The 72089-nt window shown below is 37.1% G+C and overlaps 1 protein-coding gene across 3 annotated transcripts; it reads left to right on the plus strand.

Moving 5' to 3' along the window:
- The first annotated feature begins 7521 nt into the window (after window positions 1–7521).
- Window positions 7522–60661, plus strand: HACE1 (HECT domain and ankyrin repeat containing E3 ubiquitin protein ligase 1). Of its 3 annotated transcripts, XM_059827754.1 has the most exons (24): window positions 7522–7613; window positions 12126–12180; window positions 13367–13456; window positions 15233–15337; window positions 16699–16774; window positions 17059–17190; window positions 18370–18452; window positions 20883–20979; window positions 23252–23353; window positions 25799–25905; window positions 29721–29871; window positions 35601–35938; window positions 38901–38969; window positions 39621–39708; window positions 41461–41572; window positions 41664–41761; window positions 41952–42039; window positions 43172–43321; window positions 48267–48463; window positions 53224–53355; window positions 53895–53993; window positions 54288–54358; window positions 59394–59507; window positions 59963–60661. In XM_059827754.1, the coding sequence occupies exons 1-24, from the start codon at window positions 7538–7540 to the stop codon at window positions 60063–60065; spliced, it is 2733 nt and encodes a 910-aa protein (XP_059683737.1). In that variant the 5' UTR covers window positions 7522–7537; the 3' UTR covers window positions 60066–60661. The 3 variants fall into 3 exon arrangements, with proteins under 3 accessions (XP_059683737.1, XP_059683744.1, XP_059683752.1); XM_059827761.1 differs by lacking the exon at window positions 17059–17190; XM_059827769.1 differs by lacking the exons at window positions 16699–16774; window positions 17059–17190; window positions 18370–18452.
- The last annotated feature ends 11428 nt before the right edge of the window (window positions 60662–72089 follow it).

Below are 72089 nucleotides of genomic sequence, written 5' to 3' on the forward strand. Positions count from 1 at the left end.
ATATACTCTTTTACCTATTTGTAAATATTTAATGATATTTTTCCTTTCTGAAGAGATTTGATCTTTTTTTCAAGTAGTCCTGTCTCATAGTCTGCCAGTAACTGAATAGGGCCTGCTAAAGTGAATCTGAACTTTAGCAGAATCTCTTTTTTTTTGGTAAAAGGAGGCACCAGAATATAACTGAAATACACTTTCCCACACATTGAATTCATTCCTGTATTTTGGCAACCAGTGATGCCCAAAAGGTCCAATTTAGGACTGGATGCTTGGGCTCAGCACTGTCCAGAGAAGACTCTTTGTGAAGACCTAGCAAGCTAATGATAAACAAGATGCAACAAAAAACGAGATCCAAAGTTCAGTGAAGTCTTTATGCCACAAATTTCTCTGGGAATTTAAAACCAGAAATTATCATTATCAATTTCTCTCTTTCTTCTATGCTGTAGGCTAACTAGCTTAAAGTTCTTATAATTTTATATGTCTGTGTGAAGAATGTACAGAGGAAAAACAGAGTGAAAGAGCTGAAGGTTTTTATTTTTACTTAGTACTACATTCCCTTTCTGACAACAATTTGCATTCCTCCAAATCCTGAAAATAAAATAATTTTTACCTCTGGAGAAGACTTTGCTCATAGCAAAATAAATGCCACAAGCTCCACAGTTTTAATTGTTTTGATGGCATTATCTCTTTGAAAAGAAACACAGTCTCTCTCTGGTCTCCCCTGAGAATGCTCATGGCAATGAACTTCCCGCAAAATCCAGGGACACTGTTTCTCTCGCAGGACTGGTAATTGATTTGATTTCATTCACTGCAAAAGACAAATTTGACCAACTGCTCTTAGGCAGTTGAACATGACATCTTTAAATATGCGAGTGCAATGGATAGATATAATGGAAGAGAACTCTGCTGACTGTATTCAATAAGCAAATGACTTAAAAGCTGCAAGTGGTAAGTTGGGAATCTTGGTCTTTCTTTGGGATGACATTTTTTTCCTTGACACCAAGGAAGTTAAAAAAATTTGGGAGTATTATTGATGATACCTGTCATGGTGTAATTAATTTTGGATAATTAGACTACTTTCAGCTAATTTTAGCCACTTAAAAGTTTTCAGTTTGAGACCTAGTCTTACAACAGGTGTCTTGCAGACAGCTCAGAAGGTGTTTCATTCCTGTGTAATACCAATTTCTAAACTTGATGGAATTAATTACCACCTGGAGGTGCCTAATTCTCCATGGCAGTCAGTATAGGTATGGACAGTAGCAATACCACTGGAAAAGCACACTGTTCAAGTAGGCATTTCCCAGGACATACTAACATCTCACAGGGTTGAGCTGAGGTTTTTTTGGATCATGAAGTCTACTATAAAGTAGTCTACTAAAAAGGAAGACCCTTAGCCATTTATGCAGCCCTCAAACCATCTGGGTGGATCTGGAGTTTAAGTCAGCCTCTGAAAGTGATACTGAAATTTGTGACCACTGACACTGACCACTGAAATCATGTTACCACTACCTCGTTTGCTTTTGGTCCTCCACTGGATTCTCCTTCCTTGAATTTTTCATCAACTGAAGGAGCTGTTAGACTTCAGACAATGTTTTTCCTTGTAGACTTCTTCCTGCTACAGTGGAAAGAATAAGGCTTCGAAGCTGCAGATGACCATCAATCTGTCCTGTCTGTTTGGGAACATCTTGGCAAGCAGAATGAGTTTGTGCAAGAAAACCTGAAATAGGGTCAAAAAATGCAGGAGCAAAATTAGTCAAGGGGCTTGGCTGATGATCTTCCCTGATAAGTCAGGGAAAAGGGTCTTGTTTTTCTTACTCTGATGAAGCCCAAGCTGTTTGGCTGGACAGCGGACCTCATGAAATAGGTAGTGGAAGACCCTGTATTTAGGTCAAGGAAGATCTTATATTTAGGGTTGGGAGACTGTGTAGCTTATTGCTAGGGAGTCAGGTAGTGGGTACCCTCCTTCCCTTCTTTCCTGAGTAGTTTGTGACAACGTGGAAGGTAATAACCATTGATTCTATTCATTCTGTGTCCCAAGAACTAAGAAAAATCTTAAAAACACAATAAACTCAAGCAACTGTGGCTGAAGTAAGAGCTTATGTTGTTCTCTCTTCACTGTTTACCTGCTCTCTAGTAGCATTTCTGCCCTGCTGACTGCAGATCACAGTGCATCCAGTGTTTGTAAAACATTCTCTATTTTAAAGCAAAAATTACTAAGGATTTTATATCACTGCTGTAACAATCCTTTAACTTTTCAACATGCATCCCTGAATATATTTTGCATTTAGCACTGAACTGGAAGCTAAATACATAAGAATTTATAACATTTTGCAATTGATTGCATACCCTCAATGCTTTTGTTTTGTTTCAGCCCTTTATTTTGATGCTCTTAAAAGATGCCACTAAAAGCCACGTCCTGTGGCAGTGGTGTACCCTTGAAATATCATTGTACTCACACAGGGTCTCAAAAGACATGTATTTAGAAAGTACATACATTCTCAAGTTTCCTTGCTTTTCTCCTCTTTGATTGCTATGATGAGCAAAGACAAACAACAGTTGTTGACACATGTTGTGGTCTACTATTAGATGTATCCAGAATCATACACACACAAAAGGAAAGGGACCTCAAGAGGTCATTTAATCCATCCTCTACCCTAGTAAGGCCATTTAGACATTGGAGTAAGCTCTAATCTTAGCCCCTAAACAATCTTAGTTCTTCGAAACTTGGAATAAAAGGAAAAAGCTCTGGATATGCTCACAGACTGTCACTGTTTAATAGCATACTAATACTGTTTGTTTCTATTAGCAGTATCAGCAGCCTTTGGCGAAGCTGAATGTGAACTGTTGCTGACTCGTCTACAGAAGTTGACCGAGGAGGGGAGAATTGCATTATACTGTTTATTTTAAACAGAACTCACATACTGATTTTTCTAAAGAACACTTAAGCATGGAGACATTCTGTAGTTGGTCCTTTTTCTTTCTTAATACCGACTACAGAATGTTTTGGTAGAGGTAGACTGTGACATAGGATGGATTTCAAAACCATGAATAATGTGATGACACCTCATTTATAACTTATTGCTTGTTCCATTATCTGTCTCTCTCCTTGGTCAGAAGAAACATGATAAATTCAGGCTGGGCCATCATTCTTGTTGAAAGAGCTCCTCTATTCCATCATGTACCTGCAGCAAAATAAACCATGTATTTTTCACATAATATTTAAAAAACTGTTTAATTTTTGTGCTCTAGAACGTGCATATAGGATCCATTTTTCATCTTACACCCAAGTCTCCACACTTAGAGTAGAAGTGTCCTGCACAATTGCTGCAGGTGCATATTGTCCTGACAACAATATCATGCAGGTCTGGAAAGGAAGGAGGAAAGTGTGGCAAGATCCAGGTAACCGAACAAGGGAAGAAGAAAGTATTGTTCTGGCAACACAGCTACAGATAGGCCCATTTGGTCTTCTGCAGAGATCAGCAAAGGCATCCACATGGATTTAAAAATGCCAGACCAGAGTACATGCTGTTCCAGGTAAGAACTGTCATACCACATAAGGCCAGTCTGGCTTCTTGTGTCTAACCATGACGGGTGATGAATACATCCTCTTACATATCCTGCATACTTACAGAGTTTATGGAACAAGGTGTGCACAGTGTGATCCTGTAACTGGCTTCCACATCCGGTTGTGGAAGTCTGTAGTTCAGCGACTGAGTCAGATTGCACCTACACTCATCATACTTAAAATCTGCTGATGACCCAGTACTCTATGAACTATTTAATTTTCGTTGGAATGCATTTTGCACCCTGGCCTCTGCAACACATTTGTTTTAAGGTGGTTGCCTGTTAACTTCATTTTCTAATCACCTTCTCAACACACTAATAAGATTTTAAGAATCTTTATCATATCTGCTCAAGTCCACCCTTTTCACATGAAAGATTTCTAGTTTTGTTTGCTTTGTCTCATAGGCAAGCCATTCCACATCATTGACCACTCTCGCTTCTCTTCGTAACTTTGCAGAAGTAGTGAAACCTTTTTTTCTGAGCCAGGCTGACCAGACATGTGCCCATAATATTCAAAATTTCGAATTTTTTTCTGCTCTTAATTCCTTTTACATATTAAAGAGCTATAAACCCAACAGCTTTTAATACTGTCATTCATAATTAAAACTAAAAAATACTCTTCAATCACCAATATAACAAAGACTTGAGAAAACAGATGGGTTTTGCAACATTCTTGAAAGTTGATATTCAGACTATGAGATCAATGGAGACAACGAATTCCAGTGCTGAAGGTCTTTCACTGTGTATGCCCTCTTAACATTCTCCAAATATTTTAATCGACTGAATTTTAGATGGAATACCTCAGTTGCTATCATCTACCAGGGGAGTTCAGGCTGCCATGCTGGTACCTAGGAGCTTTCTGAGGATCAGGCAGTGTTATAATATGTTGGCATTTTTTAAGATCTGTAGGCAGGTTAGCAACCTGTTTTCCTAAATCCGACCCTCCATTTGATTTCTGTTCTTTTTTTTCTCTTGCTAAAGACTGTCTTAGAATTTAAACAACTATCCTGTTTTTATCTGCTATCTGTAAACTAAGACTGATCCCTAGGAAGCACAAACTCCTTTCATTCATCATCGGTGTGTGTTAAATTCACAAGTCTTGCCTGCATAATCAACATCTCAATTACCTTTTAAAAAACACTGTGAAAAATAAATCTGATAAAAGGACTGGAAGCCATCTGATAATTTCTAGAGTAGACTGCAGTCTAGCTACCATATGTCTAGTAGGTATTAGTTTGAGACAGGATCTTATTGACGCAAGACACTGATTTTTTTTTTCCCTCTTCTTTGATGGATCAAAAAAGTAAACCTTAAGCAGTTAGGTATTTAAATTTGGCACGTGGAACTAGATATTGTGGTTCACATGATCTTTTCTAGTCTACTACAACATTCGATGTAATGCTAACTAGTGGAAACACACATCTAACAAACTGATAGTTATTAAAATTGCCTTCCAGTAAGTATATGCCTTGTTACCTGTTATCTCATTTATACATTAATGATAAAGCTCCATTTGTTGTTAAGCTTATTATAATTTTCAAAATAGAAAATCTGCACATCACATTAACTTACAGAGTTCTTTTTTTACAATGCTGTGGGTATTTAGAACATTTATTTTTGAAAAATGGAATAGTTTTTTTGGCATTTTCACAGCATTCCATCACCCCTTGCTACAACATTAAAACTCACGGTATAATTTTATTCCTCCTCAACAGTTCTGTATTTTCACTTAAAACTAATTGTTCTCCTCACATTTTGGATTTTCTGTATTATGTAAATTGCTTATTTTTGGGATTGGGGATTCTTGTTCAAAATACATCAGTGGTACTGTGATATAAGTAATAAATATCTAGCATTTTCCACATAATTTTAGGAAGGGACTCCAAGGTGGTCATCTCTTCATCCCAAAGCAAGATTAATGGATCTACATCACTCCTCTCATATGGTCCTCTCGCAAATTATCTAATCATATGTCTCCTCAGACAACCTATTCTACTACCGCTATGGCTATCAGGAAATATTTTTCTAGTATCAAAATTAAATCTAAGTTCCAAACAATCTCAGGACAGTTAGGGGCTTCCTGAGGCAGATACGACTTTTATGTATTTAGTTGTCTGCTGTGCATCTTCATTCCATTAACTTCTCCAATGTTACTATGTCAGTTTTCAGCAATCATCACATCATCTGGCAAGAACTGCAGTTGTACTATGTCTTTTTGTTTGTTTCTGAAACTAATTGTTACCAACTTCATTCAGTGTCCCCTTGCCTGACTACAGAGAAACAGCGAACAATAGATCCCCGTCTCCTCCCTCCATGCCACTCATCATTTTTCCACTTCTACTATGTCCTCTCCAGTGTTTCTTTTCCATATAGCAGAGTTCCAACTCAGTTCTCATTTGCATGGAAGCCAATTCACATCTCTTGATTGTCCTTGTCCTTTCTGAACCTTTTCCAATTCTTAGAACTCTTTTCTCCAATTTATCCTTCCAGATCAGAGGCATTGGAACATGTTACGGCATTATCTCACTGAAACATTGTACAGAACAAAACAATGACACCATTACACCAAATCAGATCATGACAGACCCCTGCGGATTCCCACACACCTCCTTGCATTTGGGAGTAGATCATTAATAACAAGTTATTGGGGTATAATTACCCCACCATTTTTATGTTCTCACCTTACAGCATTTTCATGCAACCCATACTTCCCTGGTGTGCCAAGATTATATTAAGTAACGCCTGAAGCATCATTAAGGCCAAAATACCTGACATGGAATGCTTCTTCACACTCGACAACATGTATTATCCCACCAGAAGAAGAACTGAATTGACAGGCTCACTCTGACAGTTGTTTCCTTGTCGACTTTGAGGTAGCTACAGTTTTTGTTCTGGCACTTTTGCTGAAATTTAAGTTACACGGACTTGCTGATAAATCCCCACGTTTTCCTCCCCTATACCGGCAGGTACTATGCCTGCTCTTTTCGAACCCCACCCATCCTCCAGGAGGCCATTTCAGCGAGGTCTTGGCAAGTCCTAGAAGGGAGTTCATGAGGTGCAGCTGATTTGAGAGCACCTAACTGATCTTTACTTAGCCTAGGCTCAGAGTGTAATAAATTCTCCTTGGATTCAAGTGCTTCATCTGCTTTGTTGCAGTTGGGACTGACAACTGAAACAAAAAAAGATGACAAATAATTTGTGAACATTTGTTCTTTGCGTCACATGTCTTACTCTATGTATTATTGTTATTATTAAATGCTGCTTGTATTTTTTAGGTTACAGCTCCTAAATCTTTCTTTTCCTGCATTTTTTCACTCACACTTTTCATCCTTGCTACATGCTTCCTTCTTTGTTTTCAGTAACCCCTCAGGTTTAAAGCTGAGAGTTTGGCTGGCAAGAACCCATTTTCTCCCAGCCTAGGGCTTCTCTGATCAACGCTGCAGCCTGGCTGCAATTTCAGGGCAAGGATTGCAGCAGAGGTGCCCCATCCTGCTCGGGCACGTTTGCCAGGCTCCATTACCTCCTGCAGCTCTGGGGAAACGCAGGGCCCTAGGCCACACTGGCACGGTCAGTCAGAAGAGGTGATTTCAAAAAGCAGCAATTTTTTTTCCAAAACTGTAACAAGCAGATGCTTAAATATCCGTATTCCACAGGTATTGAAAAGTTATCCCCCCCACCCCTCTTCTTTTGTCCCCTAGGAAAAAAAGTAAACCGGGCGAGCGCCGCCTCCCCGCTACCAGCGCGGCCTCCGGGCAGCTTGCGACTCCCCTCCCCCGGGTTCCGCCCCCCGCGCATGCGCGCAGCCCTCCGGCCTCTGAGCATGTGTAGAGGGTCACGGGCCGGCGGCGGCCTGGGGTGGCTTGGTACCGCAACGGCCGCGATGGGCTGAGGGGAGAGGCGGCAGCGGCGGCAGCAGGAGCAGCAGCGGGAGGTGTCAGCGGCGGGGGTCGGCGGCTCCAGGCTGGGCGCCCCGAGGATGGAGAGAGCCATGGAGCAGCTCAACCGGCTGACGAGGTCCCTGCGCCGCGCCCGCACCGTGGAGCTGCCGGACGGTGAGAGAGGGGCGGCAGGGCGGCGGTCTGCTCCAGGGCCGCGGCGGCCTCCCCGGCCCGGTGGGGTTGAGCTGAGCCGGGGGCCTTTGCGTAAGCCCCGCCCGGCGAGGCGACTCGGGAGAGTGGAAACCAGTTCCCTCCCTCCGCTTCCGAGCGGCTTTTTTAGTTGTAGTCGTGATCACAACAACAGCAGCGACTGCCCCGTCCTCTTTCTTTCCCCGGTGTCTCGCCGCCGGAGGACGGCGGTGTCTGTCACAGGGCGCGGGTTGCCCCTGTTCGCTGTTGCCGCCCCTGGGCCCGGGCGAGCGGGTGGTGTGGGGTGCTGGACCCTCTTCTTATTCCGTTTTAAATCCTTCGTTAGGTGTTTCGTCGGTGGCACACAAGTGATGGCAAATCTTTGTTGATTTATTTTTTTTTGTTATAGTGCTGAATTTTGTTCGAAAAGGCATTGTAAGTCACTGTCACCGGTCACAGCCTAATTTTTTTGCTCTACACTACTTCTCATGGGTCTTAGCCACCCGATATGGGGATGGACTTGAACTTACAGTTTCAGGCTCTTATGGCAAGTAGTTTAGTGTTCCAGGCAGGTCCAGCTTTTGAGAAGAATACCCCTGCAAAAGCTTTTGGATATGCAAAAGTTTCTGTTCTTGTGACTCATGTGCTGTTGCTGTACTTTCTTCAGGGTTTATTTTTAGGGATGAGTTTTTGGCTGTATGTCTGCCAGCTTTCATCTCTGGTGGTGGAGGAATGGGAGTAATACTCTGCTTTCTCTGTGTTCCCTGTTCGGACTTCCTGGCTGCTGCACATGGACTTTCCCCTACGCTGAGCTGCTACAGCCTTTCCTTATTGTCACCTGTCAACAGTGTCAGTGTCTGCCAGTGCAGTTGCTCATAAATGTCACAAAAAGACAGACAAGATTCAGATGCTGCTTCTTGTAAGCTCTTGAATGGCAGCGGTGAAAACTGATGTAATGCTGGTAATGTAAGCTCAAACTTACAGAAATAATGTAGTAGCACTGGTTTAACTAATTGATGATGGTAATATGAATAATGTTTAGCACAACCTATGCTGGTTGGAGCTGCTTTAAATTTACTCCAGTATTAGTGTTGGCAATGTCATTCTGAATTTGAGTTCAGCTGTTTTCTCTATCTTGAGCATTATTATCCTACACTTCAGAGGTAATTATGTCTGTGGTAGTGCAAGTGTAAGCCCTGTGACCTCTGGAACAAGTACTTCTCTTGCCCTGTAGTGCAGGAGGAATGTCAATCCTATGTATTCTCTAAGAATTACATGAAACAAATCACAGCTGGACTGAAATAAGGAGATAAATGGACTTCAGGCACTGAAGTCTCAAATTACATTCCAAGAAAACCTCCATTCAATGGCCATCTAACTTTGGGTACATCTTAGCTCATTACAGATATTCTTTCTTGACCTTGGTGTTCCCTAGGTTGATGTAGGCCTGCCCAAACTCTTCTTGAGAAGCAGGTTTGGGTTGTAGTGTTTTGCTCTAAACATGTACTGACAGGATCAGCTTAGAAAATGCCACCACCGGTATAGTATGGCATGCAGTTTGGTGGCTTCTTGTGTGCTGTGTCTGGCCTCTTGAATTATGATTTTTTTTTTTTTCCCCACGTACATTTGAATAGCTTTAATTTGAAAGATATATAATTTACCTCTCTGTCCTTAAACTAAGACTCATAATACTCTCTTAGGAACTAGAGATTTGTGTTTGAACTTCCTTATGCTGAAGAAGGCACTAAATCCAGGTATTTAACTTCCTTTCCATGTGCTGTAGCCATTAGGGTATTATATGGATGGTGCTGACACTTCTTTAAGATTGTGATCTCTGCCAAATTCAAGCCAATATCTCTTATGAAATAAACTAATAAGTATCTTGTCAGGGCAGGATTCTAGATGATGAATTTTAAGTGATTTTTTTTTAAAGCAAGCATTAACACCTGAGTCCAGTGCCAGTGAATACCGTGAGCTGACCTTGCCAATAGGAAATAGTATTGGGTTTTTTATTGCTCTTCTGAAGTATCCTTCAGCCTGCATTTTCTAGGCACTTAAGAGTTTGACATAAATTTCTGGATTCTACTGTTAAGGCTCAGTGCCTGAAAACTAGGTCTTGCAGCCCAAAGCCGTAGGTTTTAGGCCCTTTCTTGGCTCTGAGTCTACATTCTGGGTGCTTTTTTTGTCTTTAGATATTCATGACTTGAAATGCAAGCAAGTTAGATAACAAATAAGTTCTGTAAGTGTGTGAGGCATATAATGCTTTTTCTCTCCCTGCTGTCATGTACTTTCACTTTAAGTCAATAGGAGTTTGTTTATGAATAGGGATAATATTTACCAAAAATAGGCACAAAAGCTCCTTAGTCCCACACCCTTTTAATTATTTCCCAGAAAAACTCTGGGAAAATCTGCATATGCTCCACAGTGTAGATTCTGTTAACAGAATAGCAGAGGCCTTCATGTTTTGTAACTATACCATAAACACCTTTTATGGCCCAGCTACACTCATATTTAACTATTGTCTTTCTAGATGGCTATACTTGCAATATAGTTAAATTTAATTAGGATCAGTATTAAGCATTTCAGTTAAGTGTGCCAGTATGTTTAAAGCTTTTTTTTTTTGTCTCTTCTCTTTAATAGGGCATGTGAGAATACGTAAGGATGTCATGCTCAGATTTAGTTGGCATTCTCAAGTTCTGTTTTTTGTTTCAGTTGGAGAGCTTTATCTTCCTGCCAAGAGATCTGTGGAACAGAGCTCAAGCGAGAAATTTTTTTTCATTTGTATATACTGGGAGCTAATCATGGATACATTTTTAAAAAGTGATCAAATCTTTTCCACAATTGATATCTTTATTTAACATCTATTTAATTTTATTTCAAGGACTCTGCCTCTGTGTGTGTTCCCTCCCACCTGCCGCCCACTCCCCCCGCAGTCAAATTCTAGGGCTGGGTGTTGGGGATGGAGTTATCTGATGCCCATAGAGCTCTGCTGTAAGGAACAATCTGTAGACAGTTCAAACTCTTGAAGTTGGTGATAGTTAGAAGTACTCTCTGCAGCTTTGAAATGTCATTTGGTGTTTTGAGAGGCTTGTGTCTCTTCCACCATACATTCACTGTAAGCAACATTGATTTTTTATTTTTTATAAATAACAGAATTAATGTGATTTGAATATGACTTACCTCTTTTCAGTATTCAAAAGTAATAATAGATTAGCATTGCTTCTTTCTTTTGTTAGCTACAGACAGACTGCTTCAAGTAGTGGGTAGCAGCACTAATCTTGGAGCAGTGTAGAATAATAATGAATAGTATAGGTGCAGCATGATAAGGGCTTCTCTGACTTCACTTGATAACTCTGAAGAATTTGTTGTTTAATATTTTGTAAATGTCAGCTCACTTACCTAGTGGAAGTAGTGAACGTATAGAAGCATGGTATGTAAAAGGTATGAGAAGCTATACTTGTTTGGGTCTGGTTTAATTCTTCCTGTTCTGATTGCTTTTTAACTTTGGTATTTGGATCAATTAAGATGATGACGAAAAAGTTCAAAATAAGTGTTACGAGAACAATCCCATATTTCCATATCCTGGAACTATATACCTGGGTTCTCAGAAAGTGTAGTCCCTCCTGTCGTAAGCCGGCATCTACATGAAAAGTCTGTGGAGATTGTACTCCCAACAATGGATAGTTTGCGTCAAGCTAGAAAATATAATAATTATACATCATTAATTATAATGTACAATGAGTATTCTTAATAATTATTATATATTAAAGCCTTTTAAGTTTTGTCAAATTCATCCTTTAAAAATAATATATTACTCCAGAAAGTCTGTAAGTGACCGAAGAGGCACATCATACCCATACAGTGTGCTGGTGTGTGCAGCAGTGGTACTGGCAGAGACTGTATAGCTGAATGTCAGTCTGTTCCCACCATTGACTTGGATTTTTGTGTTCTGGCCTTTTTTCTTTGCCTTCAAACATGGAATATGAACTGATTAGAAATTGAAATTTATTGCATTCAGGTATTCAAGTTTAGAGGCAAAAATGAATAGTTATGGAGTAGTTTAGTTTAAAGAAATCACTTTTACAAAATCATAGGCATCAGGACTATGGAAGTCACCTTGGAACACAGGAAATTTCCTTCTTTTTAAAATATTTTTTTTTTTGGTCAATGCACATTTCTTAAATACTTTGACTTAATGAACAGAATTGTCAGGTTAAAGAAATTGATGCTCCATTGAAAATTCTGTGATTACTACTTTATAAAAGAAAAAAGCCGCATTGAAATTTCATGTATTGCAATCCTGTTAATTACATCTTTTGTCTAAGTACGGTGGCTTTTTCTTTATAATGAAACTTTAGATAACTTGTATATAACCTGTGTAAAAAGAATGATCTGTTGAACAACGGACACTGCAAAAGGTAAATAAGTGTTGCTAGATGAATTTATTTTACAGAAAATATTTTTTTGCGATAATGGAGTAATTTAATTTCTTCACAGATAATGAAACTGCTGTTTATACGCTAATGCCGATGGTTATGGCTGACCAGCACAGGTGAGAGCTTCTTTAAATTTCCTTTTTTTTTTAAGGTCCGAAAAACCAGCATGTTTGCTAGAGTTGTAGCTGCTAGAGCACTCTCAGGAGTTCTGCTGCTGAGTTGCTGAGATAGTCACTGACTGTGTGCATCCCAGCATATTGTTACCTGAGACCTGTTTTATTTTGTGCTGTAGACTGGAGCTGGGATTTGTTCTGTTGATACGCATAAAGAAATTTGTCCTAGGGTAAGAACAAAAGCATTGTTTTGTAACTGGGTTGTAGCTCTGAGTGTGTATTTATTGATGATATAAAAGCTTTTAGTCTCATTAGATGTCTCAAAGACATGGAATAAGAGTTGGACAATGAGATTGATACTTCTGGGATTCCTTAGATGAGCAGCTGTTTCTCTTACCCAGTTGTCCTCAAAGTGTTTGGGGGCTGTATAGTGCCAGCTAACTGGTGCTACCTTCCGCTGAGTTTTGTAGGCAAGCAGGTAGTAATTCGTACTGAGACTGTAAACTGTTAATCTAATCAGGATAAACATTTGTTCTCCTACATAATATCTTGTTGATACTGTATGCAAGGGTTTTAAATTATGTGATCAGCTCATTACTGGAGGTTGAAATCACCAGTTCACTTGCAGTTTTGCCTATTTTGAAATATTTAATCTTAATTAATATTTTATCTCCACTAATTCATTAGGGCTTGAAGGGTCCTATTTAAATTTCTTATCCTATTGGCATAGCATGTGTCCTTCTACTTCATCATGATGATTTCACGTACCAATCTTCCTTCTGAACTTTGCCTGTGTTTGGGAAAGCTGCTGGATATCTGGCTAGGGTGTCTGTGTTGAGATAAGGAAGAAAATGGGAATTTATTGTTTTACAAACCACAGCTATTAATATGCTTGTTTTCCATATTTGTAAAGAAGTGACTTGGCCATCTGGTGTAATTCTCACTAGTTTACATTTGAAACAGTTGCCCAGTGTCACACTTCATTTATTAGGTACAAGTAAGAAGTGAAAGAGTAGAGGTACTGTTAATATGTAGATGCTTGAAAGCTGTTGGATCTCTTGTTCAGGAATTTGTTGGGGGGAAAAGAAATAGTGATCCAGTAACAGAGTACTTGTGTACAAGTTGCAGTATATACTTTGCTTGGATATTGTGAGCTATTTTTAAAGTAAAATTATATTTCTGTTTGAAGGTCTGTCTCAGAGCTGCTATCAAATTCAAAATTTGATGTGAATTATGCATTTGGACGTGTGAAGAGAAGTTTGCTTCATATTGCAGCAAAGTAAGACTTACTTGAGTCCAGTCCAGAAGTTAACAATGAAAGTATTGCCACAAATCTAAGGCACCAATGTAAGCTGGAAAACTCTGTAGTATCAGTTAACATTTTGTTTTTACACTTCTTTTTTGTATTTTGTTTGTTCCTTTAGCAATGTGCCTGCCTCATTGAGAGGACAGGTTTTACACATGTTATCAAATGGCTTTCCAGATTCTAGTGAAGGAAGTCTTGGTGGATACATTTTCCCTTTCTGTGAAGTCTCAGTCTGTGAAGAAATGTAGCCATTATGTGTATCCTGTATAGCTGGATTGCTCTTGCCTTTGTAGATTTAGAAAAACCTTGTCTGCAGGTGCTGCTTGTTTTTAAAGTATTCTAAAACAGTGGGAGGCACTTGGATGTTCATTGGGAACCAGCTGTTCCAAAGTACTTTTATGACCGTAACTGAAGGGGATATAACTTGCCCACTCATTTCTGATAATTTTTTGTATCCTGGATAAAGGACTTAAGTGCAAATTTCAACTCCGTGACCTAGATTATTTATTATTTTTGTAGCTCTTCAGCGGGGATAAATCTATATTGCCAAGAAACAGCCAGATTAACATAACCTTAATAGAAATAGTTTTTGAAATGGCCTTTCAGGAAACTAAACTTTAAACTTATGAATGAATGTTCTATATTTGGGTCCCATTTTAAATATTGTGAAAGTTCTTAGATTTAAACTGTTAAAAAAAAGTAAAAATAAAAGAACTAGTAGTAGTATTGCATATAAATAGCAGGTATTTGGGCACAATTAAGGTAGAATTTCCAGCTTTCTAAGCAGACTGTTTTAGAAATATGTTTCCCAAACATTCCACCTCAGAATTACATGATGCTTATATAAAATTTACTTAAGAAAGTACTTAAAAAAAATGCAAGCAAATTTTTAGCATACATCTTAGAAGTATCTTTGAAAAGCTGTATTTATTGATCATAAACCCCAAGAAATTGTGTTACACTTAGTTTCTAGATTCTCTTTTATCTAGGCTAGTTGTTACGTCATTAAGAGTTGTGGAGATGCTATTTTTGCAATTTATTGTACAGCTGGCTTTCAGTTTCTTTGGGTTGTTACGTAGCAGTTCTGACATTGGGAAGACTAATAACAATAGATAGATTGTGATGGATACAAAAATACTGTATGTTTATCCTCCTGAAGAGTTCAGGAGTAAGATAAACATAATGTGAAGTTTGTGTTCTTGGTGACATTGATTGTCCTGAAGAGCTTCTATATTATGAAAAGTAATGGGAGTTACAGATGCAAAACAAATAGCAAAGAAATATTTGTATGAGTTTTAGATTTTTTCTGACATTTAAACTTTTAAACATAACTTCCAGACACTGAAGCGTAACAAAAAAAAGATATTGGAATTGTTGTTTAATGGAAAATTCAGTCCTGTGAATAGATTAAAGATGAGGTAGGTGAGAGCAAATAAGCAAAACATTTTCAACACTTTATATTTTAAACAATTGGCAGTCATAAAGATTCACTGTTGGGTTTTAAAGTCACTAAAATCACATAGAAGGCTAGAACCTCTTTATTAGTACAAGTTATCATCAGTCAGTTCTTACTGCATTTAAGTGTGTTTCCTTTAGCTTTGTGTAACTTGAAGTGTAAAACCAGTTTTGTGTTAAGATTTTTCTACTGAATGTAATCTGTACATAGTATTGCTGTTGTCTTTATGTCAGTATAGATTTGGTTTGTAAATATCTTTGTTACAGTTTTTCCCTTCCTTATTTTGTTCTTAGCTGTGGATCAGTTGAATGCCTTGTTCTATTACTAAAAAAAGGGGCAAATCCAAACTATCAGGACATTTCAGGATGCACACCTCTCCATCTAGCAGCAAGGAATGGGTAAGAAAAAAGTTTTTTAAACTTCTAAAAAGGTTTTGTGCATAATGCACTTGAGCTGACATGTTCTGTAATATTTTTGCATAGTTCAAACAAAGTACTTTGGTTTTCACTTTTGAAAACAGGGATGGCACACTTACAGGGAACGTGGAGATTAAAGTTGATACTTTGAATATTCGGAAAATAATTTTATATGAACTAGGAAGTAATGTCTGAAGTGCCAATTTCTGTGCCAGTCATTTTAGTGTTTTCTGTTAAGCAGGAGCTTCATGATTCTTACAACAGTGATCGAACAAGGGATGAATTCACCTTCCAGTTAGCTAAAGTAAGAAAAGATTTCGAATAGGACACTGGAGGGTTTGGAAGGGTTCGGAGGTTTCAGATTTTTCTCAGATAGTGTCTCCAAGGGATTTTTTACTACAAGGGAAGTAATACAAAGTTTGCCTGCACAATATTAGGAGAGGGAGGAAGAAAACACCAAAACAGTGAGCAAGCATTTTTTTTTAAGATCTTATCTCTTGAATTGTAGTATGTGCAAACACACAGCTGATAATGGTAATGTCTTTTTCTTTTTCGAGCATGTATGTGTTACAGTAACTGAATTGTATCAAGGCTGGTACTTCAAATGAGGAGGAGGTAGTATTTAGTGGCTTTTAGGTATGTGGGAGGAGTATTTGTAGGAGAAGGGAAAAAGAAGCAGCCAAGTGGTACATGATGAAATGCAGAAATACACGCAGGAGACAGTTATGTGGAAAGGAGGTGTGAGGAAGGTGTGAGAGATTCCAAATAAAAAGGAAAAGTAAAAATAAACTCTTAAGGGTAAAGCACTTAGATCATTAGCATTAAAAGACCAAACAAAACATGAAGTAGGAAAAACACCACTACTTCCATTAAGGCAGTTACTGTACTTAGCAAAGATTTACATAGTGTTACAATGAGCGTCTGATTAAATAATGACTTAGTGGTGTCCTGTAAATGTGTTCACTGAAGTGTACAGGTGATGATGAACTTCATGGATTTCCATTAGCTGAACTCTGGTTTCTTGTCTTGAGAGCATAGTTCATGCTGAGCTGAAGCTGTTAGAGTGGTAGTTAAGTACTTCTACATTTTCCACACAAACATTCAGCTACACAACTATGTTTTTAGCCCTGTGCTTCATATACTACACTTGCACTGTATGAGTCTCTGGTGCTACTGATGATCACTCTCTTTTTCATGTGCTCAGTACCATACTCCTTATAAAGTAAAACTATGTGCTATGGTTTGAACAATGATGAATTAGAGTGAGTGGAGCTCGAAGAAGACACTTGGTCTCCGTAAATTATTTTCCCTGGCTGGGTTTTAATGTGTTCTTTTGTTTATAGCCAGAAGAAATGTATGAGCAAGCTGCTGGAATACAGTGCGGATGTCAACATTTGTAATAATGAAGGCTTGACTGCAGTAAGTGCTATTTATTCTCATGGTGCTTTTAAAATGAATGAAGAATTTGAAGATTCTCATTTCTTAAGCTTCTGCTGTCTTACATGTAAATAAACAAAACTGCTGTGTGTCCAGTGCCCTTAAGAATGAAAAGATGTGATCAAAGTACCTAAGCATATGATATTGTTGTTCAAAGCTTCTCTGTGTGAAAATGTTGACAACAGTACAGCCAGGTTTAAAATCATATTTATGAAGTACTTATGTAATTGCTAAAGGAAACATATATCTCATCATTTTGTACTTAGATTCATTGGTTGGCTGTCAACGGACGAACAGAATTGCTTCATGATCTTGTTCAGCATGTCAGTAATGTAGATGTTGAAGATGCAATGGGACAGACAGCACTTCATGTAGCTTGTCAAAACGGACACAAGACAGTAAGTTTCTAAATTTTATTACCAGGTTGGATTTGTGAAGAATTGGGTAAAGCCTCAGTGGTGTTGTGTGTGTTTTTTTTATAAACTTCAAGCTAGTCATGCACATGATGATGTTTAGAAGTGTGAAGAACTCTACTGTTTGTCTTAGTATTGACTGCATACACTTCCATGGGGATAACTAATTTATTGTTGTGGAAATGATTGATCTCAGTGTTTATGGGAGTTTAAGTGACTTACTGTATACTGTTCAGCTGTTCTGTAGTACTATTAGTGCCTTGCTGATTGCGCGTTTTGATAATGTTAAACATTTGAAAATGTTCTTCCTTACTTTTTAGTATGTGTTTGATTCATAATTGTACCAGCTATTATGTGCTTTTGAAATCTGAAATGATACTCATTTGCTGTGAATAAAAAATGAACACAGGGTTGGGTCAGTTAGATATTTAACATTAGAAGTAAACAAGTTCACATAGACTCTTTTATTGATCTGTGTGAATATTTCTTAGACCTGGCCTTGCATTAGGGCTGACTGTTTACTCTTAGAGTGCTGGTCTGGAGGCTTTATTTGAACTGCATTACAGCCATGTAGAGTAATGATCTTGAATTATACAGGTTGTCTCCAGGACTATTTACTGTTCAAAAAAAATTATCTTTCTACCCACATCCTTTCTGTTGTCATTGTTAGAGCTCAACTTTGGAAGACCAGGTTCTGAGAAACTGTTATCTGTAGACTTATCTACTTTATGTGACTGGAATATAGCAAAAGTTGTTTGAGAATCTGCTTAATGTTTTTATATTTTAGAATTTGCTTACATATTTCTTCTAGTGTGTGTTTAAAACTTCGGCTTGTGATAAGGCTGTTTATGGCTGTCACTAACTTGAGGTTTAGTTCTCTAAAAAGTGTCATTTTCCTTTTTAAATGGCTTGTAGTTCCAGGGGTCTTTGGGATTATCTGGAGTTCAATAAAAGGCATTCTTGTTAAAATGGGAAGTGCAAGGAAGCTTTATGAGCTCTGACAACCATGATTTTCCATATAGTGTTTAGGAATTTTGGTTTTGAGATTGATTATTGAAAATTAAATCCTTCAGTGTAATTAGACATGCATGACACTAAAGAGTTGCAAGCCAACAGACTTTTCTATTGCTCTTCTTCTAATGCTGGTATTTTCTTCTGTTCTAGACGGTGCAGTGTTTGCTAGACAGCGGTGCAGATATAAACAGGCCAAATGTGTCAGGGGCAACTCCGCTCTATTTTGCTTGCAGGTATATATTCTTAACTTTTGAATACTGTGCTAAAAGTGAAATTGATTTTTTTTTTTTTCTCCCCTTCTGCAATAACAATGATTAGAAAGCACAAAACTTATGAAACAAAAAGCTGACTGGTATTTAATCTTGCCTCCTGTTTGAATGTAGTTTGGTGACTCCATCTAAATACTTACCTTAGTACTGCAGGCTTATATACTTCTTTCTAACAGACATGTTAAACACACAGCTGTGCATGTTCTAGCATGAGTCATAAATCAATGACTGCTGAACTTTTTTTCTGAAAAAATGAGATCTATCAATTTAGATTATTTTGAGTAAACGAAAAATGCAGCCTTTTATAAGGTAAGTTTAACTATTCTTTAATGTACCTTATGGTATTACAGTGTATGTGAAATGTGCATATATGCCTTAAAGTTATAGTGTTGAATTGAAATTATATTGTTGCTTTGATCAGTTCTGTTTTCTTCATGGTTTAGTTTTATTTCAAAACTAATCACATATGATAAATGACCTTTTGTTTTAATTGGAGCATTTCTGCTATTTGGTAGAACATTTACAATTTTATAATCCCTGTGTTTTGGTTACAGGTTAAATAGTTCACCTATGATTAAATGTTAATATAAACAAAAAGAGAAATGGACTGACCTGTTGGCCTTCCAAGAGTTATGTTGTGGGAGCCCTGGTCTCTGGAGCTCTGGAGCTAGTGTATGTTAACTTCTTGGCAGATGAGAAGAAGGGAAGTGGAGAATAAATAGCTGCTAGCTAATTGAATGCCTTGGTGCTTGATTAAGGGACTTGTATTGGCATCCACTTTAAAAGAAGTAAGCAACTTGCTTCAGCTTGGAGGTTTTCCATGAGAAGGGAATTCGTTGCAAGTACAGAGGTGATGTTCCTTTAGAAGTTAACAATTGGAGCAGCTGGCAGGGTAGAATGAGCAGGGTGCATAGCGGAAGTCAACATCTCCTTGTCAGAAATGCCAGTTGGTGGTGCTGCCACCCAGGAAGAAAGGTTGTAGGTCCCTGATGACAGGGAGAGCGGGATGTGGTAGCAGTGGCTGGTGATGGCTGGAGAAAGGGTATTGATGCTCAAAGTCTGACTCTGAAACCCGTGGTTTTTTCAAGGTGTTGGGTTGTGTACTTAGTATAGAGAATTACAGTGAAGAGGTCCTTCAGGTATGCCTTTCTGAGGTAGGCCCTTCTGATCTCCTTTCTGAGATCTGGTAGCTGACTCTGTTTGTTTGCACTGGGGCAAAGTCTGGTACGTTAGATTAATCTGTTGGTTTCCTGGGCTGGAAGGGAATGGAAGAGGAGAACTCATCTGGGAACTATTGAGAGACCAGTGAAGCTACCTCTTGCCCCTCAGCTGTTGTCGCTTTTCCTGTGCCCTTCCTGAACTGTTAATGCAGGCAGCCTTGGTGTGTTCCAGGACAGCGAATAGTCATATACATTTGTGTAAAGGGCACACTGCAAACTAACTTGTGATCTAAAACTTCATTGGAAAACTTGTATCCGTAACCTTAATTGCTGTGTCTTTTGTATCAGTCTTTCATTTCACCCTTTAAATACTTCTGTATTACATTTGTCAATATACACACTAAATATTGGTGAAGGCAATAGTCAACTAGTCTTTCAATGTGTTTTTAATGAAGTCAACATCTAATCACTGGTACCCAATTTCTCATTTTCCTTAGGAGAAAGGGTTTTGGAAAGTATATGCTTTAGGTGTTGAGGGATATAAATAATCTTTGGTCTTATTTTTTTCTAGGCAGTGGTGGCCTGTTGGAATAGTTGTTTGTGACGTTCTTGAGTCCTGTACAACCTATAAAGAGTTGAGTGAGACTGTGAAATAAACTCTGAATGGAAAAGTAAAACTCATCACTCTTCACATTTAAAGGCTAGGCAAAACATTCACATGTATTGGTTAAAATAAATTAGAGCCAAGAGTGATGTATTGAACTCTTGTGCAAAAAAGATGTTTATGAATAAAAAAAAAATCTTACTAATATTTTACTGATAGTTAAAGCACAATTAGATTTTTTTTTTCCCCCCCGAAATCTGGTAGGAGTGAGCAAAGAACTCGGTGAAGAAAACTTTCTCTGTGAAGTAAGTTAGGGTGTGAATTGAGAAAGAGCTCATACATACTTATGAGGCTAGGCTAAGATGAATCATCTGAATGATGAGGGTGACTCCAGCTTGATAAATGGGCCATACCTAACTTTGCGTTGTGCTTCTGTAGTGGCCTTGAAAGGTAGTAGAATTTAAGTGGCATTATCTTCCACCCTCTGTTTCTGCTTAGTTTCATACCATAATTATTTGTTTTCTCCTAGGTTACATAGGTTTTGTTTGTTAGATGCAATAAAGTCAGATTTATCACTCATAGTAGAGCGTAAGTGCTGTATAACTCTCTTTCTTCTCTTCTTTTGAATAGCCATGGTCAGAGAGACACTGCACAAATTCTTTTGATGAGAGGAGCCAAATATTTACCAGACAAAAATGGTGTTACTCCACTGGATCTCTGTGTACAGGTATTAAGTTAGCAACTCTCTTTTTCTGTGAACTTCTGTCGCTTACTACAGTGTCACCTGATCAGTGTTATCTTTTTTTATTGTTAAGGCTTATGAAAGATAGTAGTCCTTTGGTGAAACAGAAATGCAAAAATAATTTTTTTGCAATTAAACTGATCCTGTAGGCAGGTTCCCAATTTGAACCCTTTGCAAAAGTCTTTAACATCTTTCTTTAAAGACTTTGCAAGATTGGAGTTCATGAGAAACAGAGTTTGCAGAACTCCAGTTGACTAGAAAGTTTGGGAAGCCTTGGTGTAATGGTAATAGACTCTGTTTAGGTGCTTAACTGTTAACAAGAGGTAAAGGCATGAAGAAAGGAGTGGTGGGTGTTATTTTTATCTCAACTATTAGGTTTTCTTTTTTCTTGAAGAGATATTACTGATAAAAACAAACAAAACTTACATGGTGCTGACTGTTACTTTTCAAAGGTATTCCAGATACTAGAAAACTGTGAACTGGAGGCTAAAAAAAAAAAAAAATCACTGCACTTAGTGGACATCACACTACCTTGCTGCATGTCATTAGTTTGGCAGGATAAAGTTGAAATGTTCAAATCTTTTGCTGTCCTAGCAGATTATTTTAATCTCAAGTTAATTAATTTCTGAAGATTCCTCATGTGCCTAAGACCTGCAGTTGCAGTAGCTGTGTGTATGTGGTAGAGACTGCTGCCTGCAGTACCTGTGGGATATTTTTGGAATGTTTAACTCTGAAAAATTTATTTCATAGACTATCTGTGGAAGGTCTTGATCAAGTTAGGTTACTTACAGCATTTCTTTTTGCATATAAGAAACCGTTTTAAGTCCTCAGCTCTGGTTGCTCAGAAGTGCCAGATCACTGTGCTGTCTCACTACTGACTCAACTGTGAAGCTCAGATTTTTTTTTCTTTTCTTTATTATGGCAAAATGACTTACCATTACCATAAAACCACATGGAGTCTAGTCAATTTTGAGACTTTCTGCAGCCACAGACCTGTAAGACAGTATACCAGCATGTACTTAATGGTACTATTCTTAGTTTTTATGATTAGTGTTTCGAATGTCTGCTTCAGTCTCCAGTTTTACAATCCCTAGGGCACCACTTTACACATCAAAATTCTGTCAACTTTTTTTAGGTGTGAGTAGTGACACCTAGTGTTTGCTCTTTTGTAGTGATGATCTTAAGGTGTTTGAGATCATCTAGTTTACAAGTTCATGATACTAAGTAAAAAAGGAGAAAACAAAGTATTTTCTTTCCTTTTCCATCAAGGGTTTTATGCTTTACTTACAGGTTTGCTTTTCAGAGTAGATACCATGTCGGCAAGAAGAATCTATAATTTCAGCCTTCTAAAAACATGTATTACCTTGATTTTGATGAGCTGAATTTCATTAATTCTTGTGGATTCTGTGTGGTTTTAATTTTAATACTTAATTTCTTGGCACCAGGAACAATTAAATGAATCTGTTTTAATGAATCTGTTATTACAGAAGTGAGTTATAAACTGTCACAAAAAGAGAAGGAGTCTCTGGAGTTGCAGCATTTAATACATTATGTTGTCATCTTTCCAGTGTAGAATTTGCGTATTCAGGTGTTAGGTGCCTGCTTAAAAATGCAAGTATGTTAAATAAGAGTTGATACAAATATACCACAAATTCAAATTTTGTTCTTTCCAAAAAGCATTTTTCTCAAAAGGTCGTGAAGTTAGTCAAGCTGTTGATCTAAGGCACAAGTGGAATCATACTTGTGTATTGATTTTGAAGTTGAATAACCCTTTCATGAGTTTATCCTATGTCTTCCTTTAACAAGTCAGATTTGTGCCTTGTGAGCCTTTAGGAAAATATTTGTTTTGAAGGTTTAGATCCTGGGTGTGATTAGGTAGACATGTGTCATCTATCAGCAATGGGAAGAGAAGCTAAATATTGCACTATTTTTAATCTGTGGTAAATTGTTAGATGAAGTGTTGTTCAAATGTAACTTTGGCTTTCTAAGTAGGAAAGTGTTTCAAAAACCAGAAGAAAGGGAACAGATATATGTGAGCCGATATACTGAAAGAATTTGATTCTGTCTTCTCCCGAAAGTTTTGGGATATCTAATTTTGGTACAGTTTAGTTTAGGATTAGATTTCTCCATTCAGCATGAGTTAAAAAAAAAATAATAAAAATTGTAATCCTCAGTAGATTTTAATGCCTATAATAGTATAAACCCCAATTCTAATATTTCTTTTAATTAAAATGGTTTTTGAACTATTGCTTTTTAGGGTGGTTATGGAGAGACTTGTGAAGTCTTAATACAATACCATCCTCGACTTTTCCAGACAATAATTCAAATGACGCAGAATGAAGATCTACGGGAAAACATGGTAATACAGTATTATGTGTTTTGTAGTTACTGATCTGTCTGTGTTGTGGAGATCTGATTGCTTCCTATGAGTGTCCTGATTAGAAGACACTACCAGCAGTTGACTGTCAATGCCACAGTAGTTGACCACTATGTACTTTTCTTTCCCCCATGGCAAATGTACAGTCTTCACATAGTTTTAAACACAAGAATTTGGGATTAAATGTAGGGTCTATTTTGATTTAGTGTTCTAACTTTGCATATTTAGCAAAGTGATGTAGACAGTGTAAGAATTGAAAGAGCAGACTTGTTGCAAGCTTCAATACAAAGGTGCTGGTAGAGCATTCCATATGTACGAATTACTTTGTGTAACGGGACCTATTTTCTTTCATTTAGTGTTTATCTGCAGATATCCATTCTAGGATGTGTCTCGAGGCTTGAATCATCTAGAATGAACTTGAACATTTGGAGTATGAGCACTCATCTGTATGAAGTTGCCTTGTACAATTAGAGTGTAAAAGATTGCAGCTGCAATTTCATTTGTTTATTATTGCTGTAGATGAAACTATTCTGCTCCTTTCTCAGTGGTTCTTCTATACCTTCTTTCTTGTATTATTGTCAGGTAGTGCAATCTAAAGCAAAGAAAAAGCAAGGAAAAGAATTTTTGATTCTTGATTGTGTAGGGGGAAGGAAGCATGGGGTGCTTTTTTCCCCTTCCAAATCTAGCTAACTGTGGGTTTTTAATATATTGTTTGCTTGAAAATAACTGAAAAAATTTTTACAGACTGTAAATTTAAAACAAAAAGAAGAAATAATAGATTTAGTAAGGTATTGGCTGCCACTTCACTAAAATTGGTTTGCTAGATTTTTGAAGTTTTTGTTGTTCTCTGTAATCCCATTACTTCCACTACAAAACTGAGGATTTATAAGTCTATATAGAAACAGTGTTTACATTTCTGAGACAGGGTTGAGTTTTACAAAGTAAAATGAGAGAGGTGAGAATTCTCAAAATGTATGTTAGAAGCATGGGGAGATGCTGTAGATGTTTTCAAATAAAAGAGGAGGTTAAAGAACTAAAACCATGGAATAAAAAGACTTTCTACAGAAAGGTAAATGGCAAAGCATATTATCGTATATTGTGGAAGTGAAGACAGTGAGAAAAATGAGTGTTTGGTCTGTCTGTTTGAGTAATGGTGGAGGTGTGTGCAAAACCAAGATCTGAATGAGAGGGTATGCAAAATATATTAGATAATACATGGTATAGTTACGCTTCATTGCCGAAATGGAAGCATATTTTAAGTGTAGTTTTCTATGGCCAAGTCTGAGCTGTTCTGCCCAAAGTCTTGGATAATGACCAGTTCATGTTATCTGAAAGTGATGACATGAAGAGACTGGATGTATGTTAGAAGTCAGGGCTCACATTTTAAATGTTCTTGACAGACTGCAGGGAGAAAGGTATTGCCTTAGCTATTTGTAGCTAGAGATTCAACTGAACCTTGAGAAAAACTTTCACATAGTCAAGGATAGTGAAGTATTAGACGAGATCAGTTAGTGAAGCTGCAGGACTTCAGAGTAGAAGACATCTGAAAACCAGTCAGGCAAATTGGGCAAGGCAGTTTGGATTGCAGGTACAAGTGCTCCTGCCTTGGAGCAGAGTGTTGGACTAGAGGACCTTTGAGATTCCTTTTCCTTCCACCTTTCTACAGGAGAAGGTGAGAAGGATTACTGAACTTTTTGAAAGTGAGAGGCAAGGAAGTAAATGAGGATACAATAGGAATGCATGAAGAGCAGTGCCACTGAAGAGTTAGTTTATCTGCAAAACAATGTCTAGGCTAGAGAGAAGTGTAGAACAAAGGAGTTGAAGACAGGGCAGTGTCTGCGTGTTTGCAACATCTAGTCTTTGTGAGCCGAGTGATGGTATTAGCAAGAAAAAGGACAATTTTGAGAAGAGGGTAATCATAACAATTATTGATTAGCAGGGTATGACTTCTTATCCAAGGAAGGACATTCAGTATCTTGAGCAAAAATGAAGTGAGAGCAAACTCTAGGATCCAAGGTTCATTTACACTGTGTCATAAACTAACCGAGGAGTGAACTGGTGAGACAGGTGGATTATGAAACTCAAAATATACTTTTAGCTTTCAGAAGTTGAAAGCATATCCCTCTAATTTTTCAGATAAAAAGAAGTTGTTCTTATGAATTAATAATATATGGTTAAGCATTCAGCGTTCATAGCATTCTATGATATCATATATCCTGTAGTACATACATTGACACTAGCATACATACCTTTTCAGTGATCTTTGTAAATTATAATGAAAAGTTAACTGAAGTTAGATTAGACGTTGGACAATATAGACATACGTTAATATTGCTAGATATTAATGCTTGGGTGATAATGTTCTAAATTAAATGTTGATCTGACGCTCCATGACACTATGCAATTTCTTTTGTTTTAATATATCAGTTGCGGCAAGTTCTGGAACACTTGTCTCAGCAGAGCGAAAGCCAGTATCTTAAAATCCTAACAAGTCTTGCTGAAGTTGCTACAACAAATGGTCACAAACTGCTTAGGTAAGTGTGAGAGGATCGTAAGTAGGTTGATAAGCTACCTGATAGTTAGTGCTGATTAGTAGTTTTAATGATCTAAACTGTCTGATGCTGGGCACGTGCTGGAGTAGCTGGATCTCAAATCTGATTCTGTATGACAGTGGCTGTCTAGATCACTGTCTTGACAAGGACTTCAGGAGGGAAAGTTGGTGTCTTTGAAGCTTGAGTTGCAGAGAAGTGTATTTTTTGTTTGGTTAGTTTGGCTATGTCAGCTCTAGGAAGGGAAGCTTTTTAGCCAACTATCAATCATTCCTTTTTTTCCCCCCCCTCTCCTTTTTTCTTCTCTTCCACATCTTTACTTTTCTGCATGCTTTCTTAGTATGTTTGAAGAGAGTTTTGTTACTTCAGACACTTGTCTCATGTTTGCTGGCTCTGATTGCCTTCCATGGCTACTAATATATATGAGACCAAAAATTTAATCTACCAGTGTGCCCTCTCAGCAGTGCAAGAAGCGATTACTTGGGGAAACACATAAAATAGGCAAGCATATTTTCCTAGTATCTTTCCTAGGTTTTGTGGCATCTGTTTGAGGGAGTTCGTGCAAAACACCTGAACTGTAATCTGTTGGAACACCAGTAACGCTACTGTTTTCAAAAGCTAGCAGAATTTGCTCTAACCTTTATGCTTTACTAGAAGCTAAGAAAATCTTTACTGAAAGAAGTCAAGAGCCTGAAAGCATGAGTGGAAGTTCCTTACTAACATATTCTGGATGGCTTTTTGGAGAAGAGAGGTTGAAGAGTGTTCTGTAACCGGAGAGGCCTGTCAGATAGGTTGTAGAGGAATAAGACTTTGAATGCTGCTTTTCAACTGGGGCCAGGGCACAAGGAGTCCATCAGTTAGGTGGAGACTAAATAATATATTCTTAGTTCTAGGTGGTTTTTTTTTTTCTTTCTTCCTCATCAGTCATGTTAAGTTTGGATGGAGCTTGTAGATAGCAGGTCAGAACTCCTAGACAATGCTAGGAAATTCACGACACCATTAATCACAGTCTTGTTCTGATGGGCGTTCACCTTGATGAATGAGCATAAAAGACTTAAACCCCTCAAATGTTTGGGGTTATAGTGCATAGACATGTTAATGACATTTTGTTTCTGCAAACATAACTTTTTGAAGAACTTAAGCTGCTGTTCAGCTTCAGTGTGTAATCAACTTAATGTGTAACACGTTTGTTTCGTCTCCAGACTTTGTTAGAGCCCATAGATCTCCTACAAACAAACTGTGATAAAGTGTAAAACCATTCTGCAGGAAAGGGTTTCAAACTTGCTTTGTATGGGGACATTATCAGAAGTTGTGGTAGCTGGATTAGATCATATGAAACAGTATTTGTTTCTATTTCAGTATCCAGAGATAAATTAAACTGATTGTGTGTTTAGATTTGATTTATTACTGTTACTGCTCCCCTGTATTGAGCAATGCTCCCTCAGTATGTCTGTAGAAACAGTATCTATGTGCCTGTACTGTCTCTGAATTTGAGCCAGTATGTACTCCTGTACTGCTGCATGTGGGTTGACTAGCAGAGGCTGAAGACAAGTTGGAAGCTTTGCATTGCGTTGGATGAGCAGGCATTTCTAGAGATACCTGTACTTAGGGTGTCCTGTGGGTTCTTGCTGGCCCACTTGTCTTTGGTACTTTATACTTTGTAATACGTCACAAGGGGAATGGAATTATTTTCTTTTTCTATTACAAGATACAGTTTCACAAAAACTGTGTGTCTGTTCTCTCCAATTCTGTTCCCTGTTTGAGGCTTCAATCTCTGCTTCGACTAAGTATTTCTCAGTTGCTTTATTATTAATATAACGAGGATGAAGGTAGTACTTGGTGAATATAGACTCTCTGAGCTTGGGCCTCTTTCCTGTCTCTTGTCCTTCCACAAATAGTATGTAAAATGCACTCTGTAAACGAAAACCTCCAATAATGATACTCTTGCATGGCAGAACTAGTATCATCACTGTTAATTTCCTGGGTGCTGACCTGCAGCCTGTTGCTGTTGGGTTTGTTTGTTGTTTAGTTCAAAAGTGTCTAAAGTTGTTTTTTGTAATGCTTCTAGCAGATAGCCAGGAGTGCCACCAAGCTTCTGCCTGAGGACTTCTGCTTTGAATACCAGGAAGGAGCCTGTTCAGTTAGGATTACCTCCATCACTTATTTCCTCTTTCCAAGAAATAATTGCAGTGTGACACGATTTGGTCTTGGTGGTGCAGATTGGGCCTAGCTGAGTGTTTACAAACATGCTAGTAAAAGCTTCAGTAAACTATTAAAAGCACTTTAAGGTTTTCCTATATATATGGGTCCTCTTCCTGGAGAGCAGGAGATTTAAACTGAAATCTCACCAAGAAAACACTGCTGCTGAGGGATGATAAACCTCAATTGAATTTTTTTTTTTTTTTCAATACCTAAGTTAGCTTCTTGAGTTAGCTTCTTCTATTCATAGATTCTTTTGGTATATAAGCAAAGATTTTACAAATGCTAATTTGTGGCTGTGACCAGAACTTCTGGTAATATAATCACAGTCTGCTAGTCAGGGGATTTTTTTCACCTGGTTAAAAACTTAACATTCCTACTGTTGTACTGTTTACTCTTTGTGTTCCTTTCTTATCTCCATTTACTGAAAACTTCTCTGGTTAAAGTCTAGATTGTGACAAGAAAGTTGTACTTTGTATATCAGTTTGGTAAAATTCTTAGTATGTGGCTTTTTAAAATTAACACCTCACTGGCAGTCGTTAAAATGTAGTGCTGAAAATAAATTGGTCTTTTGCTTTTACCTATGCCATAGGGAGAGTGAGGTCATGGTGAAGGTACTGTGGTGTTACAAATAGCTATGTTTCAGATTTGTGAATTAACAGCTTATTAATTGTATCAGAGGTTTACAGCATCCTCTAAGATGTCAGTTTTCTGGTGTATACTGATCTTACAGTTAGAAAGCATGCTTTTAAGTTGCAAGTACTTTAAAGATAGAATTGGATATGTGCTCACTTATATTTATAAGCGAATAGAGTTCAGTAGAAAAAGTTTTAATTTCTTGCAATTTTTATTATGTGTTCAAGACAGAAGAATTCTTACTACTCGGGGTTTAAGGAAAAAAAAAACAAGTTGAATTTGGAGAATGTTCTGCTTGTGCTTGAACTCATGAATATCTCATATTCTACACTATTGGTACAGAGTTCAGTGTTGGGCAGTTCAGTTAAGAAGACATAAAACTTTAAATATATTTATTGGATAAATAAATAACAGTGGTGCTTTTGTGTAGTTTCACTTAGGTGATGTTTCTCTTGAGTAGAAATAGTGGCGTCTTTACCCTCTTGATCCCTTGTCTGATTGACGTAGTTAATGGGCATTTAGGATAATAGCTAGGTGAGGATGGGCTGTGGCAGTATATCTGATTAGTCAGTATGCTTTTACCATTGGATGATACCTTTTCTGGATTGAAAAACATTTTCATCTGGATATCCCAATTTGTTTCATACGTTGAGATCCATTGTAGTAAGTTGTATTTCTTACCAGCGGTTCATAAGAAGTGTACATGTACGTAAAAACAAATGAAGTATTTTGCAAGATCTGGAATTTGCTGTTCTGATTTCACTTCTAGTTAAAATTACAGTGCTTATATTTGACTTTTGGGGCTGGTGCAGGAAATGAAAGTTAAAATTCACTAGGGTTTAAAGCTTAGGGTGTGGTTCCCCCCCCCATGTGTGTCAGACCCTACCATTAGATTGCTTACTCCTTAATGTACTAAATTGTTTCATCTAGGAAAAGAAACTTAAATATTCCATTTTTTCCCCCAGCTTGTCAAGTAATTATGAAGCGCAAATGAAGAGTCTCTTAAGGATCGTGAGGATATTTTGCCATGTCTTTCGCATTGGCCCATCCTCTCCCAGTAATGGAAATGACATGGGCTACAATGGAAATAAAACTCCAAGAAGTCAGGTGTTCAAGGTCAGAAAAGTATATGATGTTGTTAGGAAGATAGACGTTAAAGAGATGAATTTCACAAAGCATGCATTCATTAATCAGACATCTCATGAACAGGAAGTAAGTTTGGTTGATGTCCCTATCCCTTCTTAAGTTAAGCCTACCTTTTTCCTTCTCCTTATTGCTTTTTTTCCACTGGATTCATTTAATCACTGATGCACATCTCATTTTATGATTTCTGTTTATCTCTTATTTAATACATTGTTTATTAGATGTTGAAGCTTTAGTTACCGTCTGCTTTTGGTAAACTTCATTTTTATTTCTGTTATGTTATTAAAAGTGTAGTAATCTCAAAATGTGGTAATATTAATAGATTGTATTAATGTAATTTCAAAATGATATTTGGAGATTCATTGGGTGTTCTGATTATTCAGTTTTATCCAGCTTCACAAGATAAAAGGAAATAATTGAATTCTTAATCTGTTCATTGTTTTCACTGTGACCATGAAGTTTTTTCCCAAGTTGTTCTTGAATTTTATTATTAAATGCTTTGAAACATACCAGCTTTCTACTACCTTTGCAAGGTTATTGATTTATAGCTGTTTTCAAACACTTGCTTTAGGTACTTGCCATTTAGATGATTAATTTCTGAAGGGTTTTTTTATACTTGTTGGTTGAGGAATCCCTCTGTAGAAAATCATAGCTTCCCTTTCAGTAAAGCAGTCCTTGTTTCCTGCATGCTGCTCAATCTGCATTGGATATGTAACTGACATACTATTCAGAACACCTAAATAATAAGAGCTGACGGGTAGTCTCTTTCTTGCCCCCTGTCTTCCTGCATACTCTTACACAACACAGTTCATATCATCAAATTTAGATGCCAATAATTACATGAGAATTTTCCTTAACCCTCACATTTCTTCCAGACTGTTGTGAAAACAATATTTTGAAATTACTGTATTTATTTGATGATACGTGTTCATCAGGTTACTTCTAATAACTTTTAAGACAGAACTACACTCATAAGGTCATGAAAGATGATACTCTTAATTCCAGCTACATTTAGTTAAGTAGCTCAGTTTTTGTTTAAATTTCTTCTTTTGGAAAGAAGGAAAGCATTAGACTATTTAAAAAACAAGCACAAATGTTCGTTTTTCTGATAGCAAAATAGTTTTAATAAGAAATCTATTTATATAATGAATATAAAACTAGCGCTTGATACTGTGCGCGAGATACAATGTGTTGTACAGCATGCAATGTAATAATTGTCCTTTAGAGTTGTTCACTAAAATATATTGAGCTAGATTGGAAGGAAGTGAAGGAAATTGTATTTCAGCAGAGTCACTTATCTGTCTGCCCAAACTACTTTGTATGCTGAAAGAATTGTTTCTCAATTTAGTATGGAGTTAAGTCTTGTGCAGTAGACTTACATTACACAACTGTCATGGTTGTCCCAGAAAATATCAATGATTCCTAATTGTGTTTAAACAACATTTATGTTTTTTAATAAATGAGCAAAATATATACTACTGTTGCATTAGCTAACAAAACAAGAATTTCAGGATGATTTTAAAATTATTATTGCTGTTATTTAGAATTCTTTATTTTCGAACTATTAAAACTGAGGCAGCCCTTCATTAGGGCCACTATTGTGTCCATGATATTTTTAAGGTTGATTTAAATTTCAAACCCCAAAATACAAAACTGCTGATGAGAACTTATGCTCGTTTGGGGAATGGGGCTCACAGGTCTGGCAACACTGAAGTCATCTTTGGTTGTGGTTGGATTAGCCTGTTCTTCCCTGAATTTACAGTAACTCGGTAGTGGGAGATTAGACATAGTGCTGAATTAATTGGGTGACTTCCTGTTCTCTCTTGTTCCTACCTGACCTTTCCTTTTTCGTCCTTTCCTGAAAACGTGCTTATGATGGTCCCTTTCACCTTTTGGGAGGGGGGGAAAAAGCGCACTATATCTCTAGATTGTTACAATGGTAAGGAGGCTACTTGAAGACCTGGCAGTTGTATGTCGTCTTTGGTAGCAGTATTTGCATGTGGGACATGCAAGTCAGTGACAAAGAAATCCTTTTCTGGTTTCTGTTTTATCTGAGTTTTCTTGAATATAGGCTGTGTAACTGTTTAGTACAGACTATTAAGGAAACCACAGAGGTTGCTGCTCCAAAGTGGGAGTTAAATCTGTATTAAAAAAGTCCACATGGAACTTAAAGATCTTAAATTTGAGATCCATACTGAATATTTTAGAGGAAAGTAGCTTTAAATTAGAATTTGCTGTCGCTCTTGAAAATCAGTTGTGGGGATAAATGTTGTAGATAATTTGAATTTTGATACAGGTTTTATGGAGAAAAACAACTCTCTCAGATTGCTGTTTCATGTCCCATGTAAGGTCCTTAGTACTTTCCAGAGCACAAGAAAGAGATGCAGGTCACCACCCACTTCTCTGAATGCTGTTTATTTGAGTGAGTGAAGACCTCTATGTCTGTCTGTACTATATAGGAAGCTAATCTGTTGTTCAATACTGTCTTCTTTCAAGAACGGACCTAGAAACTTTTATCTGGGGAGGACTGAGGGTATCAGTGGCAGGAGTTCTGTTTTGTGGTACCCTTGTGGGGTGTGTGGAGGAACATTATCAGGCCTTATTGCATGGTATAAGGGATTGTTTCCTTTCCTTCTGAATGTGCTCCCATTAGGTCCAAATAGATCTGTACCTGATGACCTTTAAAGATGTACGTCATAACTCCTTTTAAAAAGCTGGTGCAAAAACCTATTTTATCCAGTATAAGAAATGAAGGAAAATTTTCTGCTGACTTTTTCTTAATGCTGTGTTAAAGTTTTCTGTATCGGTATACTGATTGAAAGTATTTTGAAGAGTTGTCACTGTAATCTAGCTTGGAGGGGATTGAAAATGTGAGTATATCTTGATCTGAGGCTACTGAGGAATGTTGTTGCTTGACAAGGACAAGAAAATCACAGGGCCATCCTTGCTTTACTGAAGTTCTCTGTATGTAATTCATTACAGGCCTGGTCAATTCAGGCCTATCCAAATGCTTTAAAGTGGGAAATACTGGCTAATTAAGACACATTCTTGTATTGACCTTGCAAGAAACAAAATAGTCATTGAATTTCATCACCCAATCTTGAAACAAGCTACTGCTAAGTCAAATGAGATCTTACCAGTGAGAAACTTTATGAATAGTAATTTTGACCAGGTCTGCATTCTTTACTTTTTCATGTATTGCTCTTGCAATTGCTGTTCAGTGTGGTCACAAGTTAGGGAAACTAGCTGCAAAATTTCCCTGTCTAGTTGAACAAAGTTGGGAAGCCCATAACATTTTTCCCTCATTTCAGATACTATTCTTTTCTAGAATTTAATTGACTCCTCTGCTGTGACACAGTCACTTCATGGATTAGTGATCTCCTGCTCCCTGTGTCTTAAAAGGCTAACTATCTGTCACCTGGCAGAAGATTTTGCTCCAATGTCGCACTTTGAATATGGGTCTGATTTCTAGTGTCTTGCTTTCTAGATGGGTAAAGAGGAAGGCGTTGCATAGCTAAATCCTTGCATTTGAGAGATGAGATGTGCACCTGTAAAAGCTTGGTACTTGATCAGACTCAGATGTATAATTCCAGAGAAACTTGTCTGAAATATGAGATATGAAAACTGAAGGTTGAGTGGAGGTTTGTGTTTAATAATGCGGTTCATGGTAAGAATTGACTGAAGAATGCTGACTTGTAGTTTTTAAAAAAATGTTGCTAATGGTTTGAATATGTCTGTATTACGCTTGAAAAGGTCTGATCATGGATGCTAACATAAAATGCTGACAGACATGGATATGGAGGTGGTGGGCAATATTTAGAGGAGTGCTTTACATCCTGAAGTTACCCTAGAAAAAAAGAAAGTGAAATGTTGAACTCGCTATGCTTGGCTACACTTTTGAATGAGTTTGTGATCAGAATCTGTGAAAAACTAGCTTTGGAAAAAGAAATCAGTTGCAAGAGTTCTGAAAGGCATGCTAAGGCTGTGGGAAATAAAAGATGTAACACAAGATATTAGTGGAAAATGGTGTCTGGCAAGCTAAGCATTGAAAAGTTCGGGAGAAGAAAATTACATTTTATTGTTCTAGTAAATAACTACCTAGTTTCTCATGAGTTACGTGTTAAGAAGACAGCTGCATTTTAATTCTTCCATATATTCAAGTAATCCTATTTTCCATTAGAAAGTTTTTTTACATTATTTTTTGTGGTGAGAGTCTGCCCGGTAGGTCTTGGAAACGAGCTAACTTGAATCCTGAATGCAGAAGTTTATGTAGAAAATACATACACTACAATACACAAAAATACCTACACTGGCAGAATTCAGATCACCATCTAGAGAAATGTGTGGTCACTAGGAGTACAAGGATTAAGTGAGTCTCATACAGTATGTTGAGCAAAGCCTACCAGTCTTAGAGATCAGGCTGGCTTTCCCCAAACTTCTTATTGGGAAAGAATGGAAGCATAATGGTAATTTTTTTAATGGTAAATTTCAACAGAATTTTTAAATACCCAGCTTTTATGAGACGTAGTTTATTGTGTATTGAGAGTGCATCACTATTAGGTGTACTGACAGTGCTCCAGATAGTGTAGACTTCTGGTACGGTGTGCTGTGAATAGCTCTTAATCTTTAAAGGCAACTTTAGAAGATGAGAACATAATTTTCAGTATCTGCTAAGTCTTTGAATGCTTTAATTGGTGAAGAGAGTTGATGCAACAGTAATATATGGAAAAAGGAGTGCATTTAGAAGTTCACTCTTACTTTTGGAATGTTAGACAAGACTTGAGTCGGAATTGCCTTGCTGTAGGATACACATCCCTGTGCTCACTAGATGGTATACTTGTGAAACATCCCCTTAAAAACCATGAAGGTACAGCACAGACAGCCCTCATGTTTTTTTGAAATGCTCTAGAGAAAGCCACAGGTCTCTCGGCCCTTTCTCTCCTCTGTGGTAGGCCTGCACCTCAGACCAAATGTGTAATGATGGAATTGTACCAGGTTTCAGTTATATTGGTTTTAAGCTGGTGGTAGTGAATAAAGAGTGACCTTGTTAAAATGAAATACATTTTTATAGCTTTAAAAACTGATACGTGATTCTACTGATACTTTCTCTATTTCATAAAGCTAGGTATTAGTGACCCTTACTCTAAGACATCTGAGATACTACCAAAATGAGCTGTATGAGCTCACACTATGCATAAAGCACATCTTACCAGATATATGCATGAGTCTGAATCTCAGTGGCATTGTCTGGGGTTTGCTCCATCTACCTGGTAGAGGGAGCTTCTTTGACGAGGGCCTTAAAAAAGAACCAACATGCTCTTATTCTGGAAACTCAACATGTGTATTACTGTCTCTCTGCTGGACTGCAGCAGTCAGGCAGTATTGTGCTGTGTAACAACCGTGAGGCCAAACTCTGTTAAACAGTTCAGTGTTTCCCATTTTCTAAATTATTTTATCTTTATTCCATCTGCTGCTTGATTGTTTTTCTTCTATATGAAATTTTCTCTTTGTGCTCTATGGCTACAAGTACAGAATTTTTTATGAGTATTTGACTGTTATCTCTAACATGACTTCTAAAGGATCATTTAAAGCTTTTAAATGTGCATGATATTTATTTGCCTTAAGAGGATTATCACATCATTAATATTATCTAATGTCAAAGTGTTCATTTTTTTGTCTGTTTTTGCATATGTTTATTGCAGCCGCTGGAACTGCTCTGGCATTCTCTAGATGAATGGCTTGTTCTTATAGCCACGGAGCTGATGAAAAACAAAAGGGACTCTGCCAACATTACTTCTATTTTGCTGAAGCAAAAAGGACCAGATCACCAGGATTCTACTTCTACACCTTCCTTTGCCACTGCAGGAACCGAGGGCAGGAAAGAGCTATCCAGTGACACTGGCGAGTCGAAAACATATGATGCTGCTGGGAAGCAGGAAGCTTGTGCTGATTGCCAGGATGTTATTTCCATGACAGCAAACAGACTAAGTGCTGTCATTCAAGCCTTTTATATGTGCTGCTCCTGTCAGATGCCTCAGGGGTAAGGAGGCGATCCTGTTTGTTAGTGAAACTGTTACCATTTAAAAATCATATATGCTTTCTTGGAAGAATGTTGGTGGTGACCAGATGATATTAGTGACAGTCAAGGGTGTGCTTTATAATGCTTTCACTAGTTCAATTATTTGAATGCTTTCTTTTTTTGGCTTTAATGGCACCAGACAGCAAAGAAAATTTCAAACTTTCCATAGTGTTGCTGCGAACGTAACTGTGTTGGAGCAGATTTCGTATTGAATGTCTAATGGCTCTTTTTAATCATGTGGGATGCTTGCAGGAAATGTAATTTTGATCTCTTGAAACTTAGCTGTTTCTGCTGTTAGTTCTGAATGTGAAATTATATCTAAATTTAATGTGATTATCCAACAACAGCTATAAGCTCAGAAAAAAATGTCAATTATCTTTGTGTATGAAAATGACAGCTGGGGCAAAACTTCTTTGGCTATATTGCAGAAGTTTATAACAAAGGAGAGTTCAATCTCAAAGTAATGCTCGCTTGGAATCCTGTCGCAGGTTGGCAAACAGTTTTGTGTGGAACAGGCACTACAACTTACCTAAATTTAATATCAGTGTCTGGTTTAAAAAGGAAAAAAGTGTGTCCACTGTAACTGAGGTCTTAGTCTGTTCAAGATTGTTATGGATAGTGTTTGTGAACTTGCAAGGAAAGGATCCTTTGATGCTCTGGAGTGGAGGATTAGGCAAGTAATGATGGTATTACAAGCTTCCTGAGGAATCTGGAAGCAAGGTTCCCACTACATGACAACTCTTGGTTATTCCCAGCCACTGGAAGGGTTTTGCTTTCTCTGCCAAACCTAGTGAAATAAAAGCTTTCACGTCAGCCAGTACTGTTTGTCTGGGGCACACTCCTCTGTGGACACTCTGGAAGATGATCTGGGGATCATTGTGTTCCCAAAGCACCTCAGTATTTTCATTTTTAATTTTACTCCACCTTGAAAAAGGAACTGCTGGTTAGCCATTTCACTTGAAATGTTCATAAAACCTTGCTAAGATGAAATGCCAGTAAAGTATTATTTACAGCAGCCAAATGAAAAGTGGAAATATTTATAGAAGAGATTAAGTACATTCCCTGCACCACACCCCCCCCCCCCCCCCCCCCATTTATCTCTTCACACTAAAATTCAATGGGAGAGGTGACTATCTCTCTGTGTCCAGTGCCTTGCTGATGGGCCTTGCCCAATGAGTCCCTATGTATAATTTACGCTTCAGGTTATGGAGAACTCCTGTGGATACTACATAAGTTTAAATGAGAGTTATTGTAGAAGCCAGGAGAGTAAGAACTGTTTCAGCGACAACTGGGAGAACTCCCTGGGATGCAGTAAAGTAAGGCAGAGCACACCTGAATTCTCTGTTGCTTTAGGGCTTTTCAGAACTGCATAGAGAAGTACAAAGATCTGAGACTTACTCTGTTTTACTGAAGTTTCATATTAGTAGGAGTAAATGGCACAATGGTGTAACTCAGTACTGCTGTCATCTTCAAATAACATTTGAAATTATAACAAATTACATTTTCAGACAAAATAATTTAAAATGGCTCTAATTTTAGAATTATCTTTATGTTTAATGGAGGAGAGTAAACAGAGCTCATAGTTTTCCATTGTTCCTAATATTCATACAATAAAGATGGCATTTCATGTTTAAATGAAAAATTAGCTGGTTAACATTTGAAATATTGAGGTTATTTTCTTTTACTTGCCATGATAGCTTTTCTTCTGCAAATGCTGATATTGAATCTAGGCATTCTTTGTTAATATACTGAAATACAGTGTTCCAAATTTTCAGTGTCAAACTTGACCAGTGTATGCTGGTTTTTTTCTCTTCTCTGTATATTGCATCTTACAGCTTGTGTGACAATTTACAGGTAGAGAGAGTTAATTTCCTTTCAGGGAAGACTCTTTTGGTTGTTTAATAATTTCAGATCGTCTCTCAGACCAGAAGTGTGTTTAAGATGTTCATATTTGGTCTCTGGAATATTTTATTTGCTTATTTGGTTTTTGTGCAGATGAAGGGAAGGATATGGTAAGACTTGTTTCTTCAAAACAGAATAAGGAAGAGAAGGAAAATAGCTCAGTTTTATATAAAATGAGCAGCTCTTGTCTAAATTGGTGTGGGGAACAGCAACAGTTCTAGGATAGTTATCCTGGAATTTTTAAAGTACTATTTTTCACAACCTTTCAAGGCACTTGATGAGAGGGTTTTATTCTTGTTTGCAAGTGTTCGTTAGCTTTTGCTGAAGCTAAAGGATCCAATTAAGAATTTCTCTTTTTAAAAAATCCAGAACATAGATGTAAATAAATGCAGTAAAATTTGCATCCATGTTAATCCTTCCCTTGTTTCCATATATATATGTATATATATAGGAGAAAAAATAAAATTCCATGGTAGCGTACAAGACACTTGCCTGGCAAGTAGTTTTATTTCACGAAGCCATTATATGCCACCTTGACCCCCTTATTAAGTTTGCTAAGTTTGTGACGTTATTTCTTCCTGGCTTTTTTCCTCACCACAATTTACAAGGTGCGTGGTGGGAGTTTTATAGAATGAACAAGAATATATAACAATGTGCATATCATGTATATTGTGCATATAATATCAGTCCTTTCATATATGTACTTCCATTGTTGTATTGAAAGCTGGAAAGATTCACTAGAAAAATATGTATCTCCATGGGTTTGAACTTTTTTGTTCATATAGTTTATAACAGTTAGTGGTCAAGTTGCTTGACCTTCTTTATTATTGGCATTTTTGCCTTTTTTATTAGTTTATTATGAAATCTTAATGCTGCTGAGTATTTTGTTTCATGATGGACTAGTTAAACAACATCAGTTTCTATTTGCGTAGTATTTTTTAAAAAAAATGCAACAATTTATGTCGTTACAATTATTTTCAGTTTCATTAACCAAAAGCATCTTATGATTTTCTTTGAACAGGATGACATCACCTCGTTTTATAGAATTTGTCTGTAAACACGATGATGTCCTTAAGTGTTTTGTTAACCGGTAAGCTTCAAGAAATATGGTATTTCTAATTTCTTTTTTCCCCAAACTAATTCAGACTCACTTTTTTTTTCTTACTGAGTTGTATTTTTAGGTTATTGTTGTGGCATATGTACCATATGCACTTTAATGGTCCTGCCAAATTCAAGGGAGTCTATATTAATGATGCAGAGCTCAGGCTTAAATGAACTCTTCTGCATATGTAAGCCATCCTTTTGTAAGAATTTGTGAGATTTCATGAACAAAATATTTTTCCCAGAGCCACAGAATAATTTCCTTGACGGATTCTTTCCTCATCTTTGTTCCAAATAAAGCCTTCCTTTTTGGGACAGATGAAAACTTTCATTATCCTCAAATGTGTTATACTTAATGACTTCTTAAAGGAGTCTAAACCATCTTTGTACACTTAGCTGTTTCCAGAGTTTTCAGTTTAAACCTTGCTTGTGTCTGGAGAGCTGCTTATATCCTCCATGCTCAAAGGATGAGGTAGTACAAATAATTTGGAAACAAGAGTTATGAAAACATTATAAAATAGAAGAGTCTGGAACTTTTCTATATGACTAATTGCATTGTCTCTTTATGTAGACTTTGTGTATCATGAAGCATTATTATTAGATCTCTGACTAACAGCCTTCTAACCTATTTTTCTTTCAGAAATCCCAAAATAATTTTTGATCACTTTCATTTTCTTCTTGAGTGTCCTGAACTGATGTCCAGATTTATGCATATCATAAAAGCTCAGGTAAATGTCAGGAGATGCTTAGTTACAGCTTCTATGAATATAAAGAGGGTGTTTTGTTTAAAAATAATAATATTTAAAAGAAATCCATTTGGGGAGGATGGAAGAACTAAGTGTGGCCTCCAGTGCTTCTGAATCTGGAATGTTGAAAGATCAGATTAAATTGACATGGCAGCCAGATTTCTGTACTTCTGAGTCTTTAAAATTCATGTGTAAGTCCATTTGAGATGACCAATGTTAAATATGTCTTACAAGTCCAACTTTCAGTTAAACAGGTTAACTTTCTATTATTAAATCTATTTATGCACATCTAATAGACTGGACTTTAAAATTATGTGCTTTTTCCTTAATTGACTTATATTTTGAGACAAACCAGAAGATAAATACGCCACTGTTAGCTGGTTTGGCCATAGTTAATTAGTGGCAGCTCGTTCAGTGAAACATCATGTTGTCTTGTTACTCTTTGCTCTGTTTCCTACCATTTCCTTTTGTTTGTTTGGGGTTTTTTTGAATAAAATCCTGACGTCTTGCATAACCTAAATTCACTTCTCAGTTTAACATGGGACATGAATTCAAGACTGAAGAGTTACTCTAGGGAAGACTAGTGTAGTTAAGTGGAAAAAATTAGTGAGCAAACCCCTGTATGGAAGTCTGCTGCTTTACATAACACTGTAGTGTTAAGCATCTGCCACGTTTTCATCACTATCTTTAAAAGATTATGATTGTAGCTCAGAGACGGAGCTGTGTATTTGTTCTATTACAAATGAAGATGGTCTTTGGGTGATAATGAGCTATTTGGAACTCCTTCATTTAGCACACACTCGTATACTTTTGCTTTGTTCTCTATTAGAAAGGTTCTTTACGTTAAAACATTTTGGTCAAAGACAGAATTTGCTGAAAACAAAGGTAAAATTCCTCTAACGAACTAGAAACCCAGAGCCCCACCCCCCCAAATAATGATGGACGGTCTGTTCCAAAAGCTTTATTTCTTTCATTGTGAACAGTACTTTGCCTTTGTTTTTAGATGTACGTTGTTAATCCAGTTTAATTTTTAGGACATGGTGTACGTGTATTGTTTACTCATTCTTTGTTTGAAACGTGTGTTTTTGGAATTTGTTACCTATGATTAATGAAGAGACCCTGAGAACTGATACCCTGTTTGTTAGATCAACTAAAAGTACATGCTGCAAATCATGATAGATGAGAGAGGCAATATTTATGTCACATCTGTCTCAGAAGAACTGCAAAATGGCAATCTAAATACTGAGTCAAACAAACTAGGACCTTCTCACCTGCTTTGGAAGGTTTCTGGTACCTTTGGGCTGTTTTTTATTACCAATGAACTTTACTACAAATATGACTTGTTTATATCACTTGTGCTTCTGTACTCAGCTGCGCTTGATAATCAGTAGTGTTACAGAAGCCAGTGTCTTGCTTATCTAGAGTCCTCCCCCCCTGTCCTGGAAGAAGTTTTGTGCTGTTTTTCTCCTGTGTGGTGAATTCTGATAGCTATTTCTAGATAACTAGTGGTCCGGTTGTTCTGCATATCAGACTTCAGCAAGCACTTAAGGGCATGTCTAGTCCTTTCCTCTTCCCAGAATACTGTATAACATATTGAGGTAGCACTGAATAACTCTCTGCACGTCTCAAAAATGAATTGAGAAGTATGCATAACCATTTTCCAGTCATGCTTATAAGAGAGAAATTATTCAGTTGAATGCATGTATATGATATGGTTTACCCCTTGTTTTGTAGCCATTTAAAGATCGCTGTGAATGGTTCTATGAACATCTGCATGCTGGGCAGCCAGATTCGGACATGGTGCACAGGCCTGTCAATGAAAATGACATCCTTTTGGTTCACAGAGGTATTGTGTTATAAACAGAATTAGTATAACTTTGAAATACATTGAAATAAAATGAATTAAGATAAAAAATTAATTGGTGCTTTGTATTTAGATTCTATTTTTAGGAGTAGCTGTGAAGTCGTGTCTAAAGCAAATTGTGCAAAACTAAAGCAGGGGATTGCTGTGAGATTTCATGGAGAAGAAGGCATGGTGGGTAAAATTGCATGGTTTTCCTTTATGGTATTTATATATGGAAATACTAATTCTCTTTCACAAGTATTGTTTTCAACTAAATCCTAATTTAAAATAACTTTTACACTTTATTAAGAAATACATGGTTACCCAGCGTTGTGCAGTGGAAGTTCTATGTAGTAATATGTTTTATTCTTTTGACATGCAGGGACAGGGTGTGGTGCGTGAGTGGTTTGACATCTTATCCAGTGAAATAGTTAACCCAGATTACGCTTTATTTACCCAGTCAGCTGATGGTATGTCTCTGCCTTTGTTTTTTTTCCCCCTAATTTTAGGCTGTCTTCCTTTATAAAGGCATTTTTAGAATCCAAGAAAAAAGTCACTTAATTGGTTTCAGAATACAAGATTGTTACTTTTTAAAAGCAACACTCTACAGAATTAATCTCATATATAGAGAGAAGTGATCTATTAATTGCATGTTTTTAAAACTACAGATTAAGTATTTTTCTTAATTTGAAGTTTCCTTGATTTTGTCCTCTCTTCTGTAAGAGGAGAGTGAGGACTTGGTTTTAATGAGTCCATGCTATTTCTGCCTGGTAATAGAAGGACATAACACTTTGAGACCAGTATAGAAAGTGTTTTCCTTTTTTCTGCATCTGCAAGGGAACTGTGGATGTATTCCTTTATTTCCTTTTAGAAATCCACAAATTCAATCAGTTATTTTTTGCAGTAAAACCAGATGTTGATCTGCACAGGCCTACCTTGTATTTCACTTTTTGTCTTTTGGGTGTTTCATATAAAGCAAATCTTTATCAATAGAAGATTTCACATCATCATCAGTGATAAATGTTTTCCTTTCTACCTTACAAAGTCTTGGGAAGTGGCAAGGAATTCAGTCAACAGTAGAGACATAGATTAGTTCCTGAAAGTTAAAAGGAAGAGTTCAGGGATGTCTATTTGAGGTAGTCTTTTCCAAGGAGACCAGAGTCGACTGTCTCCTGTCTGCATCTGGCTGGAGCCAGATGAAAGGAAGTAGGTGCATTCTGATCCTTCCTTTGAGCATGTTCACAAGCTGATAGAAACGTAGCCCATTAGAATGAGCAAAAGATGCACATAGCAATATAGTAAGATGGAGGACCAAATTTAGCAGATCATAATTTGCCTTATGTTGATGATAATTACTGCAGAGTGGTGTCTTGGAGAGTGGCTAAGCAATGTCATTGTAATAATAGGATGTCGTTACATTCTAATACATTTCTTTCTGATGTCTTTTTGGTGTAAACAAAAAACAACAACAAGCTTCCAGAACCCCAAAATGAAACTCTTTCAGTGGTTTCAGATGCTTAGTGTATTTGATAGATAGGAACTTCACTTAAAAAAGAAAAAAAAAAGTCAGTCATGAAAGAGGATAATTGTTTTATTTTACAGGAACAACTTTCCAGCCCAACAGCAACTCTTCTGTAAATCCAGATCATTTGAACTACTTCCGTTTCGCAGGACAGATCCTGGGGCTGGCTCTGAATCACAGGCAGTTGGTGAACATCTACTTCACGAGGTCGTTTTACAAACATATTCTTGGTATGGTTTTATTAAAATCCTGTTTATTAGTCATAACAGTTGTCTGAGCAGTAAACCTTTTTTACACTTGTGTGTGTATGTGTGTTAAAAGTGAAAAAGTCTTGGAAATGAATGTCTTGCTAATCTTTTATGTACATCAGAGTCACAACATAATATGGCAATAATTGCTATTCCCATCTGAGCCGCTCTTAGGAACTGCTATAGTTGCAAAATACAGAAATACATTAGCAAAACTGTGGGAATTTTATACAGTTAGCAACTTTCAATAAAATAGATAATATTTCAATTTATATTTGAATATGAATCTTAAATTAAAACAAGGAAGGCATCATTAATCTGTCTAAAGCATAATCATATAATTTAGTTGTCTTTAATGTTGCTGACTAGGAATGCCTGAAAGGCAGACTAGTGCAGCCAGTTGTTTTTATGATGTATGCAGTTCTTTGCATCACAGTTGTGAAATTCATCTGTCTTGCCATGTAATGTCATTCTTGAGAAATGAAAATAATTTCCTAGTTAACTTCGGACAGACTTACAAAGTTGATAATATTTATGAACTGTGGCAAAAATCTATCAGGTGTTCTTTATTATGCCTGCAGTTCTTCAGTCGTGTAACGTTTTAGGAAGGTGAACGCATACTGTTGCTAACCTCCCTGTCTACGCACTCCAACAAATACTACTTACTTCCTGAAATAGTGTTTCAGAACTAATGCAGGTTCATCCTGTCTTCTTCCCAAGGAAAGTTAATTCATACGCTTACTGTAGCATTCAAGAGGATTGGTCAGAAGTCTTTATAAAAATGTAACTTTTCTTTTTAATAGAGAAGGACTGCTGTTAGCTGGCGGTATCTGTGGTCTAGGGCTCTTCTCTGTTCTTCTTTGAGAACCTTTGTGCCTCTTGATTGTCGAACATGATGCCCCTGTTCTGCATCGTGAACAAGGCCAAGTGCTGGGTGTGGTGGTTGGACTTGATCTTACAGGTCTTTTCCAACCGTAGTGATTCTCTGTGATTCTGTGAAAAAGCATGAAGATGTGGTGGAAGGGTAAATTGCCTTTGCATTTCTGTTACTCCTCTAAGTACATAAATTCCTTTGTTGCTGCATGCAGATTTTCCTTTGTGTTTAAGCGCTATTCTTTAATCTTCTTTGGAAGTATAAATTGGAAGTTTTACTTTTCCTCAAGAACCACTCCTTACTTTAAGACCTAGCAAGCAATTCCTTGAAAACCTTGCATTTCATTGTGTTTTTCTGTAATCATTCTGTCTACTCACAGTCGTCTTGTGATGTTTGCTGAGTCCAGGACAGATCAACTCTTAACTTCAGATATACTGTTTCTCTTCCCTGAAAGTGTTCAAGGAACACTTGCAGTTTTTTGATGGTGCAGGCTCAGTCATCTTTGTCAAGATCTTCTTGACAAAGGGATGTATTTTACTTCTCCCCCTCAATACTGCTTTCTGCTGCAGGAGAGTGACTGTGTACTGGGCAAGAGGCAATGGAGGACAGCCAGTTTGAAGCAGCACCATGTTGGCAATGCCTCATTGAGCTTCCCTAATCATTGCTCTTCACATAGGAAAGTGGTTCCAAAGTAGACATATCTTTGTGTTGCGCAATTTGGCACTGACATCAAGAGATTCCTCTGTGTGAGCAGAATAATGAAGCTCACAGGCTAACCTCCATGTGATGTATTCACAAATGAGAAAAACATGTTTTTCTGCTGTTCAGTGACACCTTGAGAATAGCCAAGTGTTGCTTTTGTCACTTCTTTTGGAAATGACTACTAATGAATTTGTGTTCTTTTCTAGTTTGGCTCATGATTATATACTGGATTTGTTGGTCTCTGAATTGACAAGATGACCTATTGTTTACTTTTTTTTTTTTCATTTTGCTAGAGTAACTATTGCAAACCAATCAGCAGTGAGTAGTCTCTCTTAATAAGATCTCACCAGTTCCTCTTAGTAAGGTCTTGTCATTCTGTTGAACAGGCATCCTGCAACTCTCTAGAGTTTTATGCACATTCAACTTTTTTAAGTTCAAAAGGTTCACAGGTTTTTTTATCACTTCTTGTTACTTACTGGACACAGAAAACTAGAAAAATTACACCTCTGCTTTCCAAAGTAGTTGCTTTTTTCTGCCTCAATCACAGTGGTCTATTTAAACTTTTCCAAGGCTTTTTCCCTCAGCTTTGTGCATCTCCTCTCTTCCTGCCTAAGGAACCCAAGTTGCACAGCAGCAGATGCTCCTGAGGGGTGGGTGTTTTATTTTTGTTTCAGGTTCAGCTATGGGTTATGCTAACTGTTGTTTATGCCAAATAAAAGTTACCAGCTTGCAGACATAGAGATTCCCTTCAGCTACTTGTCAGGCCTTAACTAATGGAGTATGAAACCTTTCGAAGCCTGAGACTGTTTCCATTCCTTTAGTTTCTCACCTTGCACTGAGATCCTTGTTTTCTGTAGCCTTTCCTGTTGATGGCACTGAATCCAGCAGTTGTGTGGTAAGACCTCCTATATCTGAGGAACAGCGTGAACCTCTTTCAAAGGAACTCTTCTTTTTAGTCAACAGACATGACGTGGAAGTGCCTTAATTAGAAGCTGAAACCTGTATGAATAAATGTGGCTACTTTTTTTGAGACTCGTGTGGGTGCATCACCTTTTTTCACTGTGATGAATTGAGATCTTTGTGCAACAATATCTGGCAGGCAAGGAAAGAACACCAACTTAAGTGATGACCCAGCTAACTCACAACTAATATGCCTTATAAAATGTTAGATATGTAGCTTGCATGATTTTTTTGTGTGTGCTGTGAAATCAAACATTATTCCATGTTTATTAGGGCCTTCAAGTTTATTAGGGCTGCACTCTTTTACAGATGTAGAACTGAGGCAGAAATATAGTCAGAAATTAATAAGGCATCTTAGATTTGTTTTTCTAAAACTTCGGATCTGTCTACCTTCTGCTTAAACAGGGGAGAAGAAGATGATAGTTTCACTAGTGCTGTTGTCCAGTTACTTTGTATTTTTTCCTGAGGAGCCAATTACTTTTCTGTTTGGAAAAGGAAACTTCCACCTCCAACCCACAAAGACACATAGGAGATAAATTCCTAACTGTGCTATGTGCTCTTAGACTTAGGTCCCCTCTTTCACAATATAATAGAAAATACTCCTTGAATTGGCGTAAACAAAAGCGAAAATTAATTCCTGGGTCAGTGTATTTTGAGCTGGAGGCCTTGAATCCTTGTTTACATACTGAACTTGTCTCAGAGCTTACCTGTAGTAAGTACCTTTCTGAAGTTCTGTGGTGCACAGAAATACCCGTTTGTCACAATTATGCTAAGACAGATTTCTCTTCCCTTTCAAACTCCAGGTGCCTTAAGGGTATAGCAAGAGAAAGATACATAGTATTTAATGGGATTCAAATTTTGTCCTGATAAATCTGACAGAGTTTCTTTATAACTGCCTGGCTTGAGTCTATTGACTGGTAAAATACCTGTCAAGCAAATGAGTGAGCTTAGTGCTTTGGTCTCACAACATGCCGACTACAAGTGTAGTCTCATCATAATGCTCCAGTTCAGTTTCTTTTCTAAAGGAGTCTCCAATTCCTACTTTTCAGTCTTCTTTTCCCATATGTTTCACGCTTATCCCTCAGAGGCATCATTATTTCCACATTTCATATGTGAAATGCACATATGCTTACTAGTTGGCAAACGTGAAAGTCCTCTACAAACCACTAGACAGCTGTTAGGTTTTTTTTTTTTGAGAGATGACAGTGAAAATTCATTAGTAAATTATCTACCCCTATCTTAAACTGGAGCATTGCTTGATTTTTATTAGAAAAACAATGCCTTACAGCTTGTTTACATACCACTTCAGCACTAGTCAGCTCTTCCAGTAAAAGTTTTTGCACTTGCATGTTCGCAGCGGCTGCTAACCTTTGAATTTTGTGTTACTCTCTGGGGTACTGCTTCTGCAGTGTGTTAAGACTTCTACTAATGGGCACCCTTGTGACACTTCACAATCCACAGAAGATGGTGAAGCAAAGGGAATACTTCCTGATAACTTGCTTTTCTCTAAACCTACCATCACCCTCACCCCCTGCCTGTTTTCCCAGGTATTTATCGGTCTTGGTAGCGTTGAAGTATCTGTCATGACAGAGTTAAAGTAATTGGGGTTTGCTTTCTTGTGTAGTGAGGAGGATAGTTCTCTTGCACAAACTCCGGGTCACCTTGTTCTGGGCACATTTGCTCAGATTTGTTTGAGTGCCATGTCTGCGAAGGGGCTGTAAATAGGCAGTTTAAATACTTGGATAAAAGTCAAACTTCTAGCAACTCTCAATGCTTCTAAATTACTTGCAAGTTCAGTTTGAAAATGTCAAATTCCTATAAATAATTTTTTTCAACTGTATAGTAGGTATCACAGCGAACATGATTAAAAAGAAGAAAACTGAAGAGTGAAAGAATTTTCCTAGGTACAGAAAGGTTGTCTTCCTCTCTGCCTGCCCGTTACTCCCCTCCCCCCCCACCACCCTGCCCCCAATAGTTTTCTGGGAGGAAAGATTATTGTGTAGAGAAATATGATATTTGGGTTTCTAAAAGTTATATGGAAAACTTTAAGATTTTTTTTTTAAGGAAACTCATTTAACATTGTGTGGTTAGATGCTTGTAGTGAAATCCATTAGTGAGCTAAAATTGAGGAAATTGTTCTTGCTCAAGTGTATGTCATTTGCCTCACTGGGAAGAAAAACATACAGAGGAAACTTGATTCTTTTAATACTTTTAAAATGTGGTAAGTACTATCCTGCTGTAGTTAGTAATGGTGAATTCCTTTTTCCCTTTTCCTATTAGTGCATTATTCTGGTTTCTCTCTAGAGGGCAATCTTCTACTATATATTAAGTTAGAACCCTTTTTGCTTTATCCTATTTATTTGAGGGTTTTTGTCTCTTTGTTTTTCCTAGGTATACCTGTAAATTATCAGGATGTAGCTTCTATTGATCCAGAGTATGCAAAGAACTTGCAGTGGATTTTAGATAATGATATCAGTGATCTGGGTTTAGAGCTGACCTTCTCTGTTGAGACTGATGTGTTTGGAGCAATGGAAGAAGTGCCATTGAAGCCAGGGGGTGCAAGTATACTTGTTACACAGGAAAACAAGGTGAGTATACAGGTTTATTCAGAAGCTGATAGTATAAGAAAAGCAATTGGACTGACTTTCTGAATAACTGGAAACATAAATGGTATACCTGTTTTGAAAGAAATACACAAAATAAAGTTGTCAACACTCTTCCCCCTTTTTCTATCTTAGCATGTTATAGAAATAGTACTATTTAAAATCTCTAAGTGTTTAGGTTTGAGGTTCTCCTTTCTGACAGAACTTTCAGGAGGAAAACAGGATCAACTTTAAATGAAGGGTTTATTTTAAAAGTTACAAATACTCCTAAAGTTAACTCATGGGTACATACACCAGGATTTAAAACAGTAGCAATTGCTAAATGTAAAATTGTAGGTAATGTTGCAAAGTGTGCTGCCTGCTAGAGCAGTCTGTGACACTGGATTGCTCTACAGTAACATACAGATAATTGACAGAGTAAAAGGCTGCAGGAAGCTTTTTCAGCCATTTGCAAGTGACTTGGTGTGTACAGAAATAATCTACTTTTTTAATTTACTGTAATAGTAACAGCTTGGAAGGTCTGAGTTCTCTGCAGCATTAGTTCAAAAATAAATACAGAAAAACGCAGCCAGGTTTTGAAAATCATCTAGAAATTAAGATGAACATCAGTCTAATTGAATTCTGCAGTTACCCACCGGATAGTTCTGAGTAACTGCAGGAGTGTCATGGGTAGACCTGCAATTTTTTTGTATCATTGACTCTTTTGATCCTTATGTCTGCTTTGTGTTTTGATTTTCATTTGTATTGAGCTAGCTGAACTTGCTTTGTGTACACAGTATTCCTTCAGCTCGACCAGTGTAGACAGCTGCTGTATTGGTAAATGGCCACTTGGTGTCAGCATTTGTTCTAACAAAATTTTAGTTTTTGTTGGAGCAACTGGCACTGGATTCTTGTATGCTTAATCCTCATTTTCATTAAGGCAGAGTGTCATTCCAATAACAGGAATACATACTATTAGACTGATTCTGCACTGTTTCCTGCAATGTGGTCATTCATGAAAGAATACAGATGGTAAAACAAGTCTAATTCTGAAGGCAGTGGATGATTGATTTCTTTATTACCTATCAGAGAAAGCAAGGATGTTGATTCTTGTTTCTGGGCAATCTTCGCTTCTCAATATATTAAACAGATGTACTTGACATAAATTGTGGTTTCATGACAACTATTTAAAAACTGTTATCAGTTAACATGAAATTAGAAGTTTGCCCACACAAGGATACCCTCAGTCATTTGTAGCTTAAATTGGTCTGTTAACTTCTGACTTGGGGCACAGACTAAAAAAGGGTGGTTGAAGATGTGTAGAACAGATGCATCCATTCTAGCTCATCAGCCTTCCTCAGCTGTGGCAGGAGGGGACAAGAGTTTGTGTAGCTTTTATTTGAAAAGGTGGTAAGAAACAGATGACTGTTGTGGTAGCTTTGAAACTGTTAATATTAATCAATTTTGGAATTTGAAGCTGCAAAATGTGAAGTCAGCAAACACCTGTAAGATGGCAGTGTCTCTTGTTCACTGATTTTGACAGTGGCAAACCAAGTTGTTGAAAATTGTCGTTCTGTGTTTTAGTGGCGTTCGGGGATTTTTCCCAATTTCTTTAATGTGACATGGTTTTACAGTATGTTTTAGCATAGCAATTCTAACAGGTTAAACAAAAAGTGTCTACTTTTCTTTATAAAACATCTTTTTTTTTTCCTGCAAGAGAGATCTTCCTTTTTTTCTGCCTTTATCTGAGGAATAAAAGATTGGTCTTTAAAACTCATTGTATTTGCTATACCGCTGGGAGAAGAAAATTCAGCTTCTAAAGGAATTTGCTGTGTATGCACACTAGCAGATTACCTGTTTAAAGGATAGCTTTTTTTTTAAATGAAATTGAGTGAATTTTTATTTCTTAAAAAAAACCCCATGCCAAAAACAAAACAAAAAAACCCCTCACACAAACCACCCAAACAATCCATCTCCCTCTTACGGAAAACCAAAATAAAAGAGTAAATGCCCCATTTCGGAGCAGTAGTAATAGCTGTTTGTAAAAAGTTACTTTCTTTGAATGAGGGAATTTTCTTCTTTTTCCATCAACTGTGTAATAGGTGAATGGTTGTGGGACCATATGATGCAAATGTTCCAGTCTTGCAATTGGAGCATCCATGTAGCGCCAACTGAAGTATCAGTTACAGTGGTGGTTCAACTGCCTTTTGTCATGGTAATGGAGAGACTTCAAAGGGGAAAGTCAGGCTTTGTCCAATGTCCATGCTATGCATTTCTCTTTGTTCTTTGCTGCGTATATTTTTGTAGCTTTCCACTTCCTTTTTAGGAAAAAAATAAAATTAGAGCTAGGGAAAGTTTGACTATATGCTATTTTAAAAAACTGTGCAGATCTCCACAATCCTATGGCTTTCTCTGTCCTCCCAGAATTTGTCTGTTTGAGCTGGCTGTGCTGTTTGGCAGTAAAAAATTACCTATTTTTTCAAACAGCTTTCGAATGGAGCTGCTCTCTGAGTCTGAACATCATAATGAACATTGATCCTTGTCTCACAGTGTATGGGGTTGTGAAATCAGGGAAGCATGATCCTCTGCTTGATTTATCTCAAAGGAAAATACAGAACAACCCCTCATCCAGACTAGACTTTGTCATCATATTTGTGATGCCCATCTCATGTATGTTCAATCAAATCTCCTCTCTTAAAAGAAGGCTGGATTGTATCTTTTATGCACTATGTAGGAATGCATATGTAGATCTGAACTTATATAGATATTTCTGTTTTGTAATGTGCTCCTAAGGCTTCTGTGAGGGAATAAAATGTAAATGAAGTGAAAAGAGAGAAAACCAAATTGACCAGTTTTTTTTACTGACATGTATTATGTAAATTCTTTGGTACAGGTCTTTCAGCATGCACCAGTGCTGGCTGATAGCCAGGATGCTCGGCTGTTCCAGGCTATTTAAAACTTTTCTTGTTACACCTAAAGCACAGCAACTGTTTTCTTTCATAATGAAAGTGTTCAATGTTAGTATTTTTGTAATGCAGAAAGTAAGCGTTTGTCATATTTTTTCTAATGGATTTTTTTAAAATAAGAGCGTGAATTTCTCTTTCTACAACCCTGTTTTCTGAATAGCCTAATTTATGTAACAGCAATATAAGAGACGTAAAACAAGTATTTCTGATCATTGAAGACCAGTATTAACACTACTTCTAATCCTGATATTGCTAAAGTTTCTGATTTCTTCCTGGAGCTCATAAGATTTATTCACAGAGGCTGTCTTTTGTCTAGTGCAGTTAATCTCCTTTGGCTACCCCTCTAATTCCTTACAGAAGGAAGGCATCTTCAGTTCCACTGACAGTAGAAGCAACCTAGGGAGATTACTAGATTGAAAGTAGATTTTTTTTTTTTTGGGAACAGCTCTGCAGTTGAAGATATGATTAGGTAATGTCCCTCTTCAGAGCACTTCACAAATTCGTTGTCTTCTCACGCTAATAGAATGGTGGTAATGCATTTAAAAATATCTTCCAACTGCAAAGCAAATGACAGCCCCTCTATACCTCTGTGAATGTAAGGAACTGCCTTTTGAAAAATATTCTTCTGTTTTGAAATGTTTCGTACTTCATTCTCTTTTTCTGAAAGGGAGGAAAGAAAGAATGCTTGGTTGCTTTTGTGCAGGTTCAGAACCTAAAACTTTAGGGTAATGTTTTTTAAAATTAAAAATCAAGGTCGTATTTTTGTAAGATTGTTGTGTTGAAGGAACGTGATGGATGAGATGGTTTAATTGGGAGATGTGTTTCATTATTTCATTATTACAAATAATGATTGGGAAGTCAAAACTTTATTTTTGAACCGAGTACCTTAAATAATCTAGGTATAAGTTTTGTTCTCAAGTAGAAAGCTCTTTTCTTTAGTAAAGAAACTTTGCATAGTTTTGTCAGGATAGATGATACATGTTTATACAGGTTTAATGTAGGCACTTTTGTCTATCTCATTCTAAAAACCCTCCATTAACTGCCTCCTAGGCTTTTGTGTTTTCAACAAAAGCAAAGTTCTAGTAGATTCCTTTTCTAACTGGCATCTTTTAAAGGGGACGAACACACAAATCTCTAAAGCACACAAACTATGATATTGTCTATTCACATGGCTATGGTATAAATGCTTTTCTGTTTTTTTTTTTCTTTTTAAAAACTGAGGAGATTTTCAAGACTTTCTTAAAAAAATTGAAATTATTAGGACAACTAAGCTTTCAGGTATAAGTAATACATTGTGTTAGACTTTCAGAGACAGGGGGAAAGCAAGAAAGCTTTTTTGCTCACAAATATTCCTTCAGAAGTTTACCCTTTTTCCTGAGTTATGTCAGTTTGCTTAATAGAATATTTTTCTTTACAAACATTGCCTTGTTTATGTCCTTGGATGATCATGATGGTGGTTGTATTAGATGCAGACTTGACAAACTAAGTTTTATTCACTTCCTTTATTTTAGTCCAAGTCCCTGTTTTTTGACTGGTTTGTGTTGCGATTTAAACATTTCTGTTTGGGAATTGTCTTTGGAAGGAAGGAAAGGGGAAGAGCAGAAGGGGCTTTGAACTCTGAGGGGTCTTCTGAATTATTTTGGGTTGCTTCCATGTGTGAAAAGTGCATAGAGACTCTTAGTATCTTACAGTAGATGAGATTTGTAATGTATTGAGGACTGCATTTGTGTGTGTGTGAGTTTACATGAGCACTATGTATTTTTGCAATTATATATCTTAATGTAATTTTCCACATTGCAGGCTGAGTATGTCCAGCTTGTCACAGAGCTTAGAATGACAAGAGCCATTCAGCCTCAGATAAATGCCTTTTTACAAGGCTTCCATATGTTCATTCCACCATCTTTGATCCAGCTGTTTGATGAGTATGAACTGGTAAGTAGAAATTACTATCCTTTTTTTTTAAATACTTTGTTCAGCATACTTCATCAGTAGTGTAATGATGTAGAAGTAAAGCTCAGTGCCCACAAAATAAACATTTTGTATCTTTCACCTTGGTTTTGCTTTCTGGGCATCTGTCAGTGAGGATCTCAGTATGTGTATTCCTGCTTATCTTAATTACTTAGAATGACCATCTTCCTGGCATGTGATAACTTCATGTGCCAGTGATAAATGCCTTAAATTGTAATTTCAAAATGGAATCAGGCCTTTAAGCCTTTTCATATTTTCTTGGTTCTTTGGCAATAATTTCTATCTCTTAATACTGTGCACTTAAACAGATCATGTGAAGTTATCTGAATTCAAGAATGTTCTTGTATTAAAATTTAGTCGTAGGTTCCATAAGGTTGAAGCTAAACAGAAAAAGCACTGTAATTTTTATACTTCTTAAAGCATTACTTTTTAAAATAGCATAAACACTTGAAATTAATGGTTAGTCAGGAGGACTAATCACAATCTGTGTGCTGCTTCTGAAGGAGCTTTTGTTGTCTGGTATGCCAGAAATTGATGTGAATGACTGGTTAAAAAATACGGAATACACCAGTGGCTATGAGAGAGGAGACCAAGTTATTCAGGTAAAATTATTTTTTTTAAATAATGTAGACTATTGCATTTTAATAAAAAAAAAAAGGTGCTTTTGATGTTGTCATTTTCTGTGTGTGTTTATGGAAGCTTATTTTGGCTGAAATTCGTGGAGGTTTTTTATACTATATTCCTACATTAAGTGACAGTTATGTGTGAATTTCATGTGAAAGTTCCCATCATTTAAGTAACAAACACACAAATATTCCATTTATTGTTTTACCATTATTTTTTCAAGTACTACAAGTATTTAATGGAAAATACAAACTAACTTACTTTTCATCTAGTGGTTCTGGGACGTTGTGGAAGAACTAACTCAGGAAGAGAGAGTATTACTATTACAGTTCGTTACTGGCAGGTGAGAAACTCTTCTGTAACAACAAAAATATTGTCTGGATACTCTGATATAAGTCAAGACTTCAGATTACTGTACAAGATCACCTAACTAGAAACTGTTTTGCAGACTTCAGTGTTTTATATGTTGATCAAAGTAGACAAAGTGTGTATCAATACTTTTGCTGCCTGTATTGCCAGCAAAATGATTGATTATGTATTTATTATACTTGACTACTGCTGTCCCAGGCAATTTTTAACAAGACAATAATGAATTTAACTGTGCTTTATATTCTTCTTCCTGTTGCATATTTATGCGGCTCTTGGCTTCTCCAGTAATCAATATAGGCTTTAATATATGAGATAACTAGGTATCACTTCAGTCAGTGTAAACAGAACATCCTTCTCCTAAAACTGAGTTGAATTCAACATTAGTGCAGTGCGTCAATATCAGGTGAAGATGTAACCTTATGCAAGACTGTGTTTGCTTTATATAGGATTTCTGTCCTAAATTCTGCTTGTTCTTCAGGGAAAGCCACTTTTATTTCCTTTACGGTTTGAGGGCAGTGGGGAAAGGTTTTGAGTGATAAATGCCCCTGTGAGCTGGGTGAGCTGCTGAGTTTGTGTATACAGACATTTTGCAAAGTGGATCCATAGACATACACGTGGCACCTGAGCTGTGTAATCCATGTCTTCTGGTGGCAGGTAGAGATCACACCATCTTCTTAATTTGATGTTTGCTTCATATTTTAGGTTTAGTAGAGTAGTTGACCTTTTGTTTATCAGTTTTGTGGTTAAGCAACAGTAAAATACAAATTAAGATCATCAAACCTTGTCTTTTATACCAAGGAATTTCACAGTCACAGATGTATCATCAAATGGCACGGTCTTCAAATTCTATTAGTTTCACTTGATATATTATGAATTTCATTGTTTTTAGGGATCACAGACAATTTAAGAAGCTAGTTCTGTGCACATCGATCTTTTCTTTTTGTCCTCTGCAGAAATGATTCCTGCAGTTTTAACTGCACGTCTGTTGCATGCCAGCTGGTGGTCTTTCATTTTTAGTGGACTAGCCCATTTCTAAATCTAGATGGCAAATAAGGATCTTTAAGATGTAAGGTCATGTTTCAAATGCTTCTTAAAACATTCTAAATGATACTGAAGTGGCATTCACTATTTTCATGGCATTTGGGATAATCTACTGGATTCTAAGGGAAGCTTTCTATCAAGTAAATAATTGTTGTCTGATTAATACGTGCTTGAGCACCATTCATTTTGGTCACAAATCACATACTGACTTGTTCTTACCCATTTCTTGTTAGTAGGAAAGAAATTGGTATGTCTTAAGAACTCTGGTTTGGAATTTAAAAACAAATTGCTTAGTTTTATTCTGTATCAGCTAGTAGGAACCCATTGTGTTTTTCCTTCAGTGATTGAAATGTAATAGGTATAGTTTTCTGTAAAAATTTAACCATTGGAAGTTACCTCTAATAGTGGTATACAGCTGGCATTTTTGCAAATAAATCCCCAGACAGTCCTTGTTTCTGGACATTGAAGTTTTAGATGCTGAGTTGTCTGTGAGCTAAAACACCAGTTAGTCTAGTACAGGCCAGTATCCTAAGTAAAATTTTACACTAAAAGTATACCTGATTTCAAACTATGATCTTTTTCTGCCATCACATTTTCTTAGTGAAGAGTTTGTTTCTGTGTGTACTGGTTGGCAGGCTGCATTCAAAATTTTCATTGTTTTTTCCATTTCCCTTTAATCTCTTCTGCATATTCACTTGATTTTTTTTCTTTGGGGGTGTGTGTGTGAAGTGGTACTATTCTTTCTTTCCAGTCAAAGACTATGAAGTTAATGTAGTGAATTAAAACAATTATATTTATAATTATGTCTCCGGTGTTTCTCTGACATCTCTAAATGTTTCTTAAAATTTGCCTTATGTCGTCTTCCCCCATTCTTACATGTTTTTCTCTTCAATGTAATGAAGTCTTGCTTTGGTAGTTTCAGTGGACATACCATTGAATTCTTCATGAATACCAATTTTGAGACATCTTTTAACAGTGAAGTAATTGTCGTGAACAATGTTTGGATAGAAGATTCTGTATGTTTGGAGGTCTTAGCACACTTAAGATAAAGCCTAAATATTTTTGTGCCTCATGTTGGGGATCTGAAAGTTTACTTATGCACCACCTACTTTTTCTCTGCTGACAGCTGCTTGAGATGGTATTGCCAATTCCACATGCTTTTACTTTTTTTTTTCCCCTCTTGATCTGTTTGGTGTTTGTAATAGTATTTAGCTAAATTATTTCGCTAAACTTTTGATCAGGTTTTTAGTTGACAGTTGGAGGGAAGTGTTGACAGCTTGTCATGATAAATTCTACTTTATTGGTATTCTGCAGGTATCAGGATTGCTGTTTAACTACTTAGGGGACTGTAGTTTCTGTTGAGTAATAAGCTATATGCTCTTTTAAGGGAAATTCAGCATATTTGATAAATATGATAGATACAGATGACTACTTTTAAAAGTAAAACAAAACATGACAAAACTAGTGTAAAGTATCTCTTTAATACTGTTTTAATTTCAAGTAAATTTATGCAAAATCTGTAAATGGAAAAATAGGTAGAAAAGTTAGGATTCGGATGTAAACTTAAACATTTTAAGTGTTGAATTTTCCAAAGCTATGAAATTGTATTGTTGTTCTTGCTGAAGGCTATTTTCACATGCAGTAGGAGAGGTAAGATCTTGTGATCTTATTTGCATGTATTTGGAAAGCTTTCTTTACTATATTGGCAGTGTTTTGCTTGGAAAGAAAACTCATTCTTGGAGGCATAAGTTGGCAGCCATCTGTTACTTTTAAATGTTCCAAGCCCTGATCATACTATATGATTTTGACCTGTTGTATGAAAAACATTTTGATAAGTTAGATTGTAAAAACTTTTAGGTAATAGTGGACTGAATGAGAAATTTTCAACAGTTAGGTCTGTGTTTTATTGCTGATTTGAAAGTGGAATTCTCTTGGTTCATCAGAGGGGAAAAAAAAAAAAGTCACAGCAGGGGAGGCAGCACTGTATTATAAATGTGAGCCAAAACCATGGTATAAAAATACTGCTGTAAAATCTTTACAACTGTTCTGAACTGTGTCTGTGAGCACAATTCTGTATGCTGCAAATAATCAGTACTTCCCTCTGTAGTGGTTGCCTTATATACCAGTGCTAGAACTATATGCCCAATGTTGCTGTCATTAAGCTAGGTAATACAGATTTATGTGTTGTATACTATAGCTAGCTCTTAAAGGTATATTTAAAAAGTATTACTGCAAGCTCTGTCCTAGCTCCTTAACATTCGGCAGTAACAACCCTTACTCTTTTGCATTTCTGTGAAGGAGTTTTACTGTGAGTAGAAACATTACTTCATTTCTTCTTTTCCATTCTTTTTCCTGGTTTTTACAGTCACTTTGATTTTGTCAATGTGGGAGCATTGTTTTTAATCTAAGTACCTGTAATCCAAAATTCTCGCTGCTGTTATATATTTTATGGAAGGTTTATTTTGTTTTATCAGATTCTTTCTTTGTCAGCTACAAAATTGCAGAATAGCTGAGGTTGGCAGGGACATCTGGAGATTGTCTAGCCCAACCCCAAGCTCAGAGCAGGGTCAGCTAGAGCTGGATGCTCAAGGTCTTGTCCAGTCAGGTTTTGACTTGTCTCCAAGGGTGCTGACTCCTCAGCTTCTCTGGGCAACTTGTTCCAGTGTTTGACCACCTCACAATAAAAAAGTTTTTCTCATGTTTAAATGGAATTTCCTGGATTTCAATTTGTTCCCATTGCCTCCTGTCCTGTCACTGGGCATTACTGGGTGCTTCATCTTGAGACTTGTGCTCCATCTTATTTATTACTCCCTTCAGGTAATTTTATATACATTGATCAGATTCCCCTGAGTCTTCTCTTCTCCAGGCTGAACAGCCCCAGCTCACTCTCCTCCTGTGTTGGGTGCTTCAATCCCTTACCATCTTTGTGACCCTTTGCTCAACTTGCTGCAGTATGTCCCTGTTCCTCCTGTAGTGGGGAGCTTGGAGCTGGACTCCAGATGTTTCTCACCGAGTACAGGGAAAGGATCACCTTCCTTGATCTGCTGGTGACATTCTTCCTGATAGAGCCCAAGAGCTGCTGGCCTTCTTTGATGGAAGGATGCATTCCTGGCTCACGTTCAACTTCTTTAGTCCTTATCCTTTCATTATAGTTTGGGGGTTTTTTTTAGTTTGGTGGTTTGTTTTTTGGTTTTTTTGTGTGTGAGGGCCGTGCTAGCAACATGTTACCTTGTAATGCATACCAACTGAAGTTGATGTTATAAAGATATCTGAATTTTATTCTGTTTGTCTCTGTTAGTTTAAAATTATAGGTAGGGACTCTGAAGACTCCAGGGCTATTGTCCATTTACACCTTGAGTAATCTTTGAGTAGTATATTGGTAAAAGGAAAAAAAAATAAGTAATAGAATAAGTGAGAATGCATTCCTGAGGATGCTAGTGATTTTTTTTTTTAAGCATGTTCTGGTTTTGCCATAGGTTTTCACTGAGTGATAGTGTGACTGATGGAATAGTTTTATTAATTACTTGAAATTTTTTGTCTGAAGTAGTAAGTGAAAAGACATGTCAAAAACACTTTTGTCAGTTGTCCCACAGGTAGTAATCAGAGAGTAAACTTCTTATGATCCAGTGTTTCTTAAATTGTAAATATAAATAACCGTAGATGTTTGCCTAAACTGAGATAATGTTCTAAAAACTGGTTGTAGAAATGAGTCCTCTTTGCAGACAGAATTATCTTAAATATCATTCAAACAATTTGATGCCTAATGTAAATGAACAAATGTGTTACTCAATATTGTAATTAAAAGCATTTAGACAATGAGAATTTTGATATGGGTGAGAAAGGGGTAACCTTGATAAAAGTATTAGTAACTGTCTAATTACTAGCAGTAAGAGATCTTTGCAGTGTAGAGATTATATTTTTGGCTTATAACATTCTTGTGCTGGTCTAATTTCTGTGAATTTTCTCAGTTCCAGGGTGCCTCATGGTGGCTTTGCCCATATAATGGGTGGCAGTGGATTGCAAAATTTTACAATTGCTGCTGTGCCATATACTGCAAATCTCTTACCAACATCAAGCACATGGTATGTTAACCAGTCTTACTGAAATATTTTAAAAACAGTGCTTTTTCATGTCAGTCACAGTCAAAAGTACAGTTCTTTTGACTATTTTCATTAAAAGGCCAAAAAAAAAATTTAGACACTTTGTGGCGTATTCACTATCCAACATGAAAGTGGTGGGTTTTAACCCAGATGATGTTACATTATGTTTGCTCATTCTTTGCTACTTCATTTTGCTTTACTAAAGGCAGAGGGATTAATAAGGGAATATCAAGGTTAAATTGTTGTATTACAATTTACTGAAGTGAAAAAACCCTTAATTTCCTGCAATATATTCGAATGCTCAGTGGCACTGTCATGCAGCACAAGTTCGTTTTCTTCCATAAATGTGACATCTTCAGGTTTTTCGCTCAGAAAACTCTACTGTTGGGTTTCTTTATGAACTGTGATGTGGCTTTTTTTTTTTCTTTTCTTTTCAGTATCAACATGCTCAAGTTACCTGAATACCCAAGTAAAGAAATCCTTAAGGACAGGCTTCTTGTGGCATTGCACTGTGGAAGCTATGGTTACACAATGGCATAATGAAGTCTAGAAAACTCTTCTGACTACTGATGTGCAATTCAGAGTGGCAGAAGTAATTTTGGAAACTGTCAATAGAAAACAAGCAGCTTAGGTGCTGCAGCCCATTGGTAGGGCTGGGCTTCAGGATTCGTACAGGATCATCAGCTTTTCCTCCATTATGTGTTGTCAAAGTAACTTTGATACTGTCATGACAAAATTCCCAGTATGCTGTATTTTCATTTTTTTAAAGTGACATATCCGTATGGAAATCAGTTTATATGCTTTTCATTATTACTTCAGTCTGAATCAGAAAGTTTGTCAGACTCTCCACATTTTACTTTTGATTTTCAACTATATGGTTGAATGACATTTGCGTTTTAGTTTACTTTGCACTCAGATGGCATACTGCTAACGGACAGACTTGTACTTTATGCCTTGTTGCATGTGAAAGTGCCGTTTATTTTTGCAGAGAACACTGTAGAAAGTTCAATTTGGATATTGTACAGTAAGACAGATCTGATGTATTTTCCATTTCTTTGCATAGTAACAAATAAAATTTTATAACTTTTTAGTATTTTTATGTATATAGTATGTAAAGATTAGACTGTTATCACTGGAAAAAATAATAGATGAAGTTAATAGCTAATTTATATTAGAATTTACACTATATTCTACTAAATATTTAAAGTATTTGTGACTTTATAGTCAACTTGCAGTTTAGAATTTGTAAATATTATTTAAGATCTATATCTATTTGTTTGAATGCCTTTACTCTTTCCTTGACATAATTGTATGTCCAAAAGTTATTATTAAATTTTAATATTTTTTACCAGAATCTGAATGTGACAAGTTTGTGTGTCTCTGTGGGTGGTTTATTCTTTTTTTCCCCAGGATTTTATTCATCTTACTATAATTTAAATTGTCATGGAAGCAGCATTTGAGAAGACATTGTCAAAGTGTATGGATGGACATAAGCAGATGCACAAGGAAGGAACCTGAGCTTGTTGAAGTTAACTGGCAAGACTATAATAATTAGAATCTCATGTCAAAATTTATATAAAATTAGAATATATTACTCAAGCAATATGTAAAAATACACAGCAATGGCTCATCAGCATGTGTTTTTGATGATAAGTAGCTGCACATGTTGGGGTAGATGATGCATTTGCATAACTGCTATTTAGGGAGCCTAGGGTAGGTCTATGTTATTGTTTTGGTTCAGGCTAGGAGAGGTTTGTGGGGTTTTCGTAGTGTTTTTGGTTTTGTTTTGTTTTTTTTTTTAATCTAGTCATCCCTGCTTGTCATGCTTTTGCTTCAGAGAATGCAAACTGGATTTTCTCCAGGTGAAACTAAACAGAAAAACATGATCCAAAAATGTACGAAATGCTAATGGATGAGCATCTTATTATGTCTGCAAGACCTAACTGATCTGAAGAGGTGATCTGAAAAGTTAGTGAGTTCAGGCATAGCAACCCCCTCAAACATGTAGATTTTAAGATTCAGGTCCTCAGCACAAACTGTTTGGTACTGATCCATTCATGTTTTCCTACCCTAAGTGCTAATACATGTGTAGCCCGAGTTCACAAGCTGATCTGTCTAGGCTACTTACTTGGTGCTGTTTTTTTCAGATTTTACTTATTTTAATCTAAAACATACATAACCTCTCTGGGGGTGTGAGAGAGAAACCTGTGGACCATCTGATTCAGTGGTGCCACAGTAATTTTCCTTTGGGCTAAGCTTTATACGTAGACTTCTTAGCTTTATTTCCCTTTCAGTTCTGTTTGTGCACATGTATGCATAAATGTTGGTTTAAATTCTTATGCAGTGTTTGCGAATTCAACTTAAGGAGAATACCGCTTTTAGTTAGCAGAAAAAGCGGACTCTTCCAGCAGCGCAATCTGGTGAATGCTGGTTAGACTATTGCTTCAGTCAGTGGAGAGATGCTGTTCATCTCTGGCATGCTCTAGGAAGCTTAGACTATTTAAATAGGTTAGATGTTTGAGGCTGCGAGGGGTTTTAACGTTAAATCCCAGTTATCTTGGATCCTTCAGTTAGCAAAGGTACTTCACTTTTCTGCACAGTTGGATGGTGCTTGGTTCTGTGGCTTATATAGGTTATTTCTTTGTGTGCCTCTGCAAGGTAGATTGATTGCAGGACAGTGTTTTGAGCAATACAAGGTATTTGTCAGGAATTATGTATTTCTGTTTTCTGTATGTAAACCAGGGTTTTGTCTTTATCTGAGGGTTTTACTGTAAATTCTGTAATTCATTAGCTACTATGCAATCTGTGATTTATTTTTTTTATTTCACATGTTCTGCTTCACCATAATATACAGCGCTTTATAGGAAACGGAAACCTTACATACTCCTGCATAGTGTCTGAAACATGTCATACCATAAGGCTGAGTGAAGTGAAAAAAAGAAAATCAGATTCTTTTTCTTTTTTTTGCACTTATACTTTTGTATTGTACTGTGGGTGACATAGGTATGAATAAGCTGAATTTAGTCTCAAACAGTTTTCCTAAAATGCTCAGCAACTGGTTTTGAAATGTAACAGAGTGCAGAGTTTTAATGTTCTCAACAGTTCCCTATGACAGATCTCCCTGTTTCAGCCTCACAAATGGTTCAGAAGCAGATTATTCCTTCCTCCCCCATACTGATGTTCGTCATGTCTTATAAGAAGTATCTTGTAGTATTTCTTGTAATATTTGTACCAAATACTCCCTTGATAGGTCAGAATGAAATTTTGTTAAAATACTCCTGTAATAAAAAAGCATGATGAAAATAGGCAGAAAATGGGAATAGAGCTCTTGATACCGAACTTTTGGTATACTGGCAACCTCGTTATTGCTCATTTTGAACAGGGTTTTTTCCTGCTGAAATGCTAAACAGTACTGTCTGCTGCAGTTGACCATGTGAAGTCAGCAGGATTTAATTATTGCATTGAAAGACTGTTTTAGGACACCTGTACAACTGAGTATGAAAAGCCTGTTGAAAAACTGTAACTTAATATAGCGTATAGTTTAGAATGATTAATTGGTTTATATTTGTTCCCTGCCACTGTGCCAGAACAGGGCAGGGTGAGTGTTTTATCTCAGAAAGAACAGAACAGATGTCTTGTCAGATCATAGATCATGAGCGCTCATTAACTTTTATTATCTTTATGAAATGTTAGATAGCAAAGCCTAGTTTCTGATGCTTGAAAATGTGTTGTGCATCTAATGTTGCAAAACCATAAACTGTGAAATGTAGCTTAATGACTTCTACTGTATGTTCCATAGTCAGTAAGATTGAAAATGGAATAAGGGAAGGTAGTTGGCTTGAATTTTCCAGAGGCTTGGAGACTTCCACATGTACAGTAGAAAAATATTAGGACCACCTATGCTTTGGAAGCGTGTGAACTCTCTGTTTAAGAGTATAAACTCAAAATTGTAGTTTTATTTTAGTTGGACTGTTCTTGAAGTCTAATGAGCTGATTCAGCTCTGCAAGTACAGCTCAATAGTGCCTCAGAAAAGCCTTGCTCTTCCCCTCCCAGACCTGAGCAGGAGTGGAAGGTCTCTTCAGTGATGTCCAACCTGGATGTATGGTGCGTGGAGCAAGGAAGGGGGAAGAAGATTGCTCAGATTGCTTTTCTAACCCTTTTCAATAAATAAATAAAACCCCCTTATTTGTCCCTCACAATATGCAGACAAGCAGTACTCCGTAGGTGTTCCTCCAAGTCTTAACTTGTAGGTGATTTTCCAGTAATACTTCTATGGCGTTGCACAGGAATTGTGTAGAAATTGAACCAAGCGTTTGTCATTCCCTTTGTGCATGTAATGTGCACGTAATCTTTCACTCTGAAGGAAAGTAGTCTTTGCAGTTTTGCTCCCTGGACACAAGAGGTCCTTGGCTGTTCAGGCAGTGGAAGTCTTTTGGGGGCACTGGCTGGCTTCCATTTCTCCCAGTGCCCTCTACCAGCCTGGCGTCTGTGGCTGGAAAGTAAAATCCAGAGTGTGCTCAATGATCAAGACTTAAATTTTTAACTGATTGAATCTAAAGAATGCAGTTGCTGAATTCTCCCAACAGGATTAACTATTTTTGTAATAATGCTGTTTTAGTTCTTTGTGTGAGTTATTCTTGGTATTATTTAAATACTGTTGCTGAGTTCTGGATTCTTGGTTCAGTAAAGACCCTGGGTTTGGTTGTGCTTGGTTGTTATCTAGAGTAACCTTGAATTCCTTGCAGTGTACTACTGCTGATCATGTGTCAGCAAATCTTGACAAAAGGTAAATTTCTCAATTGATAAATTTTTCATGTGTCTTCTAGAATTTAAAAAAAAAAAGCCCATCATAATCAGAAGTCTCTAAGAGCACCCAGTCACCATTTTAAAGACCTTGTAAATAACTGCTCATTATAAAATATTCTATTAACTGTTTCAAGCAATTATTAAAATACTAAAGGATGTTGAAAAAGTGCTCTAGCATATCCCACTTTCTAATACAACTTTTGTGTTGATAATTTCTAAAAGTCCAGTGAATTCACAAAGGTAATATTTTTTTTTAAGGCATCTTTATGAAGAAGGAAGACAGCTAGTGAATTCAGAAATGTCTTATCTTAATACTTTGTTCCTGTTGTGACATGACCACAGTCTCCGGAGTGGAGGCAATGTTCACCTTACAGGGTTTATAATCTGTAAAGAGAGGGGTGTTTTGCTGTGATTCTTTTTTTTTTTTTTCCCCTTCGCAAGTTGCGATTTTGCTTCTGTACCTTAGCTTTTGGGGAGTGGTTTTCATCTGGGGAGAAAAGGCGGAAGAGGAATAGTGCTTCCCGGCCTAGTGATGGGGACAATCAGAGGAGAAAGTTGAGATCCAATACAGTAATGCTGGTAGTTTAAGAAGGAAGGCTTTTTCCCTGAGGTCTGATGTCTGCCTAATGCTAGCAGACGAGAGTGGAAAGTAGGTCTTTTTCAAGGTTTGTTTTCTCTCTTTTTCCCCATCTTACATACTTCTCTTTTTTTATGTGTGTTAAACAGAAGTTGTTGGTTCATGATTGAATCAGCCTCAAGTCTCTTGATCAACAGAGATGTGAGGATGAAAAGAAGACAGGATAGCTTCTAGAAGAAATCTGGGATGGTGTCAGTATATAATGCACAGGAACAGCTGTTTGCCTGGGAACCTTGACACTAGTCAAGCCCTACTTCTGACGCAAGATTATTTTCTAGGAGCTGCTCTTTCTACGGAAAGTCTTTCTGGAGTGAGTACTTTAGGAAGCCAAATAGCTGCAGTATTAAATTGAACATATTGCTTTCCTGAGTGCCATTGTGGTATCCTCTACTCCAGGTGGTCGGTAGTCAGTTCCCTTTGTAGAAATCAGAAAACAAAGATGGCACTGTCTTGATGGGAATTTTTCTTGCATGTTAGAATGCTTGAAGAAAACCGGCTGATTAATGAACAGACTGATACATATGAACTGTGTTAAGAGAAAATGGATGACCCTGTCTTAATTCTTACCAGGCAGGCATAGTGCTCTGTGTTTACCACCCTTTATCTCCACCACAAGCGTTTGGAATGTGATGCAGATATTAGAGAGTGGAGAACAAGCAGGTGTTTTCCCAAGACAGCTTTTCAGATTTTGAAGGCTAGTTTCTTTTTCTCTAGAGTTTCCATGCTATGTTATATATAATATATAATAACAAATATTTAAATAAGTATAAAACAATAATATATATTAAATATATACATTACATAAACCCAAACCATTTTAATTACTTATATTTAAAATAGATAAACTACTATTAGTACTACTATAGTAAAATGCTACATACCAGAGTGTTTTAGGCTGTGGAGATTTTGTTTTTCTCTATTAATGCTACTAATTGGATGATTTTTGTATAGATTAAATAAAGTAGGCTTTCAATTTTAGCCTTGTAGTTGGGGATTTTGCATGTATGCTTGTGTTTTCCTTACCTTCATTTTGAAACAGTGGGTGGGTTTTCACTTAAGCTGTTGAAATTACGGGCAAATCAGTAGTTTGTATATACAGCTGTTGTTACTAAGGATTTTTAGCATGTCCATAGAAGAGTATTTTTCCAGTTAAGAAGTAAAATTGGCCAACTACTGAATTGATGCTAAGAACCAAAGCTTTAAATCAACTAGATTAAACTTACTCAGGGATTCTTGAGTTGTAAAGATAAGTACTTTGTAAGTCAGAACATCTGTTTACACCCAGACTTACTGTAGATAATCATACAGCTGATAGACTAGAGACTGTGATATGTGTTTTATAGACACGCTTGTCAATTCAACAATTTTTTACTCTCTAAGGACAATAACAACGGAGTTAATATACTTCTGTGGGACTAGCTGTAGCTTAGAGGCAGTAGGAATCAAACCACGTAATGAAAACTAGTATGAGGTTACTGGCTTACTCTCATACTTAGTTTCATTTGAAAATAGTTCTAATTATGTGTACAAAGCAGTATTTCTAGTTGCGGTTATAAAAATCTGCATGTAATTCAAACTAATAGAATAAATTCATAAAATCTGGGTAAAAATAGAATGGGTTTCCTATGCAGCTTTAGTTTGGGTTTAAAAAATCACATTATTGCATGTCTTTTCCATACATGGCATATAATTTAGCTGGAGCACAACATTTTTAAAATGCTCACGTAGTACGTTTGAAATGTTACAGATAGGCTCAAAACACCAATGAGAAGGGCTGCAATGGTCATAGAAATATTTCCTCTGAAATCAGTGTCTTCCATCTATTTCCATCTCCTCATGTCATTGACTACTGTATAGTGCTAAATTTTCTCTTATACCAGAACCCTTCCAATTTCTCACCCAGATTTTTCTGGACCATTTTCTCTGAATGTAACATGTACCCATTGATAGGAATACCAAATAATATCCCTAAATGTGTGTTAATTTTTTTCCATGAGAAATTGTTAAAAAAAAAAAGTTATGCTAATATGACTAGAAAATGATTACTACCAAAAGGTGTAGAAATGCAGCAGGAGTGCAAACACTGTGAAGGCATGCATCCCCGAGCCCGCTGTTTGCAGCTGTATATACTTGCTGCATTAAGTACTTGTGACATTCTGTGCCAAGAGTTCAACTATTGAGTTTCATACAGTGCTGAGTGATTCATTCGGATTATTAGGATTCTCCCGGGATAGTTTCACTGTACTGATTGCCTCTGACAGATCAGTTTGCTTAGATTAAAAAGCAATTGTTGCTGTCTAGTCGAATTTATAACCTCTGGTAAAAGGAAGCTGAACCCTAGTGCTGTCCAGTATATAAAAACACCTTGGTCTCCAAATTACGTGGATTGGAAAGAAAACTAAATACTTGAAGAGTGATACTAGTTTACACGCACACGGGCAAAGATTTTACAGGTATATGATACACAGCTTGTCTGTGCTAATAAGTTTATTCTGACTTACTTAGGTGAGTCTGTGTATAAACATTTTTTAGATTAATTCTTCTAATTGCTGTCTTTGTGGAGATAAAGCGATGCAGCTATTGATTGGTATTTGGACGCCTGTGGATGTTATGGCAGTATGGCTTTTAGGTGTATGTCACCTAAAGGAAGGGATTGTACTACAGGGAATCTGAATTCCCTAATAGATTAGGCCTGGTGAGGTGGCCCGGAGACAACTGCTGCACTTTACCCCTGATTTGTGGCACATATTAGTGATGGTCTAGGTGTAAAATGTAAGCAAGAGGAAAGAGAAAATAAATGGTAGAAGCACACTTCTGAAAATGAGGAGTATCTTCAGGGAAGAGATGAATAGTGTCCTGAGTGTAAATGAGGAATAACAGGGGTGTTTTTGACAACAGATAAGTCATTCAGCTGGTTGGTGGGAAAAGTGCCTGGGCCTCCTCAAGATGTGATCCTTTTTTTCTTCCCCACCTGGTCTGAGGGCCACAGTCTGTTGCCACAGAGACTGGGAACACTGGGCGGGCTTGGCAGGTCTAGAGGAGGGTTGGTGGAGATGGGGAATTTCCTCTTTCACATTTGATGCTAGTCCAGAATGAATCTTCTGCTGACTCATCATTTTGATATTTTTTTTCCCATATGCCTTCAGGTAGATTTTCTTGGCAGTATTTGCTAAAGCAAGTTAAGCTTCTGCCGAAGGGGCACCGCTTTGGATTGTGTATGAGAAGGGGCTCCCTTCTGTACAGATGAGATGCTCCCTGTTAAGCACAACACCATGCATAACTTTGCTAAAATATGTCTCTAATTTAAGAAAACTCCAAGTGTAAACTCCGTGGGCAGGACAGATGGGGGTTAATTACCATATCTGTGCTTTTGGTCCTTAGCTTGTTGACATCTTTTTCAAATGTACCTTATTTATGTTGCCTGTATGTCTTGGAAATATTATGTGTATGCTTTTGAAACAAAAATATGTTCTAAATGTTAATATTACCTTCCTTGCCAATAAAGAGCAGTTCTCCTGACTCTACTCTGAAGTAATTCACACACAAAGGTTGAAAATCCAGTTGGATTAAATTCAAGTAGATGTTGCTTTATTTAGGTTTGGTGTTCCTGTGAAAGTCTTTTTGCTTTAGCATAGTTAGAATCTCTATCTCCAGTCTTGACTGGATTGTGGCAATTTAAGAACTATGTTAGACCCGAGAAACATACTTACCGTCTTTGCTATTAATTCCAGTTTCTTTCTGTGTATCTGGTGATGATTTCCTGTGTTTCTGCTAGTAGCGTTACCAGAGAAATGGACTGAAATAATGGAAATGTATGAGTGAGTAACTGTGATAACCTTTAATGTAAATCTATGCTTTCTGTAAGTTGAATTAATACTTTGATTGATTAAAACTGCTCAAGAGGCCAGTCTGTTAATTACAGCTCATAGCTATGGGTACTTCATTTTTTTTTGGTGCATGTGGAAAAGCCTGAAGAAAATCTTTTCCTTATTATCTTTCACAGAAAAAAACCCCACCTTTGGCCATGCCTTGCACTGCTGGACTGTAGGGTTTGTTTCTGCTTCTGCTTCTGTGTCTGTTTTGTCTCCAGCACCAAACTTTTTTGTTACTCAGTCTCGACTGGTTTGATGTGAGTTGACCAGGGGCTTTTGCTCTGTCATGTATCTCTGTGCTTAACAGCCAGCAAAGTTCACTGGATAGACAGATTACGCAGAGACTGCCGAGGCTCGCGTTTGATGTCTACCTTTGCCACTGACCTCCTTTGTAACCTTAGTAAATCACTTCGTGTCTCTGTACGTAGGCCCATGCTATCACAGTTAGACTGTAAACTTCTGAGGGAAGGAGACACCCTTTGTATATCTATGTGACACCTCACAGAACAGATGAGTTCGGTAGGGACATCTGGAAGTTGTCTCTGTATTTTTACCCTGGGTTTAATTCTGGTGACTGTTCCTTGGAGACAGTCCTTGAGTGGGACCTCAGAAGCCTACTTGCTGCTCTTCTGTCTCGCCATCCTGCTGAGCTCTTCTGGCAGCTGGAGCAAACCAGAGCGGTTGACTGTCATAAACAGGCAGTTAGGAAACCTCTGTGTCTAGAAAATGCTGTTCAGTGCTCGGTGGACATAAATTTTGAAAATGGTAATAAAGTTATACAGAAGGACTCAGGATCAGCCAAATGCTCTCCAAGGCTTGTTTCTCCTTTCAGTGTCTTCTGTCCTCCCCTGTCACCTTGACTATATGCTTGGTAAAGCGTGGGCAACAGATTCATTCCTGTGATCTGTCTGGAAAGCAATCATGTTCAAGAACTAGTGAACTGCTGGGGATGCTCCTTAAGACTGTAAATCAGGTACTTTAACTTGACCCAGAGGCATAATCTTCTCAAGAGCCTTCATTGCTCTGTTGCTGGAGGCTTTTATGCCCAGAAACTGATGGCCTGAATGGAGAGGTGCATTTGATAATGGTGGGAAATCCCCATGTTTTAATGCTGATTCCTTAACTTTCAGATAAATAAGTTTCTAGTTGTTGCTTTCCAACTTCTGACATAGCTGGAAAGTTGCTTTTAAGCAGTAGGGGTTATCATATAAGAAATCCTACTTTCTCCTCACAGCAGAAATGAAATTAATTTTCAGAGGCCTTGATGTCAGTGTCATGCTCCTCTTGTTTCGGTCTTTTTCTGTATCCATTCAACATCACCTGGCAGCTTCTGTACTGAGACTAACCAGCTAAAGTTGAACCCACAGTCCATCTTGTGTTGATCCTACCTTTTTTCTATACATACAAGCTCTTACTAGTACAATCTATACTTAAAGTCTGAGCATTTTTCTCTGTTATGTAGAGACTCTGACAGTAAATCTAACATGTGCCTTCAGTATATATTTGCTATGAATGAATAATGTATTTTTTTAGTTCAATAAAATAAAGCCCAACGCCTGTATTTTAGCAGGTTTTGTCTAACTCAGACTCCTGAGTTATTTTTCCCCAGTATTGCATTGGCGTCATGCTTTAAAGCCTACTGTTAGTGTGGCTGGTGTAGGTACATGCCTCCTGCTTCTGTAAAAATTTTCCTGGAGGGGAAAAGCGAGTTGGGTGTTGGTGCTTTCTACAGAGTGGAAAGCAGTTTCTGGACAGCGTAAAGGCAAGCAAGTGTTGTTTGGTCTGTTTTGCTCTGTGCTTTGTATTTTTTTTAAGATGAACAGTTACGTACATGGAAAAACTTTAAGTCTGTATTTGAAGCAGGCAGCGCTTAAAAGAAAGAAAAGAAAAAAAAGAAATTGGGGAGCAAGTGCGGGGACTTTCTTGGTTTTCCAGAAACATGCCAGTCTCTTCATCCACGGTGCTATCCTTCAGCTCTCCAGAGATGCTGGTTTTTTAAAATGTACCTTATTTTTCTGTGGCTGTGGAATATCAGATCTTTAAATTTCATGCCATCCTCCCCTTCAGACAAATCAAACTTCACAGCATCAGGAATGCTTCTGAGCATGTCTTGATGAGGGCAGGGATAGAAAGCAGTAAACCAGCAAAGAATCTGCAAGGTCTGAAGGTCTTTAATTCTGAAGGTGATATATAGCCAGGTGGTGATATATGCCAAACATCAGCTTCTACCAGCCCTAAAAAAAGGAGTGCCAAGTATAAATCTATCTAAAATATTTCTGTTGCTCTTTCTGCCTTAGGATAACTATCTACCCTGATCCTGGACCATAAAGCTGTGTTAGCTCAGTATGTCTGAACCTGCTTAAGTAAGGGAACTTAATTATTTGTTGTTTTTATGACATTTGTATTTCCCTGGGTGTAAAGCGTAGATTGGCATCACCAGAAGCAAGAAATCACACACTGAAAATATTTCATAATGAGAGATGTATGTATGTGGCACAACCTCTCTATCTCAGATTACAGCATGTGAAATTCGGATTATGGTCTCAAAGTGTACAGGGCTACTTGTAGCTTTTGCTGACACTTGTGTTTTCTTTTTGGCTGCAGGGGACTTGAGATATTGGTGGCACCCAGCTTTACAAGTGAGATCATCTTGCCAGGCATTCCATTAAATATTACAATACATTGTTACTTCAGGGCTTTAAGCTGCTTTTTTGGCATATAAAGTTACATCAGAAGGTAAACATCTGGTTTTGTTTTGCTGCACGCTTCATGCAAAGAATGAATCAGTATCGTCAAGCAATGGGAATGCATTTGAGTGTAATTATCTTGAATTATTTGCTGCTAAGTCTCCCTTGCCCAGTGGTAGAATGCTCTGATTTCTGTCTTTGCAGGATGCCAGATGTGAAACCTGTCAAAGGTCCGACTAAATATTGGCCATCCTGTACATCAGTCTCGTGTAACTTGGTGGGTAAAGGGAGGTCTCTATTCAGAAACCTTTGCTGAACTTCCAAAGGTGCTTGGCTTTTAACATTTGGGAAAAGGCAGCATTTGTATCAACAGCTTGTTTAAGAAAATGGTCTCTTGCTTTAAACTGGTATAAGAAATCGCTGGAATGGGAGGATCATACAATATTCCTCTAATGAACAGTATTATATGATAATTAGTGTAATTCCTCTTTCCTCTAATGAATTTAGTCTTTGTATGTTAGCCCTTTTTCAATAGACTGCTATCTATGGGAGGCATGGGTT

This window comes from Gavia stellata, chromosome 2 (assembly GCF_030936135.1).
Source record: "Gavia stellata isolate bGavSte3 chromosome 2, bGavSte3.hap2, whole genome shotgun sequence".
NCBI lineage: Eukaryota > Metazoa > Chordata > Aves > Gaviiformes > Gaviidae > Gavia > Gavia stellata.

Coding starts and splice junctions, on each gene's coding strand:
- HACE1 (XM_059827754.1), top strand. CDS start 7,538: ATGGAGAGAGCCATGGAGCAGCTCAACCGGCTGACGAGGTCCCTGCGC. Junction 39,709..41,460: donor TGCATATCATAAAAGCTCAG/GTAAATGTCAGG, acceptor CTTGTTTTGTAG/CCATTTAAAGATCGCTGTGA. Junction 41,762..41,951: donor TTCATGGAGAAGAAGGCATG/GTGGGTAAAATT, acceptor TTTGACATGCAG/GGACAGGGTGTGGTGCGTGA.